Here is a 72,089-nt window from a genome sequence, read left to right on the forward strand (position 1 = left end):
AATGTTATCTGGCTTGGATTTGGAAAATGTAGAGTCCACTATATGAATGACTGATAATCTCAGGGCTGTTGGTATTTTGAGGGCTATGGTGAATTCACATGTTTTGTAAACTTCTCATTTACCAAGAAAAACCATGAATAATAAAGCTGGGTTAGAAGACTTGGATAGAAGATTAGAACAATGAAGTTGTCCTTACAGCACAAATTTAAGTAATGTAATCAAGGAAGACCAATTTTCAGTTGCACAAGATGCCTCTGTATGTGTGTGTGTGTGTGTGTGTGTGTGTGTGTGTGTGTGTGTGTGTGTGTGTTCATATAGGTACACAAGTGTATGCACCTGTGTGTGTGAAAGTCAGAGGTCAACTTCTTCCTCAAGAGCTCTCAGCCTTGTATTTTGAGACAAGGCGGAGAAGTATGACACTATGTTTAACAGTCAACACTTAAAAGAAATGCTGTACTCATATAACTGGGAACAGAGATAAACATTATGATTTTTTCCAGTGCAGAATAGAGAAGGCATAGTATAAAGCTCATTACCTCCGAGCTTATTGAGTACTGAGTAAGCTGCGCTGCATGGCCAGGGATGCATCTGTGTCCATCTCCCCAGCATGGGGTTTCCAACTGTGTACCACTACACTAGCCCCCTCTTTAAAATGATCCAGGTTTCACACTTAGGTCCTCATCCTTGCCTGTTAAATATTTCACTGATTGAGATATCTCCCCAGCCCCACAAAGTCCCTGACAGTCATGTTTAAGAATGCAACGGATTGTGAGACAGAACATGCCAGCTAGGAGAGACCCTGCACCTGCCTCACACTTTTTTCTCTCATATTCCACAAAAGTGCCTTTTAGACAGTGAGTTGATGTGATAATCTTCGTGCTGAGATGAAGGACAATAAACAGCACTGTAAAATCTATGTTATAGATGCAATAATTAGGAGTATGTCCACCCTTTTTATTTACAGTGTATTGTTACTTTTAGCAACAATGTAACCAAAGAGCTGACAAGCTGTAAACTCAGGGGAAATTGGGTTTATTTTGGCAAGGAGGCAAGGAGGTGAGTGCTTGTGCGGTGGTGTTTGGTGCTGGGGACATGGAGATGGGGGGTTGTGTGAGGGTGTTTGGCGCTGGAGACACGGAGGAGGTGGGTGGGTGATTTTGTGGAGGTGTTTAGCTCAGGTTACATTAGGTGTCAACTGGGGTGTGTGTTTGCTGGCACTTGACTTTCAGTTTTTCATTTCCTACATCTGCTCAGTCCAGGCCCAAGCCCCAAACCCCACATTCTCTAGAAACACTCTCTAGATATACCCAAAAGTATGCCTTATTAACGCCTTAGGTATTTCTTAACCCAGTGGCATTGACATCAGAATTAACCATCTCAGGAGTGTATAGTTTCATCAAGTATCACTAGAGAAATTTCACAGTCATAAAAAGATTGAATTTCTTCTCTGTAACTAATGTGTTTTAGTGATTTCTCCTCTTGGTGGGATTCTTTGGCATAATTTACAGCCTGTATTTCTATATGAAGAACTTCTTTTGTTCCCATTTCTATATGTATTTTTCCACACACATGAACATACAAGATTCATTTGGGGGCAAAGTATGCATGTGTGTGCAGTTAAACGTGGCCAAACTCTTGGATGCGTTCTTTTGACTCAACAATTCATTGAGAGAAGTATAGCTAGAGTAAGCACCATGGATGCTGTCCCTGCTCTGTTGATAAAGAAACTAAGTGTGCATGATTTAACCATGGCCACATGGCTGGTAAAATAGGCAGGGCTTGGAAAGAGTCTAGCTTTCCTTCCAGATCACCACATTCCCTTTTTCTGCAGCTATTGTCAGAGGAACATCCAAGGACAGCCCTTTATTCCTTAAGGTGTCAAAGAGGCTCACCCATCATGAAATAGACTCATTCGGTCTCTACGTTGTCAAAATTTAAGAGATGAGAAATTCTAATATTTGTGGATTACACTATATTCCCACCTATTCAGCATTGGGAAAATCCTAATGTTTGTATTTATTGTGCAGTTGTGTAAGCAGTAGCGTTTTGATGGGTTTTAGTATTGAGAATGGAATCTAGGGTCTTACACAAACCAGGTAAGCACTCTACCACTGAGCTATTTTCCAGAGCCCCTCTCTACTTTTTTTATTTGTTTTAAGACAGGGTTTCATTAATACCCCAGGCCAGCATTGAACTTATGACACTTTTGGCTCAGCCTTCCAAGTAGCTGGGATTATAGGTCTATGGCCACCGGGCATTGCGAAAAATTAAAAACAAAAACAAAAATAAAGATTTTTAACTCGCCAGGGATACAGTTGGCTTTCAGGATAACTTTCTTTCCTTAATTTATGACTTACTCTCCTGACACTAAAACATGGGTCAACAATAAGCCTCAATGGCTAAGAAGAGTAAAGTGGGAGATGAACAGCTTTGCTCATCTAGCATAGGCATTTTTTAGTGGACAGAGATGATTTCTTTTCCAATTACCTCTTTCTTTGACATGAACTATTGCAACTACACAGAGGAGTACTTTCTTAATCTATAACCCACTAGACATATAAATAATTTGTTGAAAAATTATAAAAACTTCTTGTGCTTGTTATTTTATTGTCTACTTGACACAAACTAGAATTACTAGGGAGGGGGGACCTCAACTGAGAAAATGCTTCCATCAGATTGACCTGTAGACAAGTGCACAGGGCATTTTCTTCATTAATGATTGATGTGGGACAGCCCAACCCCATTGTGGGTGGTGCTACCCCTGGGCAGGTGGTCCTGGGTGTGTATAAGAAAAGCCAGGTGAGTGAGTCATGAGGAGCAAGCCGATAAGAGCATTCCTCCTTGGCCTCTGCTTCAGTTCCTGCCCCCAGGTTCCTTCCTTGAATTCCTGTGCTGACTTCCCCCAGTGATGGATTGTGACAGGAACGTAAGCCAAACAACCTTTTCCTCTCCAAGTTGCTTTTGGCCAGTGTGTTTTCTATCTCGGCAATAGAAAGCAAACCAGGATTCTTCCTTAACAATTGCACAAAACGAGAAAAGAGTGGAGGCAGGGATGCTCAAAGCCAACCAGGGAACTCACTGCGAGGGTCACAGCGTCCATTTTCTGCAGCCGCATTGGCACACCACGTGGTGTCTTTCCTGCAATAGTAACACATTGTGATTTCTTCGGAAACGGGCAACACTCTCTGGATGAACTGTTACATTTAATTACTTCCACGGAGTTTGGGGAATCCCAAAACGTTAGAAGACATGTATCATTATCAGAAAGCGCGTGCAGATGACTGCACCTGGTGCGGTGGGATGGGTTTGGGAATAAAGAAGATGCTGCTATTGATAAATCTTTGTGTGGAGAGGCAGCACACGCCATCAGAGCCTGACGCTGCCGGGTTAAACTGTGGGACTCTTTCTTTGCAGGATGTTCGGAGGCCGGTTGCTAGAAGGTCAGCTGGGGCTGCCCTGTGCCTAACATTTTCCATATTTGAATTGCATGGGCTTTGCCACTTTGCGTATTGGCTCGGGAACCTGTTCTTTGTGGTTGGAGAGTTTTTTGAGTTGCTTATTGCTCAACTTATGCAATCATCCCCTTATGCTGACAGCTCTTTAGTTACTGTAGAAATGATTATGTTGTCATAAACACAGTTTTAGGATTTCAGGTTGAGGGGAGGGGATGAGAGGGTACTCAAAATGTAGCTCATGTTTCCACCCGAAGACACCCACCTAAACACTTACAGAAGGCTTGAGGGAAACAGAAGCAGAATTCTCTTCCCCAGTCTGCTTCTCTAAGTTCTTTTCGGTGGAATCAGATGTTTTTAATGCACGTTTCGAAAGGTTCCATTTAACCTCCGAAAATAAACAAACCACAATTCTGCTCCCATTTCTTTCTCTCAATTTAATAATTTGTTCCAATTTTTCTACCTTTGAAACCAGATGGTTCAGCTCCCCTTTCTACCCTAACGGTTTGGCATGATCCAAACTTCAGAAGCTGAATTCCGTTCCTCAGTCGTCCTTATTTTTATATCTTAATAGCCTTTGTATGTGCCCTATCTTTCTGTGCTCCTCTTCTGATTTGATCTCTTTAACTTTCCTTAGACCCACTTTCTCTGTGTGTGTATTTCCTCCTCTGTGTGTGTATTTCCTCCTCTGTGTGTGTATTGCCTCCTCTGTGTGCATATTTCCTCCTTTGTGTGTGTATTTCCTCCTCTGTGTGTATTGCCTCCTCTGTGTGTGTTTTTCCTCCTCTGTGTGTGTATTGCCTCCTCTGTGTGTGTTTTTCCTCCTCTGTGTCTATCCACTCTCCATTCTCACTCCAATGATCAGGCCTTTGCTCCCATGGCCTCACCCTTTTCATTTTAAAATTTCCCCACCTGGGTTCTATTTTATACTTCCAATTTGGTAATAAGATCTTATTCACAGCGAGTTACAGATCTCATCTTTTTTAAAGTTCTTCCCTACCTACTCTGGTTTTCGGCTGATTTCATTGTCGCTACAGCCCCACAGCCTCCACAGCCTCCCGTCCGGTGTAAGTGATTCTGATAAATGTTGAGCTGCTTCTGTGTTCCTCTATGTAGTTTTCATGGGATGCAGTTATTATTTTTTTACATTAAATTTATAGAATGTGTAAAGAAAAGAATATGGCAGTTAATAAGACAAGTATGTGAATGTGGTCACCCACATTTAGCTTGAACACATATTAGTGTTCTGCCACAATCATATCAGATAGTCATAGAAAAGAAGTAAACTATTTGAGAGTTGGTTCAAGTCCTTCACTGTTGCTATTCACGTCTCTCTTCTCCCAGAGAGACCCTCATGCTGACACTGCTCTTCAGCACGGTTTTATTTTCACTTCACCATATATCCATATAAAATATGAAATACTGCTCTGTACATTTTAAGCTGTATAAACAAGGACATACATACCGTCTACATTTTGCCACTTGTCGTTTGTTTACTTTTGTTTGTTGACTGGATCCCATATGCTCTATCATATGCACTCCACTTCATTGCTCTTGCGTTGTAATTCACCACTCTGTGAAAGTACCACCACAAGGCCACATTCGCAAAACTAAGTGGAGGGGCCAGTCCAACCTCCTCCAGGATAAAAGCTGACTGAATTTCTGCTCAGCTGTATTTTCTAAGGATGTCTTGGAACCCAAAGGGGAGTTTGGGTCTCTTCTTTTCCAAGGGAGAAAATGTCACTTCTACTAGAAGAACTTGAGAAACCACACAGTGTCCTGATCCTTGGACCTAGGATTTCTCTAGTGGGAGACGATTCGACCCGTCAACACACCAGGTATATTTTCTAATATTCTAGAAGAAGGAGATTTTTTTTTTAAAAGAAATTCTTCTGTAGGGGGGTTAAATAAGATAATGCAGGTAAATAATTTGTATATATTTAGAATGTAGTTAATAAATGGCTGTTGTGAGTTTTTCATTAATGAATTTTAAGGTAAATCTACCATAGTTTGATACCTAATGGAAACGTGTATATGTAATTATCTACATGAACAATTTTATGTTATGTCTTGATTTGAGGGTAAATAATGTTAGCATTTATTGTTGTTTAATAGACTGAATGATCTTTTACATGTTCTCAGCAAGTAAAATAGAAAGTTTGCTGAATAAATGCACACTAAATCCAGGAGCTAAGACTCATCTCCAGTTGATAGTATTTTATATTCGAAACAGTCAAACTATAAAATACACAAAATCTCCAGGTTAGTCATTTAGTTATAGTTCAACTTATTTGCTATATATCACAGTTGAATAATTGTGAAAACAGTAAGACACCATCCTTGAAGGGTGTTCCTCTTAGAAAGTGGAGCTGGATTTAGAGAGCCTGGGCATGATTGATGGGCATTTTGATAAAGGCACACTTCATATTTTTGCCTTAGTGGGTTTTGTTTTTCCTTGTACAGATTTGGCTGAAACATAAGCAGCTTTTTTGTGTGTGAAATTAATGGATAATGTTTTGAAGATTTTCATCTCTTGAGTATAAAACATTATTTAACAAGGACTTAGTTTTGGTCAATACTCTGTGAATGGGTATGGGCTATTACCAAATTCTCTTTTTTTCCTTCCAATTATTGAATTAGAAATTCATCTGGAAAGCTGACTTTTTAAATCACTTTTTTTATTTCAGCACACACACACACACACACACACACACACACACACACACACACACACACACGTGTATACTGAAAACATTAAAATGAGATTTAAATGTGTATTGTTTGATTATTCATTTTAAGAACAGTTTAACTAAAAATGTATTTCTTGGGTTTAGGGTTCTTTTTGCCATTGACTGTGGTAATCAGAGAAAACTTTACTTGTTAAAATTATGGCAACAGTAATGGCAGCCAGTAGAAAGGCTGCCATGTATTTGCTAAACGAACTAAATTACTGGCTTGTTCATCATGCAGGGGATAGCTGCTGGAAAGGCTGTAGTTCTTGTCCACAAATCATTTATATAACATCACGAAGTTACACTGTTAAGAATCTTCCTGGCCCTGGTCTAGGGAAACAAATTGTATGTTATATGAGTGCCACTCAAATTGTCTCCTTGTATGGAATTAGGCTTTAGAAATAAATGCCCTGGTTAGTTATGTGTTGAAAGGGAAGAGAGGAAGAAAGATGGGAGGAAGGACTGTCCTTTCTCACAGTTTAGTGGCAGGGGAGCTGAAATGTAACAACTGGAAACTGAATTCGTATCCTCTCTCAGAGTCTGCGTGTGTGACGCTGTAGTTCTTTATCTATGAGTCTGTGGTATTAAAAAGGTTTGTTTCCATCTCCGGTGGCCTCAAGGTCAGATGTTACTCAAGTCACAGCAAGTTTATAATGCATTGCAGTTGTTTAGCCTACTTAAAGTGAAAGCTCTGCAGAAGTATTTTACTTGGTTGCAAAAATACCACAGTATGGCGGTATTATCTCTCCAAAGGGAAATCACTAATTCTGAATTTTGAGAGGTGTGTGTGCATGAGTACACAGGTGTGGACTAATTCTTTACTCTTTGGAACCACCTTGAGGAGTTGGAGGTATTATCATTTCTGTGTTAGGGAGAAATCAAGATAGAGAGATGAATGAAGGGATATTTGCCCATAACGGCCCTTTTCACGTCTACAGTCTTCTGCTTAGAAAATTCCTTGCAAATACTTCTAAAACTCTTTTTGATATCTCTTTGGTTTCCATGACACCTTTATTAAATGGAAATAGGAATTTTTACCTCCACAGTTCACTTATCTTAAACTTCCAGGGCTGGGGCAGTAGCCTAAAAAATGTGAACATAGGGACCCATGCATGATCTACAGAACCCACACAAAAAAGGTGTGGTGTGTGCTTACAATCGCAGAGCTACGGAAACAGTGTAAAATGGGTAAGGATAAAGAATTAGAAATCTCATTTCGGTGGTGATTTCTATCGGCAAGATTGACCAGTTCCCCTCCCGTGTGGAGTAGCAAGGAGTCGACAAGGGCATGCAGCAGGTGGCCCACGCTGGTCAAGGCACTCACATCTGGCTTTGTTTTAGCTTGGTATGTTTTCCAGACCCCACCCTTGGTCACGTTGTATGTGTTACATACATCATACTAGACTGTGAGAAGATTCAGAAAAATTGCTTTTGACAACTAATTAGGATTACATCGTTCATGGTACAATATTAGCATTGACTAATGTGAACCCATGGCACACATTAGTCTCATTTAATTTAAGGTCACATATCCAGTAACTATACGCTTTTAAATGTAGGTATTTATTAAAATTTAACTTTGTTTCTTCTATATTTTTTTAAATTAAAGTTTGAGTAGCAGTGTAGTCAAGATTTTAAAGTTTGAAGCATTTCTCTATGTGTAATGGACACTGTATTTAATGTTTTAGACCATATTTCTTTTAGATTTTTAGTGTTTAAATAAACATAACTAATTTTGCTTAAATTTTTATGGTTTGTAGGGTGATGTGTTGATCTGTGTGTACCCTTGTTTTTTTCAGAGACAGCAGGACAGAGACACTTCGAAGAGAAAGGGTCAGTACTCACCCATTCCAGTACTAGAGTCCTTGTCAAAACAGCTGCTTTGGTGTAAATCGTGGACGCAAAGGAAGGGGTCTTGCCTTCAGAAGCCTGCCTGGTTGACTGGCTGAGGGTTAAGTGTTATAATGCACTTGGTTGTTGTTGTGATGAGGCCTCCAAGGAACACAGGAGGGGGAGGGCAGCTTGTAAATGGAACGTTGCAGTGTGTCCTTGGTTATCAAAGACATTTCACATGCTTTGATATGATTGTTTTAAGTCCATCTGAAAGTTGTCAGTGATCTGAGAAAATCATTCATTCTACCACAGCTGTTTGGCTTATCCTTTGTGCAGAGACTCTGTCCTCCCTGTCTGCTACCCACTCTATCAAATTCACATTGTTACACTTTCACACTCACATACCATTAAAGGAATGCAAATCTGTACTTTTCTCATCTTTCTACATCCTTTTTTCTATCTTGTGCATTGATGTACATAGACACACACACACACACACACACACACACACACACACACACACACACACACACTCCAGAGTTATTCCAGCATTATTCTTTAGTTTTAATGTTTCTTAAAATTTCTTTTGAGAAGTAAATGTTTTGCAAACATCCAATTTAAATTTCTTCACAGAGAATGAATTTGACAGGGAACATTAGTCTGGAGGAAATTATTACCTCTGCATGTGAGGGTTGTTGAAATTTTACATGTGCTAAACCCTATGATGAAACACTACATGAACAACTAAATACTCATGGAATGAGTGATTATTGATTTAGAAGCCTATATTAATCAAGGGAAATGATCCAGATCTGACAGTGAAGAATGCCAGAAAGGAGAGAATGTCATGTACGTATATTGTCAGCTTCTCCTCTGGGCAGAAGGGCAGTTATTAATTCTTCCTTTAAAAAGACAACTATAGCTTTGTACCGAAAAGTTGTGTGAAGGCATCAGAGACTCTCTTACTGAAGAAGATTCCTAGACAAATAATATCTAAGATTACTGCTGGATCTCTTTCAAACACTAAAGTTCATTTTTTGGCGTTTTCAAAACCTGAAGAATTTATCAAAGAAAATTGCAGTATGACCAGTTGCGTGAGGAGGAGATATAGAAACTACATTTCCTCTACCTCAGGCTACTGAGGTCTGCAGGGTGCTGCAGCAAACACACAGTTATAGGTGGGCAGTGTACGGTCTCAGGGGAATGAAGGCAATATTCAATAGCTGTTGTTTTTCCTGACATGAAGCTCAGGTCCTTCACAGTAGGCCATGCTTCATTCCTTTTTACTGATCTCATATCTTTATAAAGCTGGGTGGGTTTTTTGTGATTCTTAACTTTAAAGTACTAAACTTTTAAATTTTGTCTAGGAGTTCTTGTGAAATACTAAAGATGGTGTGAACAGAGAAAGATCAGAGACATTTTTGTGCATTGGCACGTGTGCATGTTCATGTGCATGCTTGTGTGTGTGTGTGTGTGTGAGAGAGAGAGAGAGAGAGAGAGAGAGAGAGAGAGAGAGAGAGAGAGAGAGAGAGAGAGAGGCAGAGCATATGTGCACACATGCATGGGCACAAATGCATTTTGTGATTGACATTGATGTAGTTGCAGGAATAAATAGGGGTAACGGGGTAGTAATAAAACCTATTATTTTAGATAGTTAATATGCATGAATGAGAAACATATCTATTCTAATAGCATTTTCTAAAATCATTATTAATTTCAAATATTAGACTATATCCTTCTCACATCTGTAACTGATGTTTGTTGAAACACATCTGTCTAGATGACAAAGAAATCAGACAATAATTCACTCCATGGCAGCTTAGCTGAAGTGCTCATCTAATAAGCTGGATGAAAGTTGCAGTTCACTCCTCTTTATCGTGGCTCAGAAATGACACCATGCTCTTGATTTTCTTCCACAGTTCTTGAGATTAAGAGTCTTCAATGTGACCAGTTGGGTACAAAGAGCTCTCTGCTCTTAAGAAGTGCGGTGTAACCACTGTTCTACTTCAGAACTCATGAGTCCATGATCTGTCTGGGTAGACAACAAGAATAATGTTAGTGAAGGTGATACTGAGATCACTGAGGAATAGAACCTGAGGGAGGAAGTCAAAGGATTTGTATATCAACTTTATAATTCTTTCCCAAGATGTGTAAGTTCCAGGGCAGGCGAGAAAATGGACAACCCCAGTTGTACTAAAATAAAATAATCTTATTTGTCCCCAATTTCATGTAAACTCTTTCTCTATGCCCAAATAGGACAATCTATGTTCTCAATTCCAAATTGTTAGTAGTGTTGGTGGTTTAGACAATGGCCATGGTTTGCAGACCTGTTAACACACTGGAAGCTTCAATACATGGAGTAGAAGGTTTGGAGCTCAGGCTACACCTACCAGCTTCACATTGCTATCCCAGAAGACCATCTCTGAGTATTTGTTTGGCTTTCCCCTGCATCTACATGGTTCATCACCCTTTGCTCAGCAGCCCACTTGCTTAACTATGGTTGTCACATATGATCTGAGCAATGCAGAAAAGCAAAACTTCCTGTATTCCATGATGCCTATTACAATCTATATCAGTGTGTGTGGGTATGAACTTTTGAAAAAAATCTCAAGCGTGGCCCTCACAAGCCAGTGAGTGCAAGCAGGAGTGTGGCTGTCACCTTGACTTGACATGTCTGCTGTCTGTCTGCTTATAGTCTTAGACTTTTTTCTTTAAGATACCATAGGAATCTCATCATTTTATTTTAAGTAGATACTTATTTTCTATAATTTCTTATACACAAAGCTCACTCCATATTTGAGGCATCAATCTCCATGATCTTAAAACATATGTGGTCTTAAGAATGACCAGATGTGACTCCTATAAATACTAGAGAGCTAAGATTTCCTGGTGTTATTACAAAATTGGGGGAAAAAGAAACAATTAACAATGCAATTTGCACAACTCAGAGATCTATTGTAGTCAAAAGCCAAGTTTGTCTGCTTCAAGTCAGAAGATGAGCCTGAAACCTCTCTAACTAATCATTCTTCTTATTTTTTTCTCTCAAAATATTGTTTGTCCTTCTCACCTAGGAAACGTAGACCCTTGGGGAATACCCTTCTGAAAAGTAAAATGAATGACTAGAAAGATGGCTTAGCATCAAGAACAGTTGATACACTTGCAGAGGACATGAATTCTGTTCCCAGCCAACCCATCATGTGGCTGATACTCCAGCATAAGTCAATTCTATCTCCTCTTCAGTCCCTATGGGCATCATAGTACATATGAACACACTAACACGGATTTCTACAAATAAAAGTAAGTCTTTTTTTTTTAAAGAAGGAAAATAAAGGTTGTCATATTATTAGTAAACTTATAGAAAGCTCATCTACTTTTTAAGAAGATATCCCATTTATTATAAACCATCCCACTTTCAGCATTGTATATAATAATTTTGAGTTAGTGTAGAGAAGGGATTCATTGCAGACTACAGCCCTTGGGCCACTTCCAACCCATCACTTAATTTTGTAAATAAAGTTAAATTGGATCATGCACACTTGCTTTTGTTTCATCTACGGATGCTGTCACAATGCAATGGCAGAATTTAAAAGTGACAGGATAAGCCAGAGAGCCTAAAATGGTTACTGTCTGTTCACTTAAATAAAAAGCTTGTCAGGATAATATCACCTGGGAGTCTTATAACGGTGCCAGATATATTAACCTAAAAGTTATGAATTGCAAATCAGCTCTCAAAGATATTAAAGTAACTGGTCTGGTTTAAATTCAGCTCCCTACTGTTTGTTCTTCTAGAATACATTGACATTTAGTGTTTATGTTGAACTTTTTACTTTATTTCCTTTTTCCTTTTTTGTTTGTTTATTCTGATAAAAATTTGTCTTCACCTTTGCAGTTTCCATCTCTAAAAAAGGTGCAAATTTCCTGCTGATATTCTCAATTTTAAAAGGGCTTTGCAGTTCCTGAAAGCGTCCACATGATGGAAAAATGAGGCTGGATGGAGGAAAGGTCTTTCCCTCCCCCCACTCTTTCTTTGAGCAATTCCAGATCAATGTACAAGCAACATCCTTGCTTTTATCTAATATGAAGAAGGTCGGTGTGCTGATGGTTTCTCAAAAGCTTTCCAAGTTGGCCCAAGATGAAATAAACTCTCCCTAAAGTAAAATAAATGGTACCCCACAGTGCTACTATAGAGTACACACCATCAACAATGCCCTTCCATTTTTAATAATACATCATAGCAGAGAGAAGCGGTTAATAGAAGAATCAGCTCTTACTACTGAGAACAACCTGCAAAGCATTTGGCTCAGCGTTTCACTTTGAAACAGTGCTCCCTTGGACCCCACTCTTCAAGAAATGCCAGTAACAGATAATCATAAGAAAAGGAGGAAGCATTTGTTGGCTTCCTTCAAAGGAAAGTGCTTCTTCAGTTGAGTTAGCAGGATATTTTAAACTGATTAAGGGCTTGAGTAAATGTTTGATTTCTTTTCTGTTGGATCAATGGTAATTTCCATTTGGTTACCTACAGCACAGTAAAAGCTAAGACATGGAACATTACAACCCAATTGGACTCCATTAGCTTTTGATACTGAACAGTCTTAAGCTATATTGGGCAAGAAGAAATTATAAGGAAAGAAAACCCATAATGCTAATCTCAATGAGTGTGACACAGTTGTGTGACCGATGTCAGTGTTTTGGTGAGATTTGCCTTTTGGCCACTCAGGAAAACATATGCAGGAAGTACAGGGGACGTTGTTATAGTAATGACCTGAGTGCATTCTTGCAGCGGCCCCCGTGTTCTGAGGCCTTCTTTAATTGTAAACTGTATGAACACAGTCCTATTGTGCTTCAGAGACAGAAAGCACAGGTGTCAACCCGTGTCGCTGTTCTTTCTCACTCCCTCGCAGCCATCCTATCCTCAGTGTAGATTTTATTTTCTGCCACTTTTGCTCCAACTTGGTAGCAAAGCCTGGACCTGTCAGAGCCAGGCTTGTCTTGTTCGTGGTGTCAATGATCTCAGAAGACAATAGAGTCAAGCCTGTTCCTCTTTCTCCCAGAGCTTCCTATTTAAATCCTGCAAGGCTCTAACGGGAACATCTGCTCTCCTGTCCATTAGTAGACTAATGTCTTTTAGTCTAACGGGCCAGGTTGGGAGGACTCTGGATAGCCTGTCATGTATTCACTTATTAGAAGAGGAAGATTATTTTTGTTGATAACAGTCCCAGGAAAAGCAGGAGAAAATGAAAAAGATTTGTACTATGAAAGAGGAAGGGCCAGTGCCATAGAGATGGCTCAGTGGTTAAGAGTCTTTGCTGCTTTTTCAGAGGCCCCGAGTTTAGTTCCCAGAACCCCGCTGGGTGGCTACAACCATCAGTAGCTCTAGCTTCCGGGAATCTGATGCCCTCCTCTGGCCTACTCAGGATCTCCATACACTTTCGTATACATACAGAAGCACAGACACATAAATCAATAATAAAATAAATGTTTTTTTAAAAAGAGAGGAGAGGGATGGGGGCAGGAAAAAAACCCCACATTATTTCTTCCATTACTGTATTTGAATTACTTTTAGAAATAAAATATCTATGTCCTGTTATTAAGAGGCACAATGCTCTATACTGTGGACACAACAGCAGAGAAATATAATGTATATCTATGATATATATATAGTTTTCAAGACAGGGTTTCTGTGTAGCCCTGGATGTTCTGGAACTCTATCTGTAGACTCAGAGATCTGCCTGCTTCTGCCTCCTAAATGCTTGGATTAAAGGCATGTACCACCACCACCCAGAGAGAAATATTATTTTAATGAACTTCAAAATGTGTGAAAAACAGTCCCTGTTCATAAAAGTCATTGGTCAGTTCTTAGAACAAATATCTGGGTAAGTCACATGCTTCTCCAGTAACTTGGAAATGTCAATGAAGGAAAGAGACTTTATATCATACATCTAGTAACCTCTGAGTTTTACATGGCACATTTAAATTGTAGCCTGCCATGCATATGGCATTAACAAATGTGGACTTTTATGAAGACAAGAAATCACTGAACTTTTATTTATTTATTTGTCTCTCTGTGTTTTCCAAACTGCTAAAAGGTCAGAATAAAATTTTCTTGTTGATGTTTTGTGAAAGTATTTTAATTGAAATATTACATGTTGAAATATTTTATGCAAATGCTATACTGTTGAGTGGCTTGACTCTTCATTATGTGGATCAGTTACAGCTCATGATGACATCAAAGAACCATCCCAAGACTTTCTTAATCACTTAACACTTACATTCATATGAGTATAATTTATATTATAGTAGCCAGGTAAAATCTGATCTATGCTTTGTAGAAAAGCAAAAAAGTACAGTATTTCCAGCATGGTGGTATGAACTGCCTCTAAAGTTTTTCATCACATAACCATAAACTCTTCTTGGGAAATGGCATTCTTTTTTCTGTAGGTGCCATCCAGGTCATATTGAGGCGAGCCTGACTTCAACATAAGCAAAAACACTACACATCTATTTAAGTAAAGATATTATGTCTGTGTAGCACAATATGTGTGCTTACATCTTTATGAGTTGCTACTCTGCATTTAAATATGAGTGAAAAATATTTCCTTCCTTCCTACCTTCTTCTTCCCTCCCTCCCTCCCTCCCTCCCTCCCTCCCTCCCTCCCTCCCTCCCTCCCTCCCTCCCTCTCCTCTCCCTTCCTTTTTCTGCTTTAGACTTAAAAGTATGCACAGTTTTTTTCCTCACCCTGAGACGGGGCAGGGGGGGGGTATCTGGGAGTACATAGGGGACTTGACTGCAGTGACAAGTGTCCTTGTTAGGAGGAGGAGCACAGACACACCCAGGAGAAGGTGGGATGAAGCACAAACAACGCCACTTCACATCCCGCCTCACCCCACCCAGGTCTCTGTAACTTGCAGTCAGTGTAGCAGGTAAGAATTTATCATCCCACCTCCAACAAAAAGTTTTTCACATCATAACCCCCAGACCCAAAATATAAAATCTTTAAAAACAGTATTTTTCTTTTCTCTGTAGATGCCATCAAGTCAGCATGATCATTCTAGTTTGAGGTGAGCCTGACTTCAATGAATGCCTCCCAACAAGGAAAGAGAAACTTAGACGGACTTGGAGAGGAGAATGGCATGTGGAGATGGAGCCATAGATTGCAGATTGATCTGCAAACCAGAGAACACCAAGGATTGCCAGCAACTACCCGAAGCCAAGGGAGAGCAAAGGAACACTTTCTTCTATGAGCCTCTGGAGGGGCCACCGCCCAGTTAGCATCTTGATTTTGGACTCCCGGCCTTGAGAACTGAGGATACATTTCTCCTGTCTTAAACCACTCAGTTTGCGGTAATTTGTTGTGGCAGCCACAGGGAACTAATGTAACCACTCAATTACCTATTTAGGAAAATTTCTGCTATTTCATACATTTGCCTAAGATTAGCTCTGGGTTATATTGTCAGTTTTAGTGATATCCCAACAAAAAAATACACAACAATATGGCCTTGGGTGTAGAAACAGCATGATGAACCAAGAAGAAAAAAAAATAAGATCTTTAAAGACACAGGAATAAGAATGTTTTAGAAACAAGCAAGATGACTGCTTTTACTCACAGCTTCTAGTTTTTATTCTGAAATGGAGAAAGTAAGAGAGAAAAGAAGGGGAAGTTCAGCTTGAGGCCATTGTTTATTTACAACAAAGTTATTCTATTGTCTAAATTTGCTTTCTTTTTCCTAAAACTGAAACTCATTCATCTCTTTTTAAAATTAGGATCAAGACTAATCATGACATCTTGAGACTTCACAGCACCAAAAATATCAGTACCTACAGATGATATTCAATTCCCAAGGACTTCAAGGTCTGATGTAAATGAAGAACACTCAGCTATTACGATGAAGTCTGGATTGGTTGAGCGTCCAGGAATATCTGCTCATCGAATCTGATGTGAGGTTCAGAAATTGGCATGTATATTTGTGTTTTTCACAAAACAAAAAAACCACCCAGTAGTTTTGACGCTGGAGATCCATAGCCACACTCGGAGACTCATCCGGTCCATCCTAGCTTGTTTGATGGCAGCAAGCCCTCGCAGGAAATCCAAGTGTGCATGCTTTCTGTCTCAGTTTGTAATTCTGTGGTTCCCCAGTTTAATTTCTAAGGGAATAAACCTGATTTCTTTTCCTGTGACTCTGAGAACCACTGCTTTTTCTAAAGTTCTCAAGGCTCCTTAGCGCTTCACTCTGTTTCTCTGATAATTTATTCTATCTCCCTGTTCAGGGGCTTTGCAAGGAGTGGATGAAGGGACTTCTCCCTCTTCCCAGGTCTCCCAGTGATCTGTACCTGTGCCTTTGGCATGTCCTCTTCTCTTTTTGCATACCCCAATGTGGGGAAATATGATCTCATTTGTCCACATAACCCATGATCAGAATTTGGCATGTGAACACCACAAAAATCATAGAAGAAACTCAAGGTGTCTTTACTAGAGCTAGGTCAAAGTAGGAACCAGAAGGGTAAGCTATTGTATTTAGAACTGTATTTATCTTTGTTGTTATTACTTTGTAAATTTCTAGTTCAGGGGACCAAATGCAGGGCCTTGTGCTTGGTAGGTAAGTGCTCTTCCACTGAGACAAATCCCAAGCCCTTCATTTTTCATTTCCTATGTTTTAGACTAATAAAAGGGTGCCCTCTAGCAACGGCATGGGCAGAGATCCATACTACTCTTAGTTTTGGGACTTTTATTGGGAATCATGAAGTCCTTTTTGGACTTCCAAGTTTTAACTGAAGATGAGTTTTGTGTTTAAATACACTAGGACACACAGCCTCAGCTGACTCACATCTGGATGCTGGAGCAGGCATTTCTAGCTAGCATCATGAAGTTTGTTCCAGGAACATGGAATGCTCATTATTTACCATTGTCATTTTCTCTGACTCTAGAGAAAAGTGAGGCTGTGCAAAGTGCAAACTTAAAGGCAAAGTCCGAATTAAAGACAGCAGAGGTCACAATCCTGACCTCATGATGTCTTGGATTCACACCAAAGTGGTGCTATCTTTTTCAGGAAAGCATAAGGGAAAGACTGTGTTAGATCAGTTTTCTTCTTTTTATTTAGACCATACTATTGAGCTATCCTGAGTTTTCCCTTTTTAAGAACCTCTTAGACTGTATCACATGATCTTCATAGGACCTTAGAGCTTACAGAACTGTGCCTCCCACGGAGTTCAGAAGTATCTCTGTTGAATCTTTGGCATATGGTCACTTAGACTCTGCCTGTCTAATGGCCACTAATCACAGGATACACTGCCTGGATGGGAACCAGCTTTTCCTTGGGTTAGTCTGAAACCAGGTTATTAAACACCATTAATAAAATGGATAGTGGTCACAATTAATCATTCACTTATGCATCCATTCATTTGTGTATCTGGTTCCAAAAGCTTTTAATGCTTTCTTATGGGAGTAACTTTTTCCTTAAAGGTAATATATTTTATGGTAGAAGTGGTATAAGATAGTTTGTTTTCATAAACTTCTTTCAAGAGACTAAGCTAGATAGTTAAATTTCTAAGCCTAATTTATCTCACACGCTAACAGGGTTTTAATAACAGTATTTAACCTCATTGATTTGTGAGAGCTGAGTATATGTTAGGAAGTTAGCAAGTAATTCACATTTGCCACTATTATACTCTTCTAGTATGTAATCATTTATTAGGAAGGGAAATTATGAGACATTGGTAATACAGAGGGACGATAGCAGGATATATTTATTTGCATATTTGTGAGTTTGCTAAATTTTCCATTGTTGGTATAAAAGAAAATTATGACAGAGATCTACATTTGGCAAGGGAGAGCTGAGAGAGGGGAGTAGAAATAGCAGCTTATGGGCAGTGAGGAGCTATTGAAAATAAGCCTCCAGCAGCAACGACTTGCTGGTATATGAATGAGGGCAACAGAACACAAGAGAAGATAAGGTGCAGCCCTTGGCAAGTTGCCCGTGTTCCAGCAAAGAACCACATCCATGTCTGTCCTCATGCAGGTAACCGTAATTCAACTCAGTGGGTCACACACACAAGAGAAGAAACACAGTCAGAGGGACTTGCTGGGAAGTAGAGAGTTTCCTCAGGGGAGAGTGACAGAGGATAATGAGGAATGAAATGACCAAAGTTCAGTATACATGCATGAAATTGCCAGAGAATTCAAACTGGAAAATGAAGATAAAGACACCTCTCTGTCCATTTTTATAAAATACAATAGAGGGTACTCATTTGTGCCACAGCAAGGGGGGAACAGACAATCCCATGAGAGTGTCGAGAACACGAGAACGGTGAAATTTATTGTTTAATGAAAGATAAAAGTAACAAAAGGGAACCACGATTTATCATTTCATCCAACATGTATTCATTGAGCCCCTGCCTGTTATGGTTTCTGGGGGCAAGTCCAGACAGAGAAAATGGAAAGTAATTTTCCCATGAAGCTTAACTGTAATGAGGAAGAACAATGGCCACATACATTGCAGTCAGTTAGTAAATGAGATGTCAGGGGATGAAGTGAGCTGTACCACGTGACCAAGACTTCTGTGACAGTGTGAGATACTAGACGAGACTGGAGGGTAGGGTGTTCCAGGCTGAAGGAAGAACAGGCCCACGCACCCTGCTCACCTTCTGATTAAATCATCAGAATAGCTCAACTGAACAAGACCTAGGAGTCTTCGGAAAGTGGGATCAAATGGGAAGACTGGAGCAGCTGAGGAAGACCAGGGGAAGCTGGGATAGGAGCAGAACTTGAAGAAGTTAAAAACTGAGAAGGAAGACCTTTTCTTTGTGATACATGAAGAAGATGGAGCAGTCTATGAGAGAGTTCTTAGGGAAGGCTTGGGAAATCATACCTAGATGTTAGAGGCCGAAGGTCAGGGCTGAGAGACCATCCTAAGTCTTGATCCTCACTCCTTGGGGGAGCTCTGCAGTGTAGGGTTCTGCAGCACCAACAGGAAGAAGAAACCTAGGAGGGAAGCCAGAATCAAGTGCGTCATCTTGGATATGCCTTGGGGTTGATAAGATATCTATGGCTAAACCCTCACAACCGCCCTTCTCAGCATTTCGTGGATGTTACAGATTTTTCATCGCTGTGAATAATTGTTTATGGACATTTATCACCAAAAACAAATTTCTTTGAGTTTAGTTTCAGGAATTCAGGCAAGTTAGGTAGGAAACTTGTTGATAATTAGCTATAGTCTCAGAAGTGAGAGACGGTGGGAAATTAAATTTTGTAAAGCCAAGTTCTGCAGTTAGAAGACTAAGGGAGGAAAGACAATGAGATCCCAGCTATCTATGGATCTGAGCTTCTGAGGTCCAACTTTGTCCTTGGTCCTTTTCTTCTTGAGTGTATGTTTTGTGTATATGTTCCTCTGTGTGTGGGTATGTTCCTGTATGTGTATATACTTTACTCTGTGTGTGTACACATGTCTGTGTGTGTGTGTGTATACGTTCTTACATGTGTGTATAAGTTCCTATATGTGTGTATACATTCCTGCATGTGTGTATACATTCTTGTATATTTGTGCATATGTGCATGTATACATGGAGGCCAGAGGTCCTGACCTTTTGAGACAAGGTCTTTCTTTGAAACTGGAGCCGACTGATTTGGCTAGACTAACTAGCCAGAAGTTCCAGGGATTCCCATTTCTCTGCCTCCACGGTTCTGGGCTTCTCCAAGGTTCTCCCCTTTTTTTGAACTCAGGTCCTCTCTGTGAGCGGCAAACACTTTACCAACTGAGCCCTAATCAGTGATTCAAACTTAAGAGACTCACGTAAGAATAATTCGTTTCACTGGTAGGATGATGGGAACAAAATTGGACTAATTCTTTTGTTTTCCAAGGGGCAGCTGGGAAGTGATTTAAAGTAAATAAAGTGAAAAGGGAAAATGACAAAAACCTTCAGTCAGCAAATAGTGTTTCTTCCTCTGATGACCTAGGGGCAAAGAAAGGAACTGTTTAGAGAAGGCCAATGCAATGTAATTAAGACTAATATCACGAACCTAAACAAAGGAAAAACTGAGCTAAGCGAAGGACCATTGAAAAAATTCTAACAGCCAAGACTGATTATAAAAGGTCCTCCCATGGGAAGGTACTTTAGCTAATGTGAAGTGAAATGTTTAAAATTAAAATGAACTGTGTGAGATCATGTATACTACTAAGAAATATGCCAACCATTAAGTGATAATTGAACAGGGAAATGGTTTCTGTGTCTAGTTTTTAAGATCCTTATAAAGCTCCAAAGTTTCTTTTCAAGGCAAGAGGAGAGCCTGTCTTAGTGATTGTGGTTACTAATCTCACTGGAGATACAGAAAACTGTAAGAGAAAACACTGGAGCAGCTTGGCTCGTATCCTGCTTTTAATCTGTTCACTTTATTTCTGCCTGAAAAAAAAAATTGCAGCAGCCCATGGCTAAAAGGCCCACGAAAGCTTTCCTAAAAGACTAATTTACACAAGACACAATTTCAATGAATGTCTCCATTGACTGCTGTGGGAGACCAATGTGAGATAGCCTGTCTCTAGTCCGATCCAAAACCATGAAAAACTTGTTTTGTCTGGGAGAGGACAGAGGACATGATAGAATTTTAACGTCTCTAAATAGATAATCTTTTTTTTTGGTTTGGACAGAATGAAAAATATCACTTGAAATAAAACATTTGGACACGTGTCCCAAATACTATGCTGCATAACCACGGGTCTCCTTGTGCCAGCCAGAACTGGCAGCTTAGTATGTGGTGCTGGTAACTCAGTGTGAGGTGTTCTCTGTACTGTGTCCGGAGGAAGGGATACCGAGGCTCCCTAAAGCCAGAGGCGCTGGCTGCAAATGGAGCAGCTGATCCTTAAAGATCCCTGGTCGTGGCCGTCAGAGGTGTCTGCTGGATATCACTTCAGATAATTGTATTTCACTTGTCCAGTGCCCCTAGCAGATTTGAACGAGGGGGGTCTTCCTTTCCCGTCAGAAACTGCTCAGCAGGTGGAGCGCTGCTTAATTAAACAACTGCTGTGTGGGTGTCCACAGGTGGGGTTGCTGTCAGTGGTCAGGGAAGGGATCGCTTCACAGGCCCAGGCCAGCCATATTGCCTCAATGGGAATTCTCTCCGGGGAGTATTCTAACCCCAGGTCTCCAGGAAAGCAAACAAATCAATCTTGATGAACTAAAGGAGGGCTTAGAGATCAAACAGGGCCTTGTGGGCTTTAAGAAACTTTGCTTTTATCTGTGTAGTTTTGGGAAGATATTTCTTTCCGTTCCTCGTTCCTCCTTTCCCTCTCTTCTCCTCTCTCTTTTTTTTTTCTTTTTGATAGGACTCCATGCATCTGGACTGTCCTTGAACTCTCCATGTAGTCGAGGAGACCCTAGATTTATGATCCTATTGTCTCTGCTTCCCAGGTGCAGGGATTACAGGTGTGTGCCACCAGGTGGTTTTAGGTGGCCCTGGGGACAGAGATGCATAGATCCAGGCCTTCGAGCATGCTAGGCAAGCACTCTCCCGACTGGGCCACCTCCCCAGTTGGCTTTCATTCATAAACAAACAAAAAACTTACCTGTAAATTATTTTTAAAGTTTAATTAAAATGACATCATACCCTCCTCCCCCTCTTCCCTCCCACGACTCCCTCTTGACCCTCTCCCCAATTCAAGGGCCTCCTCTTCCTTAGCCATTGCTGTTACATGCACACATAGATGAATAAATACAGGAATACAACCTTCCGAGTCCGTTCAATGTACAATGAATAAATAAGTACATTTTTAGGGCTGACCACTGGTACCATATAACTAATCAGGGGAGCTCATCCCTGTGGAAGACTAATTCCCCCTCTCTCAGCAGTTAATTGCTTGTAACTCTTAGTTTAGGGATGGGGCTCTGGGAGATTTCCCCCATCCACAGTGACATGTCAACTGTTGGAATTGTTCCGGTCTTGTTCATGGTCTGCAGCCATGATGTGGAGATTGTCTGCGTCCAGCCTCCCTGTCACAGCTAGAATTTGCAATCTTGCTGCAGAGCTCCTGATCCTTACAATCTTTCTGCCTCCTCTTCTGTGACATTCCCTGAGCCTTAGGTTCAGGAGATGGTTTGTAGATGTATCAACTGAGGCCGGAAATTCCTCTGTCGGCTGTTCTCTCCATTTTGAGAGTTGTATCCTTCTGTAATGGTCTCCTTCTGCAATGAAAGGAAGATTCTTTGGCAAGGAGTAACAGCTGCACTTAGATGTGGGTGTAAGGAAGTAGGTAGGGTGTAGTTAGGAGGCTATACCTGGTCCTTTACCAGAATATTAGCAAACCATTTCTCTCATTTACTTTATGTGCTAGTCAACACCCCCCCCCTCCAACTGCCCATTTTTCTTTCTTCAGTATATGGACCAGTTTAGTCTGGGTTGTCTATGTTGTTAGCTTTGTCCAGGGATCTTGGGATCAGGCAGTCTTGGTAAAAAGCATGAACGACAGGAACAGCTCATCAAGTTTACTGACCTTCCTTCCAAGGGTTTGGGAGAGCTTGGATGCCTACACCACCAGGGAATCCTTATGTCACATTTCCTTTGTTCCACATTTACTAAGAATGTTCTCAGCTAGACAGTTTCATTAGACGGAAATTCAGTTGGCAATCTAGATGCGAAGTATTTAAGAAAAGCAGTTCATTGAACTGAAGGCCAGTGTCATAGTGAAGAACTTTTAGTGTTACTTTGAATGAGTTTCAATGATGAATTTTTCCATGGGCCTATAATTCTCTTGGAGAAAAATGTCTACTTAAAAATAAAAGTCATTTTCATAGAGTTAAAGTCTAGAATAAGGATGACCTTTTTATGTGCAGTATATTTTGGTGAGTTCTGTTAGTGTGGTAGCATAAACATATTGCTCAACCCTATCTTTTATTCATTTTTTAAAAAAATTCTTCTCTCATATATTACATTCCACCACAGTTTCCCCTCCCTCCCCTCCTCCCCTCTTTCCCCCTCCCCTTCCCTTTCCTTCAGATTCCTCCCACCCCATCTGCCTCCTCTCAGAAAGGAGTAGGCCTCCCAGGGACATCCACCAAACCCAGCAAAACAAGCCACAATACAACCAGGCACATACCATTATACCAAGGCTGGACAAGGCAACTCAGTAGGTGGAGACGGGTCACACAGGTAGGCAAAAGCATCAGAGACAGCCCCAGCTCCCACTATTAGGAATCCCACAAGAACACCGAGCTACTCGGCCATCATAACATATGCAGAGGACCTACATCAGACCCATATAGGCTTCCTGATCTCTGTGAGCACACTCGAGTCCCCGTCAGTTGATTCTATGGGCCCTGTTCTCTTGGTGTTCCTGACCCCACTGTTTCCTCCAATCCTTCCTCCCCCTCCCAAGCAGGATTCCCAGAGCTCTGCCTGATGTTTGGCTGTGTGACTGCATGTCTGCTCTCTTCAGTGGCTGGATGAAGTCTCTCTGGTCTCTTTGATGACAATTCTGCTAGGTTCCAGTTGGAGAACACTGTAGGCAGGACACACTGTAGGTTGACAGCCTTGTGGTTGGGTTGGTGTCCAAATCCCTCCATTGGAGTCGTTGCCTGGTTACAGAAGATGACCCATTTAGGCTCCATGTCCCCATTACTAGGAGTCTTTGCTAGGGTTACTCTTATAGATCCAATGGAGTTTCCATCGCAGTAGGTTTCCACCTTACCCCCCAAATAACCCCAAACCTCAGTCATTTCTACCAGCATCCCCCACCCCACTCGATTTCTCTTCTTCCTAACCTACTGGCCCCCAGTCCACCAGCAAAACCTATTTTATTTCCACTTCCCAGGGAGATCCTTGCATCCCCCCTTAAGCCCTCCTTGTTACTTAGCTTTTCTGGGTCTGTGGATTGTAGGATGATTATCTTTTACCTTACAGCTAATATCCACTTATGAGTGAGTACATACCATGTTCATCTTTCTGGGTCTGGGTTATTTCATTCAGGACGATTTATTGTAGTTCCATCCATATGTCTATAAATTTCATGTCATTGTTTTTAGCAGCTGAGTAGTACTCCATTGTGTAAATGTACCACATTTTCTTTATCCATTCTTCAGTTGAGGGGCATCTAGGTTGTTTCCAGTTTCTGGTTATTATGAATAAAGCTGCTACGAACACAGCTGAGCAAATGTCCTTGTGATAGGATTGAGTGTCCTTTGGGTATATGCCCAGGAGTGGTATAGCTGAATCTTGAGGTAGATTGACTCCCAATTTTCTGAGAAACTGACACATTGATTTCCACAGTGGCTGTAGAAGTTTGCACCCCAACCAGCAATAGACAGCAATAGAGGAGAATCCCCCATCCTCACCATCTTGAGCTATCACTTTTTTTTTTTAATCTTAGCCATTCTGACAGTTCTAAAAAGGAATCTCAGAGTCATTTTAATTTACATTCCCCTGATGGCTAAGGAGTCAACCCTATTTTAAAAAGACTGCTGTTTTTTTTTTTTTAAATAGATTAAGAGATTGAACCAAGAGTCTCTTGTCTAACTAAGGTCACTTTTATTCATTGGTAATTAGTGCTGTCCCCTTTAGTTGTAGTAAGAAGGATCCTGACAAGGATGTCACTTCTAGTGATCTTTAGATTACTGTGGAGATTATAAGTCAACTGAATACAAGAGGCTGCATTGTTATTGACTTGATTTGTAAAGTCACCATTTGAAAATATACTCTTACTAATTTCTTGACAATTTTACACATTCATAAATGTATTTTGATCATATTCATTTTCCTGTCACCTCTTCTGAGGTGTTCCTTGAGTCTTGGGGGAAGGGAGTGTGACATAGATGTCCCATTAGTGGCTGAGAATTCTATTGACTTTTATTCTGTGCACTTTGACCAGTGATAAAGCTACTGTTCTTCCCCCTCTACTCCCCACCCCCGAGCTGAGGAGCCAACCCAGGGCCTTGTGCTTGCTGGGCAAGCCTCCCACCCTACTCCCCAATGAAAGCGCTCTGCCACCGAGCTAAATCTACTGTTTTTATAGGTAAGAACTAATACATTGTTTTTGTTTGATGGGAACCGTGGGAGGGAGAGAGAAAATAGCACTTCTTTGCTTTTTGTTTTGACCCTTCCTTCCTTCCTTCCTTCCTTCCTTCCTTCCTTCCTTCCTTCCTTCCTTCCTTCCCTCCTTTCTCCCTCTCTCCCTTCCTTCCTTCCTTCCTTCCTTCCTTCCTTCCTTCCTTCCTTCCTTCCTTCCTTCCTTCCTTCCTTCCTTCCCTCCTTTCTCCCTCCCTTCCTCTCTCCCTTCTTCCCTCCTTTCTCCCTCCCTCCCTCCCTTCCTCCTTCTTTCCTTTTGAGAATAATAATGCATGTGTTTGCCTACCTTGCTAAGAACTATACTAAAAATGAAGTTTTTGATGTGAAAAAAAAAAAAAAAAAAACTCCATCGTTAGCCTGCTTTGTTCACCAAAGGAAAACAAACACGAAATATTCCCAGCAGGTTCTCTGAGCAGGTTTCTGTTGTTACCCCCACTGGCATCTATTTTTATGTTTTCTAGCAAATATTGGAGGGAGAGTTAAAGTTTCCAATTTGTTGCTAAGGTGGTAAAATCCTCTTGTGGAAAACTGAATTTCTATTATCTAGGGAAACAAACACTTCCGCGGCAGCTTAATGAACTACCCTTTCTAAACGGTGAGCCAGTGGCCACCAGGATTCAAGTTATTTCTCATTACCAGGAAATGCGTGTTCTGGAGTGTAGTTCACATTTCTTGACTCTTACACTTCAATTCTACTTTGCACACTTACCCTTTTTTTCAGTTCCAGAAAACCATTAAAATGGTTTATACGCGCACAGAAAATAAAGCAAAGTGACATTGAATGAATATAAATGAGTGACGATAAAGGACTTAAGGGAAAATGAGCAAAAGAACAAAACTTTTGGAGACAGGAAGATGGTAACAGATCAGTAAAGAGAATCATGAATTTGGTTTACACGAATTTGTGAGCAGACCATAGAAAGCTGAAAAACAATAGTTGCTCTGGAGAAGCCCAATCATTTTTGACATTGAAATGGGCAGTGTTCCCTCCCATGAGTCCGTATCAAGAAGACAGTTGATGAAAGGCATCCTTTGATGACTAACATTCTTGGAGCATGTCATTTTACACGGAGAAATCGTGACAAATTTAGAGCTGCCTTAGTTAACTCTGGATCTCAATCCAGGTTCTACACTTTCATAGCTAGTTCTGTGGGCCCAGGAAACTGAAAATCTCGGTGGTAGTATTTGCAGATTGTCTGTCTCACAGTTGAAACCATCCTTGACTAGGACAAGGCAGACACAATGCCCAGGAGCAGAAGTGCTCAAAGTGCTCAAAAAATGTTAGGTTTTATGACTCTGTTAAGTGTTTCCTTGGAGAAGATCTTACCAGGGAATTTCCTGGTTAGTTCTAACAGTCAGTTCCATAGGCAGTTTGCTATAATACTGTGAACCAGCAGAAAGTCCAAGTGTGTACTTTTGAGTACACATACACAAATATAATTTTGATTTTTATCTGTTCTTTAACCGTATATAATATTTATATATTATACAGTAACTTTAGCCTATTCATCTGGCACGTGTTGAAGAGGTTTTAACATTTATGTTTTACCAACTCCCTGGTTGATGATGAGAATAATGTTTTGTTTTGTTTTTTTTCTAAAAAGTCATCTCTGCTAAGTGCTGAGAATGGACACAAGGTGTTTCCAGAGTCAGCAAAGTTGAGGATAAGGAGAGAATTCAGAGCAGCTAAGCAGACAATAAATGAATCCCTTTATTGTTCTATTTTTTTTCTCTTTCTACAAATCATTTCCTCATTTTAAGTAAAGAAGGAAATAGAAGGCTGAGAACTTTGGCTGGAACTGGCTTTTTCAAAGCATTTCTCACAAGTGCGAAGAGGAACCGGGGGTTGCCGGGTTCTGTAGGAAGAGCGATGTAGCCACGGCCACACAGAGATGAAAGAGCCACATTTTCCTACGTATTTTTTCTGTGATTGGAGTTTCAAAGAGTGATGGATTTAAAAGGTCAGCGGCGGATGCTTGCTTTGTGGCATAGTTCTGGCTGGGAAGGGATGTGCTCAGAGAGGGTGGAACACTTCACAAGTGAGTTCTGAGTCTTCCGCAGAAGCAACTGCTTCCACGAGCAGAAGAGATGGCGGATCCATTAGGTTTATTGGATAATTAGTTTGACATCCCCAGATCTGCTAAATAAATTTAGTGATCTCTTAAATAGATCTGGTTTTAACTTCAGAATCAATACCATGGGAACTGAAAATTTTAGAGATATTCTTTCTTCGCTCAAAGCATAAAGCAGCATTCCAGTTATTATGTTTCTCTCCCTTTACCTCACGTAGGCTGGAAACTTCAGTGGGCACGTGCATTAATTATAGTCAGCATTTCCCCAAGGCTTTCTTTTTTCCAGTTTTAGTAATTTTCTTTTTTGTGGTTCTGGGGTCTGAGCTCAGGGTTCAGCACAACACAGGAGTTTCATCGCTAAGCTGTATCCCAGACATTTTCTTCTTTTGTTTTGAGACAGGATTTCACTAAATCACCCAGGTTGAATTTGTACTCACTCTGTAGCCCATATTACCGAACTTGAAAGAGCTTGTCTTCTGCCTCCGCCTCCTGAATAGCTGAGATTATAGGCTTGGGTCACAGGGTTTGGAATTTATTTATTTATTTATTTATTTATTTATTTATTTATTTATTTATTTATTTATTCTTTTTTTTTCACTATGTGGCCCAGACAGGCTTTGAACTCATGATGTAGTGCAATTGACCCTGAACTTGCCACACTGCCGCCCTGTTTCTCAAGTGCTAGGTTTACAGCTATGTGCAACTGTACTTGGAACAGGGATTTAGTAGAGCTTTGTTTCAAAAAAATTCTCTGTCTGTTTCTTTCCTTAATACAAAGAAAGGAACACAATACAGTTAAAAATCAGTGTGCTGACTTAGGAGAACGTAGACCCTTATTCTAGCCATGCTGATGGTTCATAGCACATTGCTTGAACAGCTTGTCTTCAGCTGCTCTGTGCTTCCTCTTCTAGTCAAATTTAGAGGTCTGCCCAAAATTTCTGTTTTTTGTAATCAGTAAAAATATTTTGAAGTAAAAACGTTCCTTAGAAGTCTACCATGTGAACTGACAGTTAATGGGCCAACTCCTGTGTTTTGGTCTCAAGAGTGTCACCCCTACTTTATTCTGTCAGTTGGGACCCGGCCATACCTGTGAACCCACTACAAATGCTATTACACATATTTCACACACCGCACGAGGAAAACTTGACTTCTCTAGGCAATGAAATAAAAATGTTTTTTGTACCCGTCCAATGAATATCACTAAATAGGCATTTTAACTTCTGTATCTGTAGCTGAGTCTTTTAAATTCTTCATTTGTGAATATAGAGTTATTTACATGAGAGACAAGAGATTAAGTCAATTTGCTTATACTCAATTATGTTCTATGTTGAACAAAAATTATGTGTGGCTTGTCAAACTAAAATTCAGTGGGCTGGACTGAAAGCACAGAGCTTCAATAGGTGGTTAATTCATGTCTCACTTACATTTCCACAGCTACATGCCATTCAAGAATTGTCCACCACAGGTCAAAGCCAACAATAATGTTAGTCCCAGATAGTGGAGTTTTTCTCACCTAGGAAGCAGTATTTAAAAAAAAAAGACCATAAAGATACTACCTCCATCTTGAAGCAGTACAGTGTATTAAAACCACAAGCTAACTTTAGAATTTGCCAAACTCAACTAGAGTAAGAGCTCTTGGGGTATCAGCTTCCTAGCTAAACTGAGCTGCCGAACTTAGCATAGTAGCTGCATTTTTACCTAAAATCAATCATATTTTTACCTCACCACTCCATCTCTGTCGGCTTGGGTAGTTCAGCCCTGGCATGGAAGTGTGCGCTTGTTTTTCTTTTCTCATTCTTCACTTTAGGTCACATGCGTTCGGTCTTCCTGGTTGTGTGTCTACAGGTGAAGAGAGCGATGGGTCTCACTGAAGCCGTTCCTGTGGAATTTCTAGGCAGACATTCGAATAGTTAGAGTTCCCAGCCTAGTGTCTTTCGGTGGCTGTGAGAAAATACTTTGACAAAAGCGAGTGAAAGATGAAGGACTAAGAGCTAGACAGATTCCCTGACAGGAAAAGCAGCCATAAATAAAATTTAAAGACCACAAACTTCTAGCTTCTTCCTTGCCCTCCTGACCTGAGTCTAAGGCCAGGCAGGATTTTTCCCCTGCCAATAGGGCCCCTCTTCTGGCCTGTTTAGCCAGTTCAGGCTGGTCAGATACCAAGGCTGGCTCTGAATGCATATACACACACAGACACACACATTTATTTTTATCTAAAGCTGTAGGTCCAGAAGCTCCAATCTAAAATTAAGGAGGTGGACACATCTAGGCAACCAAAACCACTTAAAACCCCCAGCCCTTCAAGAGAATGACAAGCTTGTCCACTTGTCCTCTCTGCTCTGCATGTAGTCTTTCCTGTGTGCTTCTCTCTCTCTCTCTTTCCACCTCCCGTGATGTTTCCTGCCTCTTAATTCCTTAATTATCAGAGAAAATGAACATGAGCAAGACTCCTCGATGGTAACAAGGATGACATGTTTATTTTGGCTGTAGTTCCAAATGGGGTTCAGTCCATCCTAGGGAAAGCATGGCAACAGGAGCTTGAGGCCAGGTTGTTAGATTCGGATAACACCCTCAAGGCTTGATCCCAGCAAGACTCCACCTCCCAATGGTTCCACCTTGTTCCCCGATAGCACCAGCAGCTGGGCCTCAAGTGTTAAAAAGCCTAAGCCAATAAGGGACATTTCACATCCAAACTATAACCTGTCCCAAAAAGGCCTCTGGCTCTTTCTCCAGATGCCTCATGGGCGTTATTACTGGAGTTAGTTTGTAATGATATAGCTCCAGTACTTTAGCTTTCTAGCCTCAGAAGCCTGGCTTCTTAATTCTCTGCAAGTAGCTTGGTCTCTTAGGAAAAGAAACTGCATACCGCATACTCTGTGGGCCAATACTACTTACCCCATTTTCAACTTGTCACAGACAGAGAAGTGTCTATAGAACCGGAATATTGTGAAGTGCAGGTCGCCGACAAAGGCTCTCTATGAGTTAACTGAGGATTGATGAAAGGCCTGTATCCCGCAGCATCTTGAGAGTGCCTTTTTGGTAGAATTGACAAACACTGGCTTGTTTTTCCTGGGGGTTCTGAATGCTCTTATTTTCTATTGCTGTAGAGGTGTCCTGCTTCTCTCTAGGCGGCATCGTTCTCTGTAGGTGGGCTGAGAGAAAAGGTAGCCATAGACTTTGAAGATGAAAGTTAAGAAAGTAGCTCGAGAAAAATTGCTTCATGTGCTCGCTCTCTGGCTTCCCTTTGATTTATTGAATGCCGACTGTACTCAGAGCACCACGCTAATTACTTTACGTCGGCTGCCAGCTGCCAGCTGCCTGGGCTTCCTCAAGTCTCAGCTTGTGGAAGGCTTGTGATCCCACGATATTCAAATAAAAGTGACTTGAGGTCCCAAGGGGTCGCTCACAAAATTGATGGCAATTTCTTAGTCACCCTTTCCTTTAAATTCCCTTTTCCATTGATTTTTCTATTTTCCTTGGGTGGTGTCACACCAACTGTGGCCTACTTTTTTCTCCCTGTCAATGGAATACAGCCATGTTTTCATCTCCTCAACTGCTACTCACGGGCTAGAGTGACAGTCTTGTTATAAATGATTTGTAGGTCATATAACAGACTTGGGAGCTAGATTTAAGAACAGCTATTGTCTCCTTAGCTGTTGAGTAATGCGGAATGGTTGATATTATAAAAGTATTACTTTTTATTTTATGTATATGGGTGTTTGTTTGCATGTGTGTGTTTGTGTACTGTATCCATAGTGCATACAGTGGTACAGTGAATGCAGTGTTGACAGGTGATGGCCCTCCAGAACTAGAGTTAGTGATGGTTGATAGCCTCCAGGTGGGCATTAGGAACTCAACCTAGGTCCTTCAAAAAAGCAACAAGTTCTCTTAACTGCTGACCCATTTCTCAAACCTGTAGTCTAACATTTAAAAATATATTTTTTTAAAGAGTGGGAAAAGATTTGTTAACTGCATACAGCAGGCAAGAAGATCACAGGAGTTATCTCCAAACTAATGCTCTCCAGACAAAGGGAGTATTGGGGCTGTATTTTGGAAGACTCTATATAAATTTAAGAATACATTTTATGGGTAGGCACATTCTTTTTTGTTGTTGTTGCTGTTTTGTGGTTTTTTTTTTTTTTTTTTTTTTTTTTTTTTTTTTTTTTGGACAGGGTTTCTCTATGTAGCCCTGGCTGTCCTGGATCTCGCTCTATAGACCAGGCTGGCCTCAAACTCATAGAGATCTACCTGGCTCTGCCTCCTGAGTGCTGGGATTAAAGGCGTGCATTACTACGGCCTGACTTGAGTAGGCACATTCTCCAGCATGCTCTATTTAAAGCTATAGTTCAAGAAAGAAAGATGGTGAACATATATTTGGGCACTTAAAAATGGTTAATATGCCAGACAGGAACAGTTTGGGGCAAACTAAGCTTATACCATAATGATAGAGGATAGAAGCATCTTTGGGCTTGTCCAATTTTCTCCAGTATTGGGTGCTTCCTTTCAGGTGGGATGGGGTTTGGGGGATCTTTTCTTTTTTATTTCTACTAGCTTATATTAACTATACAGCAATATAATAGCTTATATTAACTATGTGATGTCTTGATGACCTTTCTGTATATTCATGTAATGCTTGTTGATTATGAAAATGGCACTTTGAATGGGCTCCCCCCCATAGAACAAATGCCTGCTTCACTTAGTGTTTGGCAAACTCCCCCTTAGAAGCATCTTTCAGAAGTACCCTTCCTTAACCAGCTGCGCCACCGGAACATTCTAGAAACATCTCAACCACAAGCAGTAGTGCTTTATTCCTCTGATTCTATCGTTTGTTTCTTTTTCCAGCTTTGGGTCAGGGACAGTTCTCTCATCCTGTCCTTTGGCTGGGCTGGCTTGTCCCCCCACTGCATTCCTGCTGGGTGCCTCCACCCTCCATATTCTAAACCCTCCCTCTTGGCCTGCCGTTAGAAACTCAAATTTGCTTCTATGTATTAAGATTAATTATTTTTCTTCGTCTTCCTGATTACATGTTGAAGGTTGCGTTTCACAAGGGAAGTCAGCAGACATGTTGGTTCACTGGTAAAAGGGCACTTTTTTTTTTTTTTCAGAATAATCCTGATACCAGCTCTTGCTGTTTGTGCCTCCCACAAGTGACAAGTCATAGTGAGAGCTAAGGGGGTGGGGGGGGGGCAAAGCCAGAACAAGGCTTCCGGTGAGCTAAGTCAGGACAAGAGACCAGCCACGGCATCTGCTAGTGAATCCAGATGTAACTTGAGTCCTACTCTTTTCTGTATCTGCGACATCTCAAGTAGAACCAACACATCCTCCTGCCTTCTTCGTGAGCACTTATAGACAAACTCGCACTTTTCTCTTGTATCATTGTCGTCATCGTAGTTCCCCTCCTTCTCCTCCCTCTCCTCCTCCCTTACTCCTCCTCTTCTTTTCCTCTTCCTCTTCCTCCTCCACCTCCTCCTTCTGCTTCCACTTCTGCTGCTTCTTCCATTATATATTTATTTATTTATTTATTTATTTATTTATTTATTTATTTATTTATTTATTTATTTATTTCAAGACAGGGTTTCTTTGTTTAACCTTAACTGTCCTAGAACTAGCTCTGTAGACCTGCCTGGCCTCAAACCCACAGAGATCCACCTGCCTCTACCTCCCAAGTGCTGGGATTAAAGGTGTGTGCCACCCCCACCTGGCTGCTTATTTTCTTCTTTTTCAAGATTTACTTTTTAAAATGTATTTATGTGCATGTGTGTGTATGTGCATGCAGGTTCTCACAGAGGCCGGGCCAGTGCACTAGATCCCCTCAAGCTGCAGTCATGGGGCTTAAGAGTTCCCTGACTGGGGAGCTGGAAACCGAACTTCACACCTCTGCAAAAGCAACAGGCGCTCTTAACCGCTAAGCCATTTCCGGCCTCACTATTTTTTCTTTTTCATGAGTTTTGTGTATTTCTACTAGGTTTGTGTTTGAGTTTTAACACGTGTATACAGGAGCACATGCACATGAGTGGGCATGCCCGCGGAGGCCCGAGGCTGATGTCTGAGGGAATCTTTTTTGATCATTCTTTTACCTTCTCTTTGCGGCAGCCCCCTCAATCAAACCCAGAGCTCTCTGATTTGGCTACTCCCCCTAGACAGCGTGCTAGGGGGATCTGCTATTTCTACCTTCAGAAGCAAGAACGACAGGCAGGCTGTTAAACCCACGTGGCATCTGCACAGTTTCTGGGGATTTGAACACTGGCCCTCAAGTGTATATGGCAGGCGCTTTAACCATCAAGCCATCTTCCCTGCTCTGTTTCATCCTTTACAAAAGTTATTTAAAGATCTCTACAGGCTTTTTGATGTAGTCATAAAACTAACAAACAGCTGGGCATTGCCGTCCATATTCTCAAAGGCCTCTAAAGCAGCGATGATGTTATCCTCTGTTATTTTTGACCTTACTTTCTGTCAAGAAAGAAAATAATTTGAATAATGAAAATGTCCTAAGTACATAATTACCTCTGCCATTAAATATTCACTAAACACCTGGACTTCTTTATTCCTTTGCTACTAAAGAATGTAAAAACCCTTTGCGGCTTTGGAGATTCACAACAAAAAGTGAACTAAGGAATGAGATGGCTCTGTGGGTCAGGGTCATCGTTGCCTGAACTGAACTGTGTTCCACTGCCTAAATCCACAAGGTGGAAAGGAATTGTCCTCCGACCTCCACATGGGTGCTGTGGCTCACATCTCCCCCAGCAAAATAATAAATGTAAACTTCTTTTCTTTTTTTTAAAGAAAAACTTATTTCTCTCCTAGTGTTCTTGGTGTGGTTAAATGGAAAACAAAACCATGAAACTGCTGGGAGGCACAAACCAGCAACACACGCAATTCCTGAAGGACCCTTGGTGGGAGAAGTCGTGACATCCAGCGAGAGTTGTGATGCTTCATTCTAGGAAATTAAATTAATTTGTGGGGGATTCGTCATGGTTAGTCATGATTCTTAGGGGAAACATAAGCTGAGAACCTCAGGGATGTAAGGGGTTAGGATATCATGCCACCAGGGGAACAGACACCATTTTGATTAGTTGAGGAAAAGTAGATTGAGATGGGTGAGCTTGCGCACATTGGGAAAAGAAACAGCATGATTCTTATGAGAGGATCTGGGAGAAATTGGGCTGTTACTTTGGGCAAATATACTTTAATATTTCTAGGGTTCCTTTCTTCACCAATCTTGTTTTTATGACTGCCGTAGGGAGCTACTTAGATAGCAAGGGAGCTGGAGCGGAGAAAGCGATTTCCAACATGGGCAACCAAAGAGAGCTGCCCTTTGTTGTCGGGCTTTGGCTATAGTCTTTGGGGACTGAAGAGGTTTGCAACTGAGTCAAATTATGAAACTTTTAGGGCAGTGTTCACAAAGTACTTCTTATAGAATCTGAAGATAGTTATCCAAGAGAACATTTTTCCTCTAAGTTTCAATAATGCACATTTGTTCGTTTGTGTGCCTTGGGCTAAATTATTACTAGTTTTTTATTAAAAACTAATTTTCAGAATCTTTTCAGTTCCCCATCTGGAATATTATACATTTGAACTTGCATTTTTCTGTGAGTAGGTAACCTGATCACAATCATTACACTGTAGACAATTCATTGCCTTCTTCTGGACCAGGGCACTCTGTTTCACCTGATTAGTTATGTTTTGGGTGTATTGTTGAGAGTCGGAAGGCACAAAGTGTCTTTTCTAATCCCATTACTATGCGGCTACAGGATGTCTCTCTATGACCTTTCACTCAGTTCTGTACCATCTAGACAATAAGGCTGGTTTCTTAAGGATATGATTAAAGTGAAAACATCATAAAAACTTAAAATGAGAAAATAATAAAAACTTTTTTTGCATACATTTCTTCATTTTTCCTCCTGGTCACTGTCAAAACTCTTTTTCGTTTCCTTTTTATATTTGAAAGTAAATTATTAGTAAGATAAGAAAGTAAAAACCAGGATATAAAACGTGATCAGATATAAAGCATTCTAAGGAGAAAAGTGAAAGTTTACTACTCCCTGGTAGTGAAAATTAGCCAGGCTGTTGAGTTCTGGAATGCTAACTGTCCCCAGATGAGGCTGCAGCCTCAGGAGCAGGGAGCAGAGAAATCTGGCTTGTCTTCATGGGAATGACTCTGCTTGGTATTTTGTGATGCTTCATTCTATGAAATTAAATTAATTTGAGAGGGTTAGTCATGGTTAGTAGTGATGCTTAGGGGAAACATAAACTGTTAAAGACAGCTATGCTGTAATTTTTATTATCACTCAGACAGTTTTCTAATCACATAAAAGTCCTAAGGCCTTAAAATTAAAAGGAAGAGGGAATAATTTTATTACTGAAGAAATGACGTGGGGTGTGTAACTCGGGCATCTGAGCGTCCTTGACATTTCACAAAATTATGGTTTATGAGGAGGAACTGGAATATCTTATCTAAACTTTACAGTCATGGAAAAGGAACTCAATAGGTTTGTACTGTACAGTTCTGTTCATTTGGGAAGAAAGGATTATCAGTTAGCATGAACCAAACACTGGACTATATAGCTCACCACTCAGGGGCAAGTCATTATTTTAGCTGTAAACACTTTGCTTTGTTGTTAGTGTTTATCCTGTGTATCTGTATCTATTCATTCTCTTTTAAATGATCTGTTTTCATTCTATAGAACTATAGACTTGAACAACATAGGTATATTCACATACACATACATATACCTTGATAGAGGTATATACATACATACATACATACATACACACACACACACACACACACACACACACATATATATATATATATATATATATATATATATATATATATATATGGACATATGTTTACCTCATTCATTGACGCTTAGCAAACTTCAAATCCTAATAGAGCACTGTATACTAATGAGAGAATAGTCTTCCATGCTCACTAATAGTAATGGAAAGGGCACAAGTAGTGCAGTTCACCATGAGCACAAATCATTCATATATTTAATAAAGGATAAGCAGAGCGTTGTGGCTTCACTGTTTCTCTGAGTTATGATTTATAGCATTCTGACATGTAACCTGGATGTGTGGAGAAGTGACTAAATGGCTTCCTCTTATATTTAGGTATTATTAGCAGTATTAAATCTTATTTGAGAGACTTGAGATATAGGAGAATCATAGGAGGTGACACAATTGGTTTTTAAGTGACTTCATCCTGCGCTGTGTTAGAAGAATGGCCCAATTCCTACTCATTCATAGGGTTTTAAAGGTTGTGCCTCATTGCCTCATTGGCCTTAATATTTCAACACCTAGTTATGAGGCAGAGATTTAAGAAAAAAATTATTTTAAATATTTAGGGGGCATGTGGGTGCACAAATATGGAGATCAGAGGCCTAATTTCAAGAGTTGGGCCTCCCTTTCTACCATATAGGATCTGGGAATCTAATTGTGATCTTCAGCATTGGTTGAAAGTGTTTCTACTCACTGAGCATTCTCACCAGCTCAGAGACTTTTTTTAAATGTGGCTTTGAATTTGGAAGGTAATAAAATGTATTTCATCTAACATCTATATATGAATGTTTCTGTTATAAACAACTAAGCAGTGGGGCTCCTAAGAAAGTGTCTCATAGTGATGAGTCAGTGGACACACCTTCTTTGAGAAACCCACCAGAAGAGCAGCCAATGAGGAAAGGAGGCTTTTCATTACACGAGGGCATGCCAATCGTGATCAATACTAACAGACCTTCATTTTGTGAGAAGGTAAGGGAGATGCCAGAGCTAACAGGCAGACTAGAGAACTCTGTCTGCACTGTCATATGGATCAGTTTAGAGTATAACTGAGTAGTTCAACACAGCGATAGAAAGTGGAAGCCAGTTGAAAAAGTCTCAAAGTATAAGTATTTCTGGCAAACATGGTTCCTTCAAAATGATTTTTGCTTTTCATGTTGAGTGCATGAAAGACTTCGTTGACATAGGCCTTTCTGTTGGAATCCAGAAGAAATATCCCTTAACAACTTGGGCTGGAAAGGTCTTTGTGGAGGATAGACAGCCAGTAACTGTCCCAGTTCTCTTAACATGGTTCCAAGGAAAGTCTGATTTATGACTCTGTCTCTGGTGTTGGAAAGTGGCCTTAGCCACTGGAACTCTCCAGAGCCCTGGGAGACAGCAGAGGCTGTGGTCCACCACACTCATGGAGTTCCAAGGCCCCATTTGCTTTTGGCCCAGTCTAAATGTTAATGGTTTGCTAAGCTCTTATTTACTAATCCTAGCTCTGTTAAGAAGTGAAAGATGGACTCTACATGGTATCCTCGGGATTTTAAACTACATGCCCAGCAGGATTTCTTTACGAAGTTTTCAGTTACCTGTGAATATTTTGTGAAAAATAAGTCAATTGCAGCATCATCCAGTTTTTTTAAAACTGCAACACGATTCTTCTTCTTTCTCCCCCTCCCCTTCCTCCTCTTCTTCTTCCTTCCCTCCCAACTCCCCCCACCACACACAAAAGGAAGCCTAATGGGAAGCCCATTCAACCAGTTTTTGCTCTTGGGCAGGGTGGCTTTTAGGACCCAATTTGCCATCCTGTCCAGGCATGCTATTGTCCATCCACCTTTCCTTTTCAGTCCCAAATGTGTACAGGGTTAGAGATGAAGTCTTTGGCCACACAAGTTTTACATATATATGGCATTCTTTGATATTCAGGTATGCATAGCGGGCGAGGATTTGCAACGATGTCCCAAATAACTTCCTGAGACTCTTCCTAACAAATATGAACTTCGGCCCAAGGACCCTAGAGATTACCCAGAAAACTTCACATGGTTCTAGGAGTTAGTTCCTTACATAAAGCCTCTGACAAAGCAGTTCCTACATTATTTAAATTTTTTATTTTGTGTCTATGTGGGTGTGGTGCAGGTGCGAGTGTGCATGTGTGTTTGTGTGTATGGGTGGACGAGCTTGTGCGTGTGCATGTGGAGACCACAGGAGGATGGTCAGTGTGGTCACAGTTTGCCTCAACTTGCCACAAACCTAGACATATTCAGGTAGAGGGAAATTCCTCACCTGAGAATGTGAGGAATCGCCTCCCTGGATTGGCGTGTGGGGTGTTTTCGTGATTGCTGATTGATAATGGAGGGCCCAGGCCTCCTGTGCTTTCGCTGGACAAGTAGGCTTGGGCTGTACAAGAAATATAGATAAACAAGCAGCCTTCTCCTTGTAACCTGGTTCAGTTTCTGCCTTGAGCTCCTTCTTTGACTTCCCTCGGTGATGGACTATATAGTCTACAAGGCAAACATTTCAATCCCTCCCTCAAGCTGCTTTCAGTTATTGTGTGTATTGAAGTAGCAGGTGTTCTCTCATCTCAGCCGCATTCCCTGGAGTCAGAGCTCTCACTAAAGCTGGAGTTCACTCTTGTTTGGCTGAGCATGCTGGCCCAAATGCCCCAGTCATCCTCTGTGGTGGGTAACCATTCCAGCTTGGATCTGGAAGTTCCAACCCCCATTGAGACTCTGGCAACTGTCACGCCTAAGAGGCGGGGCCAGGGAAGGCGCCTGGAGACCTGAGACCTGGATGGGCGGTGCTTTCTCTGTGGCGGGACGCTGAACGGTGCCGATTGACTGAGCAGAGCTCCAGAGAACACCGCTGGACTGTGATACACCTTCCCCAGACCCTGCGACCTACCTATTACTTAATTTGTGAGTTACGCCATTAAATAAATATCCTTTTAACTACGTGGAGTGGCCAAAATAATTTCTCCAATAACCCTCCTGGCTTACCCACTGTCCCCCTGCACTGGGGTTGCTGGCGTGTGTGGCCACATCTGGGGTTGCTGGCGTGTGTGGCCACATCTGGCTTTACATGTGCGCTGGGCATTAGAAGCCTGGTCCTCATGCTCGCACGGTGCTCCAACCCCCTTGGCCATCACACCAGCTCCACTTGCGATGTTCCTAAATACACATCTTATTTTTGATAAATTATTTCACTGAGACTGTTTTCCTTTTCTACAGGAGTGGAATGAGTAAATTCCTCTTTTTCTATTACCTTTCCATCCTCACATGTATTGAAGAGCTAACCGGAAAAATGGTTCTGGGTGTGAGAAATGTCTGTCAATCTAGAAAACTAGAGAGCAGTAGAAATAGAAGAGGAAGGTTCTGAGAAAAGTGGGGGTGAGGTAGAGTACTCTGCTACTGAACTTGACTTGGAGGAGGGATCAGCATCTTTTAGAAGTCAGGTCTTAAACCACCATTGCTGCTTCCCTTCCATGCATCTATGGTATTGTCTATAGTGTCTACGCAGCCTCTGGGCTTCCATCTAGAAAACATGCACTGTGTGTCAGCATGGTGTTTCTCCCTTCTGTCACACTTGAGGGGTTAGGGTATAGATCACAGACTCTTCCTTGGGATTTCACAGTCTGCAACAGAATCCATGTGTAAAGGTGGAGCTGTCAACCGTCGCGTGGAAGCAAGTCTCTACGGATTACAAAGCAGGAAGACTGAGGCAGAACTGACCGGACATGGAAAGAGGGGCAAGCAGGAAGGAAGCTGCTGGAACCTCACACCAGCTCGAGGCTTCATGAAGAACAGATGTTTTCCTGTCCTTGAACTCGGTGATGCACTAAAGTATCTCCATCAGCCTAAACTGAGTTAGATTACTGGTTAGGAAAGTGCCAATATAGACCTCAGCTATAGATTAGTTCTAGAAAAAATTACCCACAATAAGAATTTAGTGGAAGGAATACTTTTATCATGTGAGGAATGGGTTGCTACAGAACATTTAAATCTATGCTTTAGAGAAAGGAGAAAAACCTAGAAATGTCACCACTTAGACCAACTCAAAGACAACTGGGGCTTGATACAAAGGCAAAAGGACCTCATAAGTAAGGGAGGTGGATTTGTAAATGAAAAGTACCAAGAATGAAATTGGTTAGAAAGCTTAGAGATCTTTTTTGAATGAACTAAACATTTTTAAAAACATTTCAAACATTAAAAAAACTAATGAAAAAAAGATACATTTTTAGTTGTGTGAGATTTAAAATAGTGCAAAAATGTTCCAGCTAAACTGGGCTAAATTAGGCTACTGTGATACATAGTCACAGCGTCCCTGGGATTAATCCAGCAATATTTAGACTTTGCTGTTAATCTAACCACTGTGGCTTCCTCCGGAGAGTTCCTCAGTGTGACATGTTGATATCCGTGCATGCCGGGGGCTGGGCGGAGATGCCAAGGAGATACTTCTGCCAACATGGGTACCACCATGTCAGGATCCCAATGCCCTCAATTCTCAGTGCACTCAGCTGGGCTAACCTATGTGGATCACCAAGCCTCATGGTATCCACCTGCAGGAGGGGAGGGTGTTTTTCAGATGTTCCTAGTGGAAGAATTAATAGCAACAGTTTCCAAAGAGAGCTTTGAAAACAGGACACTGTTCAAGGACTGGATATGTAATGGTGGTGATATTTCCATCCCTAATTTTTCATAAGCCACTCTTTTCCTTCCTGAGAATCCCTAGGGGGCTACTTCTACATGTGAGAACATCTCCTTATGAGAGAACGTTCCTGAGAATTAACTTGTAAACCATCACATTTCTTTATTTTTTTTTTTATAGTGTCCTACGTCAAAATACAGTGTTACTCCTCAGTCAAGCAACTGATGGAATGGGCCTTTTGTAAGGACAGGTTGTAGAGAGGATCATACCTGCTAATTAAAAAGCATAAAACATGTCCCTCGATTTGGATGTCGAGTTCCTCTTTCTTCATGGCCACATTTCTTCTTTAAGTGGATTTCTTCAAGCTGAAGGAAAATTAGCACATTTTTCAAAAAAGACAATCTGCTGGTTTCCTAACAAAAATTTAAGGTCACATCTCACTGATTTATAAGTGTCAGAGGCCCAGGATACAACTTTTATGGTGCAAAACATTCTTTATCCCTAGACTGCTCCTTCACACTTTGTTTTAATTATGATGGGGATACAAATGAGGCAAATGGTTATGTCTTCTTTGTACTCCCAGGAGGAAATGCTTGCTGGGTTTCAGGTGGTTGCATTTTGCTATGAATCACCGAGACCATTTCTGCAGATCTGTGACATCATATTTTAATCCCACGGGACTTTACAGCTATGATTTATAATGTTGGGGTTAAAAGACTCATTTCAATAGAGCATTAAAATTACACATAAATATTCTATGAATTAAAAAAATAAGCCAACAAATTTACAACAAGCACTTTCCACATACTGAAGAAATTATGCAAGGAAGTGACCTTTCTGCAGATGATTTAGCTACATCCAGAGAATTAGATAATGTGGATAATGGTTTCAGAAAACAGGCCTTCCGTACCCCCAGAGTTTTCTCTGTTTCTATTATTTCCACTTGAAGAAAATATTACTTCTGACAAGTATATTTTATTGCCCCTTCTATTTTCTTATTCATTTTGCATTTTCTTCTTCCTACTATTATAATCTCTTATCATGACTCAACTTTCTTAACTACTGAAGTATTTGTTTATTTTACTTCCAAAATGTTGTCAAAAGTAAACAAATGTCGCCAGGCATTATGGTGCATTCCTTTAGTCCCAGAACTCAGGAGGAAGAAGCAGGCAGATCTTTGTGAGTTTGAAGCCAGCCTGGTCCACATAACAAGTCTGGGCCAGTCAGGGCTACATAGTAAAACCCTGTCTCAACTAATGAACTGACTAAATGGTCTAAAGCATTTTACAAAAACCAGAATTTGTTCTTAATCCTTTTAAATCCTGTTACATAATATAACCAGTACATTTTTTTCTCAGCTTCTATTATCTTCTCTTTAAGCTTAACTGTTATTTTAATCTATTTTTAAAAAGAAATTGTGTGTGTGTGTGTGTGTGTGTGTGTGTGTGTGTGTGTGTGTGTGTCTCGCTGTGGGTGCTATGTGCCACAGAGCATATGTGGAGGTCAGAGGTCAAGGTTTAGGAGGTGTAGTTTTTCACCCTCCCTCGTCTGAGGCAGGGTCTCTCCTGATTCTGCTACAGTCCTGCCAGGCTTCATGTGGGCTGGCCTGGGAGATCGCAAGACCTCCTCTTATCTCTGCCCCCAGACCACCTTGTGCATGGGGTCTGGGCATGGAAATCCGATCATCAGGCTTGTGCAGCTGAACCCTGTTTTCGTCCTCTGAGCCGTCTTGCTGGCCCTCCACCCTCCTCGAAGTTGTATTTCAATCAAATCTGGATGCAGTTCACAGCAGTTTACAGTTATTCGCATGCGCTCTTCACAATTTTGCTGCACTTGAAAACTTTCAGTAAAGACTGAGTATTCTGCACCCGTTCTGTCAGATATGTTAGCTCTTAGCAGTGCATGACGACTGAATGCTTAAAATTTAACCAGCAACTGAAGAACTGAATTGTTTATTTAATTCTGATTCTCTGAATATGCATAACTCTAGGCAGCTAGTCCCCTGTAGGTAGTACAGATGGATTATAAGTAAGGATTCATGATTTCCTATTGAAATACATTAGACCCCTATCAAACATCCTTGACCTTATGATCTGTTTTTACCAATATTACCATGAAGAAATTTCACAGGGTCACTGAAGGAAAACATTAAAAGTCATCTAGTGATTTTACTAAGTTTAGAAGGTGCCATCTCCTCCTTGAACCATAGATGACTCTGTAGACTTCACTGCCCTCTTCTTGCTAGAGTGGGTGCTTCCTCCCATTTCTCAGTACTAATAGTACTTGATGTCTCTTATTCAAGTTCTTGTCTGAGTTGCTTCATGCTACTGTTATTTATGCCCCTGTCTTATCTCCTCTTCTAGCTACTCTGAAGGTAGAGTTCAGAACAGACATCTGCTTGAGCTTTACATCCATCACAGCACAATAACTTCAGTCACTGATATTGCTCAGTGGTTAGATGTAGGAAATGGAGGCTAATATTCTCAAGGTGACCATTAGTTGGAGGTGTGTGAGAGCCCTCATTATATAGCCAGAGCTCAGATAAGATGCATGGTCCCTGATGGGAAGCTTTCCTTTGATTTCTGTTCCTAAGTAGCTCTGTTGAACTCTGACATTGCATTTGTTTGACACAGCCTTCCTCTGGAACCAGTTTGAATATTTCCGTTGCTTTGTTCTATTTCCTCCCTTGATTTCCCTCTGCCCCCCTTAACATTCACAGCTCTAAGATGAGCCTTTGGCTTCTAAAGCAAATTTCTTTGGGTGGGAGGGATGTTGACTTCAAATTCATATTTTTATAGTATTACAGCAAGCTAAGAAGGATGGCTAGGACCCATTAGGAGAAACATTGTGACAATCTGGTTATTCAGTTTTTTCCATTCCGAGTTTCCATCTTCCGTGTCTCAAGAGCAATCTGTGGCAGTTATGACTTGGTAAAACCATGGTGTCATTAGAAAAACAACCACATGGAGAAACATAAATAATCATACAGTGAACTCAAATGCTGCCAGCCAGAGCAGACAGGTGAAGAACGTTGTTTAATGATGCCTCTGTCATTAATGGCTGCACCGCCTTGGAGTTGAAACACATGATGTTTCCATACCAGTTACCCACCCGTCTCTGCCGAACATCTGTGTGCACAGAATTACCCGTGCTATGTCCCTTTGACCTGTTTCATTTGAACTGTTTGGATGTGAACGTTTTTTTAGGCATTAAATCTCAGTGCAGGGTGTGAATCACAGCTGGGTGATGATAGGTAATTGGACAGGGAACTTACCAGGGGCATGAGAGTATCGGAGATCCCATGTTCTCAAAGCGAAGAACTTTCCTAAAAAAAAGAAAGTAATATCGGGAGGGGAGCTTTTTTTTTTTTTTCTGGAGAAGTTAAGCTATTTTTTAAGGGAAATTTTATTTTTAAAAGCAGGACAAGTGTTTTAAGAAAATGCTTAAGATTTATGCAGCCTGATCACAAATCTTGGTATTCTCTTAATACTTTAATTAATAGATATTTTGAAAGCTCATGTTATGGGAATTGGATATGTGAAAGGCATGTCTGTCATTTACCCACGGGATATTTTGCTTGGATGGAAATTGAAACACTCAGTAGCTACGTCCTTTCATGTATAAGAAAGCAATACAATTTTAGTACTGTGCTTTCAGTTAATGCATAATCTCATGTTCGTGGGAGGTAGAGAGGATGATTATTTCTGGCTCAGTTACAGAAAAGAGTTTTTCTTTCCATGTATAATATCTGAGTGCTTGTACTTAAAGAACAGAGCTAAAGTAAAATATATATCATTGCACAAAGGGCACTCTCCAATCTTGGTGTGAAGTGGGTGGAAACTAGAGTTTGCTAATGGGCTTCTAACACATCTAACAGAAAGTTCACCCCAGATTCACCCCACAACCTTCAGAGCTCTGGCCTTAATCCCATAGTACTTTGTTGAACAAAACCAAATAAACAGTATATTGGTAAATGAAAGATATCAGAAGTACTTATGTATGTTTCAGTTTGTACAACAAATAGGTATGCAATTTTATATTAATTGCATTAAAAATTAAATAATTTAGAACAGTACTTATATATTTATAATATGGTTCCAACATATCCAACAAAACTCACATCAGTTCATGTGGGTCAATATAATGACAATACCAACCAAAGAAGTTGTTTACTATACAATAGGTAGAGAATCTCACCTGGAAATAGATCCTCTGATGTTCACTTTTAATTTGTCCCAAAAATGAACATGAGTCAATGGTGGCACAGAGGTTGAAAAAATAGAAACTTCATGGCATCAACAGAAGCATATTCCCAAGATGTGCTGTCAATGCCCTGAAAATGTCAAAAGTCCTCGATAAACTACTAATTTTTCCACAAAAGGAGTTACCAAAAGGACAAAGGATTAAAGAGCCTTATATAGGTAATGGTTTTGAGCACAGGGCCTATATAGAGCTCAGCAATATATAAATTGATGCAACTATAGCTGTTTTCTTTAAATAAATAAGTATACTATATTTACATTTATCTACAAGTGGGGCAGTATAACTGCTCTACTTTACAACCAGTAGAATAGGGCTGAAGGGTGAAAGATGGGTGGGTGGGAGAAGCAGATATCGGGGTTGAAAGTAATGAAAGAAATGAGTTAAATAACTGTGAAGTCCTTTCACAAGGAATCTGAAGTTATGCCAGTAATCTCATAGACCATAACTCACATATTAGGAAATTGCTCATACTCATTCTCCAAATTGTAATATTCCATTTGATTCTTTAGTAGTGTTGTTAATTATACTTCAGGGAAATTGATTTCATTCATTCTATTAAACTAAAACAGAGGAAACAAACAGAAACAAAACATAGTTGCCCAAACATTGAAAGCACTCTTTTTTGTTGTTGTTGTTGCAATTTTGCTGTTCAAATCTGAACAACTCTAGGATTGTGTGTGATCTGTCCCAAAAAGCCATAGATGAGAGAGCCAATGGTCTGGACTAGGTACAGTCTGGCTGGGATGCCGGAAATACCCAGGCGTCAAAGAGGCAAGAGGAGGCTGAGAAAAACTGTCAGAAAATGGGTCCAGAGAGCTAGTCCCCTGGTTCTAAATCATAACACAATCCTTTGTCTCAGTGAAGGATGTTCTACCGGGATCTGGAAAGGGAAGCAGGAAGTGCACGAACTGGGCAGCGGCTACCTTGGCGGGTCCCAGTAGTCATCGCTCCAGCTGTACTGGCTGCCAGACATTTGACAAATTGTTTCATCCCAGAGATTCATCGAGCTACATTTTTAATAAAATATTTTGAATTACTGAAGTCCTATTGGAGAAGGATTTCCAGAAGCAGTTGAACATCATGTCTTCCTGTGCCACAGGTTTCTGCAGTTCCCCACAGCACTAATGACACTAGCCTTGGACACCAACGCTGGAGATAGCTGGGATGCCCAGTAGCTAACAGGGCAATACGTGCTCTTTAATACCATATTTTATGTGTACTTGAGTCCCGGGTAACTTTCTAACTTGGGTTTTATTTTGATGTAGAGCCTGAGAGAAAACACAGACCATTAGACCTAGAGCCCTCCCAGGCCTCCTCCATCCTCTGTTTTTACCTTCTGATTTCTGCAGTTAATCCAGGCTCAGATATAAATATTTGAAGCCAGGAATCACAAATAGAAGCATTTTTCTTTCTGGGTCTGTGATACCTCACATAGTATAACATTTTCTAGTTCCATCAATTTATTTTCAAGTTTCATGTTTTTGTTGTTGTTGTTGTTTTGTTTTGTTTTTTGCTTTTTAAAAAACAGCTGAATAGTATTCCATTGTGTATATGCATCAAATTTTCATTAACCATTCATCATTTGAAGAACATTTGGGCTATTTTCTCTTCCTAGTTATTGTGAATAGAGCATCAATGAACATGACTGAGAAAGCATCTGTGGAGTGGGATGTTGAGCCTTTTGGTCTCATGCCAAGGATGTCTTAAGTCCCCACTGTAACTCTACCACTCTACTGAAAACCATCCCTTGCCCTTCCTTATTCTGAGCCAGATAGGGCTTCAAGCTTTCAAGTAGCAACCCTCTGCCCCCATGTTCCAGATTTTATAAACACCAGACATCATTCATTTGATGTGTTGGTCAGGCAGGGGGAAAGACATAGTGAAGAAGGCCAGTGGGGGAAAAGTATTCCAAGAATAGAAACCTGCATGAACAAAACATTAAGTGAATGAAGAAGGCGGTGATGTTGTGCTTATAGAGCAGACAACTTACCCTTCTCTAGTAAACACAAATTCACCTCTCTCACAAGAAGCTGTAAATAACTTTAAAGCAAATAGTCATTGCCTCTTGTGCCTGAACTGCTTGGGAACCATCATCCTATTTTGGTGTAATTTTATTCTGCATGAACTTTCCCTCCTTCTGGGCCCTGAGCTCCCTAAGAGTAGGGAGCAGAGTGGCTTTTACTTTTATTCCACTGTCAGGGATTTAATGGAGATGAGGCAACAAAATACAATTCTGGCACACTAAGTAGCTTTAGATGCGCATTGCGTTGTATCTGTCAAATGTAATCATTCCTCAAGTGCCTGTTGGTTCGTTCTAGAATTCAGTGGGTCTGTTGATGTATCCTGGAGATAGAAACACCATGCCATTCAGATGGACGTGGCACTACTAAACATAGTCTCCTTTGTGACAAGTGAAATTGCCTTTTGGTTTGTTAAGTGGGAAAAGTGAGTTCAGAAATGACAAGATGTTACGTCTGCTTAATATTCACTGGCCTCCCAAACTCTATGTGGCTTTTGGTTGTTGGAAGGTGGTAACAGTGTTGTCCTTCGGTATAGGATGTGTTTTGGGTTTTGTGGACAGAAACAGCAATACAAGGAGGATGGTGGGCATGTGTTTTGTGGGATTTTCCCACTTATCACACAGCAGCGACAGTGGGAACCTAGTGCAAATTTTGGGGGCATCTGAGCTGTTTGTCTCCACCAGTAAAATGAATCCCCCGTGGGTGGATACAGTGTCATAATAAATAATGTGAAATGAACTTGGAAAATGCTTATTAACATCTGACTCATGCTTTATTAGTTCATATATTTTTAAAATATCCTTAATATTCAAATAACCCTGGAGAGTAGCCTGGAAATCAATGTCACTTTTAAAATAAATACCAGAAAAAGATGATTTTGCTGCAGTCAGAATCCTTGTAGAATTTAGCATACAGAGTCTCAACTGCATAGGCATTTGCTCCTGCGTCCATGTTCCCTCCAAACAATGGCGAGCTCATACCTGACACCCAGTGTCTCCGCTTGCTTGCTTCTGGTGTCTTCCTCATTAGTACCTTTCAGTTTTAGTGGCGGGATTTGGCCAGTGATGGTGCTGGCCAATGGGAGTAAGTGGACTTCAAGCACAAGGAAGGAGTCTTCTGTCGGTCAAGGCGGCCCCCAGTGGTCTGTCAAGGCGGGTCCTGGTGGTAGGCCTGTTTGTTTTTCATTTCAAAACTATTTTCACGGAGAAGTCTGAACTTGGATCATTTTTCTGTTTCCTTAGTGTTATCCTTGGATATATTGAGCTGTTAGGTTAAAACTCCCAGAAATATTGTTTGATGAATCATTTTTTTATTGGTTTCAGGGGAAAGGAAGGAAGACCCGGACTGCTGAATGATTTTCTCTTTAAATACTGCACAAGTAAGAATGTGAATCATGTTTCAAAACATAAGGCAGACAGGTCCTGAGAAACAACACCCAGCATTGACCTATGGTATCTGCACCCATGCACCTGCACTGACATGTGCTATATGTATGAACAGACACACTCATGCACACATGGTCACAAACATACAGACACACAGAGACACACACATACGTGCACATGCATGCACACACATACACCCCCCCACAGACACACCCCCACAAACACAGACACACACACACACACAGACACACACACACAGACACAGACACACACACACACACACACACACACACACACACACACACACACACGCATGAGCGCGCGCATGCACACACACATAGACACACGTGCAGAGACACATTCAACATATTTGAGTAAAAGTCCATGGCAAGTATGGAAAGAGAACTCAAGAGAAAAAAAAAAACACTATAAATTTGGGGGCTCTTAAGGAAGAGATTGTTTTACATTTTTCAAGTAGATAGGAGTGAATGTTTTTGGCACTAGACTCAATGAATATATTGAAAGAATGACGAGACAGTATGTGTATAGTACACCTTTTGACGACAGTAAAGGCCAATTTAAAACCACAGATGACCCATGGGGGTTAGTTCCATGATTTTTAGTCCATCCTGCCATTCCCAGTGGAAACACTTTTCCTGCGTGAACGGCACTGTTCCTACCTTTAGTGACCCTTCTTCACGAGGTGTACAAGCCTGTTCCAGTTCATTATATACTAGTTGATGTCAAAATAAGAATGTGTGAAGGTTGCAATGTTTTCAAGTCCCTTCAAAATTTTGATAACATCATTTAAAATCTAGATGAGGCTCTAATTCTGTTTACCTCAAATCTCTACTTAAAGCATTTGAAGTCATCCTGTACTTTCCTTCTGTGATGATTCCCCAATTTACCACCCTCTATGCTTATGGAATACTGGGGGTAAGGAGGTGGGGGGAGTGGGGATGGGGGGAGGGTGGGGGTGGGGATGGGGAGAGGTGGGGAGGGGACAGCTGGGATCAGAGTCTGGAGCTCTGCCTTCTACCTACTAAATCAGAACTCAAATGGTAGTGTCCATCCAGGTTTACATTTGCAAGTACCACAGAGGATCCTGATGCAGTCATGTAAGCTCAGTTGGGGACGCTGCTTTACAAAATAGAGACTGAGACAGAAGCCATTCCTTAGTCTACCAAGGTAAAACAATCCAGGAAACTTCCCATACTGCCTGTGTGCTTCCTTTGCTAGAGAGCTAGGTAAATAATTATGACTTTTTTTGCATTAGATAGGTAACTAATTTCTGAGTTATGTTTTGAAGCCATATTTGATGATGGACTGAGAAATGAGACAGGTTGGTTGTGGGAATGACTGTGAGAAATCAATGGTACCTGAGGTCTCATGCTAATGCCAAGAAATGTGCCTGCAAAGCATCCCAGGCCCTGAAAATTCAGTGTCTGTTTCTTACTCAGAGTCCCTGCTATGATCAAACTGGTTCTCCGAGTTTCACATGCTGGGCACTAAATCTCAGGAACAACCATCCTTTGGGTTAATGCAGCCACAGAAAGGGTGTGTTCCTCCGACCAGGGTAGACACAGCAGGAAGGCACACACAGGATGCTGGTGGCTTGATCCTGGACTTCCCAGGGAGAATAGCACTTAGTTCTTCCTAACTGCCCTAGTGTCACATAGTAGACCAGCAGCACCGAATGGCTGAATCCTTTCTTCCTGACCCAGTGACATTCCCCATGATGAAAACCTAACCACAATAAGAGGCTGGGGACCCATTGAAATCATGTATTTGAAAGCATTTCTAGGGGCTGGGGAGATGGCCAGCTAAGCAAAGTGCTTGCCACACAGGCATGAGGACCTGAGTTTGATACCCAGCATCCACATAAGAAGCTGAGCATCACCTCATCAAAGATGCTTCTTTTGGCCACAGACAGAGGCTCTTACAGAGATCCACAGTTGGTCAAGATTCAGAGAATAAGTGATTGTGGGATGAATAGACCCAATGCACAACCCCCACACCTAAGACTCAGGGAACGTTACGGATGAAGAAGAGGTTGAAAGACTTTAAGAGCTGGAGGATCAGGATACCTGCTGCAAGATAATGTCTTCCAGATGTAACAGTGAAGCTACCCCATGAACTCTCGACATATGGCTCCCTAAAAAAGACCTGCACAGTGACAATGTCAGTTGACATGCCCACACAGAGCGGGAAGGAATTCCACAAGGCCGCACACCTAGGTGAAGAATTACAGGTAATCAGTGGTGGCCAAGAAAGGAAAAATGATGGGTTTTCTCAAGGGGAAAACTCCCCGATAAGGTTTTCCAATCCCAGGTGTCCAGCCCTAAACACATGTACACATGAAGAACATTAAAACTTGTGTGTGTATTTACAGGTGTATGTATGCAGCTCTATGTGTAGCAATGACAATTACAGAATGAAAAATGAGTGTGAGAGGAAGTGGGGGTGTGTGGGGGAGGGGCTGCAGCAGGGAGGAGGGGCGGAAGTGCTGTAAACACAATCCTCATATATGAAGTTCTCAAAATTTTTAAATAAAAAAAAAATAGAACCACAGAATAATCTAGGCAAAGTAACGTGACTCCTTATCCTATTTCTGGGAGGAAGATACACGTGGGTCCCTCAGGTTCACTGGCCAGCCATCCTAGTCTAAGCAATGAGGCTCAATTCCAGAGAAAGTCACTGTTTAAGAAAACAAGGTGGGTAGTTCCTGAGTAATGACATCTAAGGTTGCCTTCTGAACATTCCACACAAGTGTGCATATTCACATATACATGTGCCCCACACACATACCAACACACACACACACACACACACACACACACACACACAGACACACACAAGTGATTTTGAAATGTATTTGAGAAGTTTAAGGTTGCCTTTTACATATAAAGAGAATGACATATTCCAAAATAATATAAAAGCACAGCAGCCGTGGCCTTCTTTAAATGTGCACATTGTAGCCAGCTGCATAGTTCAGTGGGTAAAAATCGCTTGCTACTGAGCCTGATGACCTAAGACCAATCCCCAGGACTCACAGGATGAAAACAGAGAACTTCACAATTTGTCCTTTGACAACATGCATGCAAAGGCACACACACACACACACACACACACACACACACACACACACACACACACACCTGCACACAAACTAAAGAAATAAAATGATATAGGATTTAGATGTGCATCTCTGAGTTCTGGTTATTATGTTTTCTGGACCCACAATGTGTGCATTCCTTCTTTGGCACAGTAGAGCTGTTCCATGGGGAAGTCCTCAGAGTTGCTTCTCACTACAGACAAAGGGTCTGACTTGGCTGGTCTGAGATTTGTGTTTCCTCTCATCTTTAAGGACCGTGTTGCTATATGTGCTTGGTACTCTCTGAGCCTATGGGTGGTAATGTCCCAGGAGCTCAAAAAAGAGTGCTGCCCTCTCTTACACATGTGTTTCATGGCTCTCTGAGTCCTGGAGTGGCTTTTTCAGTAAACAGCCCTATTAATTCATCCAAATAGAGGACCAAAGATGCTCTAAATTCTTCCTGAGTGTGACAATTGCTTTTCCACTCCTGCCCAGAGAAGAAGATTACCCGTGGGAGCTGGGACTTGCCAATTGGATGGGGTTTTCTCTTGAATTTCCTTTGTCGCTCCCAAGAGGCCCTGGGAATATAAAGTGTGTACTCAAAACCATTATAGGAGGTTATATTCTCATTCAGAGCATATTAAAGCATTTGTGTGAGCAATTACTATTAGACATTTCCTGCTGAGATGTTCCCAGGTGCTAGAGAAGTTAACTTACTCACTATGAGAAAACACATTACTCACTATAATAAGTATCAGGATTTTTGTCAAACTGAATTTCTTGTGGAATGTTATAAATATACAGAAAAAACACAGAAACTATAGCACAACAAATACCCATTATGATACATAATGAAAAATTTCAGACAAATATTAAATTTATTTGAAGGCCCAAAGTAGCTTTTTGTGGTCATAATAATGATTTTATCCTCCTCAAAGGCTGTTGTTGGCCTGAAATTGGCTTTTGTCTTTCTAATACATAACTCCATTTTAGTTGTATACGTATGTCATAAAAATACACAATGATGCATATGTTGAAACTTTATATATGTGGAATAACACCAGTCTTGCTTTTTAATGACATTTCAAAAATATATTAATGGGTAGTATACAGTTTCATCTAGCTTAGCTCTTGTTTCTTATTATGAATATGTGTGTATCTCAACTTCTTTACTGTAGCTTTCCCCTACCTTTTCATGATTAGTTAAAGTTCTAAAATAAACCTTTAGTAAGATTTACTCATTGGTGCAATAATGGTATGAATGTTATAGGTGTAATCAACCATTTTCTGCTTGTGTTTGAGGTCTGCTTTATAGGAGGGAACTCATACCCGGTATTGTTAACTGGGCTAAGAACCCATAGCGGGGTGGGTCTTAAGTCCTAAGACAGCAATTTCTTCTTTTATTCTACTAAATGGACATTTTATTAAACTTCCTACTGATTCTTTATCTTTGTATCCATAAGTCAGTACATTGTTCAACCCTCCTCAGAGAAGTTTCTTTTTGCAGTAGATGGTGATTAATACACATTATCTACAACTGACCAACATGTAACAAATCAGAGGCTGTGGAGTGCTCACCTTTAAATAGGAAATCTATGTAGTGGGTAGCCATTCCAGCTTGGATCTGGAAGTTCCAACCCCCATTGAGACTCTGGCAACTGTCACGCCTATGAGGCGGGGCCAAGGGAGGCATCTGGAGACCCGAGACCTGGATGGGCAAGCGCTCTCTCGGTTCCTGGACCCTAGACGGTGGAGGTTGACTGAGCAGAGCTCCAGAGAACACCACTGGACTGCGATACACCTTCCCCAGACCCCCGCGATCTACCTATCCCTTCATTTGTAAGTCACCCACTAAATAAATCTTCCTTTTAACTACGTGGAGTGGCCTTAATAATTTCACCAATAGATCTATGTTACACCCTTTACTTCCAAGGCTTAAGGATTATCATGGAAGGGGAGGCAAAGAATTTTAAGAGCTGGAGGTATTAGAATACAACAACGAAACTGTGTCTTTTGGACATGATAGGGCCATTTCACATGCGAATGCACAGCAGTTGTGACTTCATTAATAAGTTGTGACTTCATTAATAGCCGCCATAAGGTACAGCTAGCACAAATCCAAGTACATAAGGGGGAGAGGCTACAAAGTCCCACCAATGCCTGAGGAGATATTGGCAATTCATGGCTGCTGGAGGCAAAGAGTCAGGTTTATTTAGGGTTTCTGTCCCTGAGAGGCTATCTGGGCTCCAGCAGACGGTCCCATCCCCAGGTACATGCTGATAGCACAAAATTGATCAATGAATTTATAAAGATCACATTAAGCTTGATGGGAAGAGTAGTGAGGAAAGGATGTAGGAGGTATTGGAGAGGATGGAGTTGGAGGTAGATTTGATAAAAAATACTGTATGCCTGTATAAAATTCTCAAACAACAGAAAAAAAAATAAACCATTATGTATACATCTTCTTGTGTATATGAGTACAAATTCTTTAAGGTTTCATATGTAGGAATGGAATTGATTGGTTCAAGTCTGTCTTTATGGGGTCAACTTTCCTGGGCCATGAATGCCTTTCAACATGCTGTCTTCTAAGAGCTTATGAGTCCACTTTGTACATTTTAAATCAACCCAAAACCAATTTTCTGCGTTGTGTGAGGGGTGGATCATTATTTTGTTCGGCCTGGATATCACTTTTCCTAGAAAAATTTATTGACTGGCTTGTTCAGATCCCACTAAGATGATCCCACTTTTGTAGTTTACCAAATCTCTACATTTCTGAATTCTCTACTTTATTTCATCAACCGTCTGCTTCGATGCCAGCACCACATGGTTTTAATTATTCTAGTTATATAAGAAGATTTGATATACTAGGGGCAATGTGGCCTTTTCAAATTTTTAATTATTCATGCTTTTTTATTATTATTCCTTATGGATTTTATCACTATCTTCGGAAGTTTTGTGCATATTTCTCCTGAGGTTTTTAATTAAAATGCAGTGATGAATAGATCAAGTTTGGGACACTAACATTTTCAGTTAGTGGAATTTTCTATGCTTATAGGACTCTTGTTATGCCTTTTAATATTATTTATTTTTATACCTTGTGCAGTAGTTTTATAGTTTCGGATTTATTTTTGTGTAACTGAAAGTTATTTTGTTCCTATAATTATTCTTTCCTCACTGGCAGAATTTATCTTATGTCTCAGAATTCAAAACCTTCCTCCTGCAATCCTATGCTTTTCTTCTTTAACTAGGACAAATTTTTATTATTCCTTATTTAGGTCTTGGTTTTTTCTTTCCCACATTGCATTTCAGCAGAGGCTGGAATTCTGGTTTTCATTCTCACTGTCCCTTCGTTTCCCAAGCTTTGCCTATATGCCATGTGATTAGAAGGCTTTCTTGATTTCATCATCTGAATTAATCCATTCAACAGTGTCCTTTTATCTAGTCAGTATTTGGTTCTTTTAATTTTAGTAATCATATTTTTATTTTACATGATCACTTTCCTTGATATTTTTATGTATGTATATGAATGTGTTTGTGTGTATGTATATATGAAGGCAATTTTGTGTGACGTTTTTACTCCTCATTTCTCTCGATTCCTCTTTCCCCCTCAGTCCTATGGATTTTCTGTTGCTCTTTTGGAAATACTTCAGTTTTTCAGATATGTAGCTTCCCCCCCACCCCCGTCTCATTTCTTGTTGAAGATATAATTATTCTTTCTTTATTAAAAGTCTTTATGTTTTGTCAAGAATTATAGGAAGTGAGCAGGAAAATGATGTTTGTCCCATGATCTTGGTCCAGATGCCATTTGTGCAAGTCAGTTTTAACTGTCACCTTGACACAACCAAGAGTCAACTGGGAGGGGAGTCTCAATTGAAGAACTGCCTTGGTCAGGAAGGACTGTGGGAATGTCTGTGGGGGACTGTGTTGATTGGCAGGTGACACAGGAAGAACCTCCCATTGTGACTGGCACCATCCCCTTGTTGGGGTCCCGGGCAGCATAAAAGCAGAGTGGGCTAGCCAGGTAGCCAGGTAGCAAGAAGTGAGCAAGGATGCTTTTGTTTTCTCTTTGCTCTTGACTGTTGATGTGAATGTGAGTAGCTTCTCATGCTCCTTTTTTTGACCTCCTGCTCAGTGATGAGCTCGAACTTGGAATCGTAAGCCTTTCTTCCTTCAGTGGCTTTTTGTCAGGATGTTTTATCACAGCAACAGAAAGGAGACTAGAATGCTTATTCATTTAGACTTTTGTCTTATTTCATTCTCTGTTGCTCTGAAGAGACTAAAACAACTTATAGAAGGAAGAGTTTGTTGAGCCTTACAGTTTCAGAGGGTGAACCCATGACTGTCATGGAGGGGAACATGGCAGCAATCAGGCAGGCCTGGCACGGGAGCAGCAACTGAGAACTCATAGCCTGACCCACAAGTATGAAGCAGGGAGAAGAGAACTGGGAATGGTGTGGGCTTGTGAAACCTCAAAATCCACACAGGAGCATACTGCCTAATCCTTCCCCAACAGTTCCCCCAGCTGGGGACCTAGGTTTCAAATGTATGAGCCCCTGAGGGACATTCTCATTCAGAGCATCACAACTTCGCAACAAGAGGATGCTGAGTGACCATGGTGAGGACAGTTCTAATAAGGTCATCAGAGGAACACAGATATCAGAAGCTCAGAGGTGGAGAGCAGATGCAGAGGCCAAAGCAGCAGGAACCGTAGCCTAAGCAGTAGAAGCATTTCCAAATTCAGGTGTCTTCTAAGATGTTGTCATGTAATCATAGTACCTGTGTGTGCACACCAGAAGGCTTATATAGCATTTTTGAGGCACTAACTGCACAAAAGTTAGCATGTGCTTTGTAACCGCAGAAATGTGGGTCTCGTGCAGAGAGAGGACACAAGAACCCAGAGGCTCCAGTGCCAACGTCTGTTCAATCATAGATTTGTTAGGATACTTTGAACAGATTACTTAACTTTGTCTATAGAATATTGTTTCCTGCCCCCTGCCCACTTCAGAGTTGTTTTGTGAGTATTTATGAGCAAAATATTTGCATGATTTTGATATGCATAGTATCTAAGGCTCTATATTGGCAAGGCTCCCGTTGCTCATTTCCTCTCTGAAAAGGCATTTCCCAGGCCAGTGTTTCTGTAAAACATTTGGCCTGCTTGCGTTATAATAACCGAGTTGCGTGGTTAAAAAGATTTCTGAATTACTGCTCCAATCCTACTGAGTCAGAATTTCTGTGGATGGGCCTGACAATTTCCTCTTGACTTACTGACATAGCAGTTGCCGGACCACTGCTTTAGACCAGAGAGCTCTCGATATCTGCCAGTTGAGGAGCTGATTAGTGTTCTCGTTCGGTCACATTCATTTGTATGTCAAAGGACAATCACAGATGAACATAGGGAAAGGTTTGGGAAGAGTACAAGTAGAATGCTCTTCACTAAGAGCAAGCTGACATTTGATGGAATTGGATCGCTCTGCCGTATACATTGTAGGTGATCATACTAACGTGTGAGAAATTCTACCCTCCCTCCTTTTTATTTCAGAAGTTGTTGCTACACGATGGAGTGGAGTTTTTGAGGCAAAGTTTGATAGTGTGAGGGATTAACTGATTCCAGGCTTTTTCTGATTTCCCTCTGCAAGGGACAGAGAACAAAAAGAGTTTCAACTTTATCCAGTTACTTCTATCGTGGTAGACCACTGAGAGGAAAGAAGAAAGCTGGCCTGGCCAAGGGAACCTTACCTGGGAGTCCAGCCTTAGCAACTGGTACAGGAGGGCTGTAGCTCCGTTGAGACCTTTCAACCCAAGGGACCTGGAATTTGGAGCTCTGAGACTGTGTGGATGTGCAGAGAAAATCTCGTTACCCGCTGCTCAGTTTATGGTGGGGTTAGGAGTTCTTTCTGAGAGACCCAAGTCTCAGCTCCCCTCTGCATCCCCATGTCCACAGTGCCCAGGCTGAGTGTCTGGCTGGTGACAAGATGTAGCATTGGAAGTGGAGGCCCCATTGCCCCTATTTCAATGTTGTTCCCTAACTGATGTATGAGAACACTCCAACCGCTTGGCCCACACTGTGAAGGTCTTTTGGGCTTAACATTATTTTTTAACATCAAAGAGAAAACAATAAATTGGACACATATATGTTTTGGTAAATATTTCTGTGTTGTGTACTTCATAATTTTGTGTCGAACACAATTGATTCTACTATCTCAATAAATGGAACCCCCATATCCGCACTAAATGGGAAAGATTTTGAAAGCGATTGTATTTGAGTTACTGTTTTTATTCTTTCAGCACCTCTCACAGAATTTTCACTCCACTAACATAACTCCTCTTTACACAGGAGTAATATAGTCTTGAGAAAAGACAGTTGCCTCCTAGGTCTTTATATTCTTGCTGAAACCCTTAAGACATTTGCTAATGAATTTATGTGTATTTCTAAAAACTCTTATTTTATCTTGAACCAAAGCCAAATGGTCCCCAAAGTGCTCATCATTATATTAAGACATAATTACTGTGCAGATGGAGCTGTGGAACCCTCCAGGACTTATTCTTTTAAGGTATCTCCTCCTGATGGCTGAGAAAATCACTTGAGCATATTGTAAGTGTTTGAAGTGCTTGTAATTATAGACAAAAGTCAAGTGTGTTTTTTCAGTTATCTGGGGGCTTATATATTGGGTCTTTTTCTGCAAACATGGTTTTTGTACTCTCTAAAGAGCTGAATACTCATTAAGTGTGAACTTTGATTTTTCTTTATAAGAGTGAGGACAACTATTAGCTAATCAGAAACTTGATTTAAGTGTTTTCCCAGCAGCTGTTCAGGGGAAGGAGTGAACAAAGCAGGTATTTTTGGTACGGGGGAAGCACAGCATTGGGAAGACCTTGAATGAAGAAGGAGTCGGCTGTGTCAGTGTTGAGAAGCAGCCCGGAGTAATTAGCAAACACCAGCATCTCAATGACTCAGTCCCAGCTTTGTCTCCATCTCAATGAGTCTCTGTGTATGAACAAGGTAGTTATTTTCCCAGCCCTGCTCCTCCTCTTCAAGCTTCCAGTAAAAGTCTTGAGTTTTTCCATTGTTCGTGTGTAAACTCTCAGGTAATGGGCAACTCAGAAGGAAAATGGAACAAGTTCAATCAGACGGGCAATTTACCACATTGGGAAATTAGGCTTTCCTCTGACTATTTCTATGACAAATTGTGTGATGCATTTGATAACAATATTGTTAATGTTTTAACTGCTTAATGTTATGTGAATTGTGAGATTCTTCAATGTGCTAACAAAGTTAATCCCCCCCCAGCTCTCTTCATATCAACTTGTTTTATGAGTTTTTATCACTTCTTGTCTTGTCCTTCACTCACATAAAAACATTTGCTGACTTAGGTATCAGGTGACAATGAGTAGTTCTTGAAAAATGAGAAGGTAAGGTTATGATGTTCATTTCTGAGCTCCTGATGATCAAAGTTGTGGGATCTTTGAATGATTTAATTCAATATGGGTGTTAGTAGGGGGTGAATAATTTTGATGATCTGTTCATTCCAGGCTGGAATCTGAAGGCCAGGGGACTTGCGATAATACACAGAGAACAAACTGGAAGTTTGACTTTTTAGATTTCAGGAGTCTGGGCAACCTGTGGTCATTCTTTGACCACGACAACAGAAAGTGTTCTTACTATAACATTAATCCTTCAGTTTAGTGTGTCTGCTATGTTTTGCTGTGGGTCTTTGTGTATTTAGGTTTGTAACATACAACACATCATTACAGATATTAAAATCAACTTTGGTATGTTGGGTATTATTTGGAAGTCTAGGACCTTTACAGAGTCTGATGTAATTCAAATTTTACTTTGTGATACCTTTGCTGGAATCTTCTGGAACTCTATAAGTAATTTGGTGCCTGCTTTGAGGTCTTATTTAGAATATCAATTCTCAACTTTAAATTTGACTAATACTCCATGGAGATTTCCTAATGTGAAGATCCAAAGTACAGTACAATATGGGTGAAAAGGCCTGAATGTCCATCACCTACCATTCTTGGTCCTTTGTGTGGACTAATATCATGAGAGATGTTGCTTAAACATGGTGAACATGCTCAGTAAAATGTCTCTGCCATCATGACACACAACCAAGGCCTTGCCTACCTCTATATCATATGTTGCATCAATTATTCATAAATAAATATATTTTTACATTTATTTTAACCATATGTTAGATATTTTAACATTTTTTTTCGGTGAGATATCCTAAAGATCATGGAATATAGTATCTTGTAACAATGGGGAGACCAGTGCCAGTTAAGCCTGATGGGAAGCTCATAATTATGGCAAAATCTTTATCACTTAGTAAACTTGATAGTCATACATCTCCACACCCCTACATGACATTGCCACTTTTTAAAATTTGTTTGTTTGTTTATGGTATGTGTGCATGTTTCTGTATGTGCACATGTATGTAGGAGTGTTAGTGTGCACCAGACCTGAGGTCAACACTAAGTGTTTTCATTAGTCAGTCCCCACCTTAGTTTGTAGGCAGAATCTCTCACTGAACCTGGTGCTCACAGACTGAAATGGACTGACAGGTCCCCGGGATACACCTGTCGCTGCCTCACAGTGTGAGGACATGTACCACTTCATCTGTTTTTTTTACGTGGGTGCCAGAGATCCAAACTCAGTTCCTCACACTCATACAGAAAGTACTGTATTGAATGAGTCACATCTTAGTCCTCTATTTTTATTTTTATTTTTACCAGCACTACATACTTTTATAATTGATGTATTTCACTCTAGTTAAAGTCTGAATACACAAAAATTTAATGGATTTATTAAGGTAAGAAATTTCATCAGGCCCTCAGTTTTCTTCAAGTACAGATAGAATTTTATTTTTTCAATTTGTGACCTTTTTTCAGCGGTGTGATGGTTTAAATGTAATTGGCCTCCATAATCTCATAGGAAGCGGCACTATTAGGAGGTGTGGCTTTGTTGTAGTAGTTATGTCCTTGTTAGAGGAACTGTGTCATTGTGTGGGGGGGTTAAGTTTCCTGTGCTCAAGATACTGGCCATTGTCTCAGTTGACTTCCTCTTGTCTGTAAGATGTAGGACTCTCAGCTGTCTCTCCAGTACCATGTCTGCCTGCACGCTGCCATGCTCCCCACAATGATGATAATGGACTGAACCTCTAAAAGTGTAAGCGAGCCACCCCAGTTAAATGTTTTCTTTATAAGAGCTGCTGTGGCCATGGTGTCTCTTCACAGCAATAGAAACCCTAACTAGCGGTAAATCACGTGGCGTGCTGTTGTTGCAGGGGCATTTCTCTAAGTCTTTAAGTTTGAGTGTTTCTGGTGTATTTGCCACACTCCATCACAGCCTGCCTCTACATGATCTATGAGGCTAGTAGTATTTTTATGCAGTCATAATAGGCCTGGGTCATTCATCTCGATAATGGGCCTGAGCTGAGAAGTTAGCTTGTCTCAGAAATGCTAAGAAAACTGCCTGGTGCCAAACTTCTCCACAGTGGCCCCTTCTCAGAAAATAAATTATTCTGTGTTTTCTTTAAGATTCATTGCCAAAGCTTAAATATTTACAGCTTCAGATGAAGGAGGAATTGTGGTTTGAAGTTGCAGAACACGAGGTCGAATCCTAAGCCCTGTAATTAATAATAAACTGTATATTTACACAGGTCCAGCAGGTGTGTGGAGGATCTGAGCTACCTAGGTGACAAGAAGGGAAAACTGAATTATGAACACTGCAGGGTGATTTTTTTTCCCATGAACAAAATGTGCAATTTTAAAAATCCCGTTAATAACTTAACCTCACTCTCTGGCGACATGCACCATTATAATTTTAGAGGAAAGAGGGGGCAGGCAGACCAATAGAAACGCTGGCAGAAATGACCTAAAGGCCACTGACTACAGAAGCAGGCCACACCCACAGGTCTGAAGTCCCTACCAAAAACCCCAACCAACCCACCAACCAACCAACCAGCCAACCAACCAACCAACCAGCCAGCCAGCCAGCCAGCCAGCCAGCCAGCCAGCCAGCCAGCCAGCCAACCAGCCAGCCAACCAACCAACCAACCAACCAACCAGCCAGCCAGCCAGCCAGCCAGCCAGCCAGCCAACCAACCAGCCAACCAACCAGCCAACCAACCAACCAACCAACCAACCAACCAACCAACCAACCAACCAACCAACTAGAATAGAGAGAACAGGTCATCTTGCACAAAAATAGAATCTATGTAGCACCACAGATAGGAAAAAGGGCTCGAAACATTTGGTTTTCCTTCCTTCCTGCACTCTCCATGGTTGACAAGAGGAGTACAGGTGACATTATTCTAAACTGGAGGATAGAAGGGTGGGGAGATGTGGTTTTGCCAGACACTGCACTAACGATTTGACCAAAGAAGCCCAAACTTAGTAACATTAAAAACAATATCCCCCCCTTAAATCAAGTTTATCTCCAGTTAAGGAGGTCACACATTTCTGTGCTGTATGAACACTAGCCAAGGATCTAGCTTTTTCTTATAAAGAAACTTTCATAAAAACTCAGGTTGTGAATTATTGGGTCCTGATAGATCCATTCCCAAACCACCCTGTTCTTCAAAGCGTTCCCAGATGTGGGATCCCCTAGGCCAGCCTTCCTGTCGATCTTCTGGGAAGGGAGCATCCTCATTTGCACACAGTGCTGCACAGGATGTAGTCATCTCTCATACCCTCCTCATCCCCCTTACACATTTAGCATCCTGTTTTTGTTTCCTCAACTGTCGTCTAACTCCAGACTCTCCATTCTCACAGGACCAGGATATGCCTTTCACAAGAAGAACATTAGAAATGATTTTGGGTTCTTTCATCAACTCAATCCAGACCTGTCAACTCGTATGGTCCCAGAGAGACTCGGAAGAGGTAGATGTGCTGAGTTTTAGAACTGATGTCTGGTCCAAAGCCAGAGTGAGTTCTGAAGAGTTAAAGCAAAGTCTCTGTGATTCAGGAAGAAAATGACTGCCTGTTTAGGGACTTGATGCAGTCTGATAAGTCCTGTGCTAACCTTCGTCCTCTCTTCAGTAAAGAGCTGCCAATTAGTTAATTCCCTTCGGGCCATAATGAGCTAGGAACACAGATCTGTGATGTCTAACAGAAACATAAAGCAAGCCACAGACAGAAACCACTTATATAATTTAAAATTTTCACTTAGATACATTTACAAAAGTAGAACAATAGCAACAAGAAAACCAAAACACACACCAGACATTAACAGTACATTTTATTTAACTTAACATGCTTAAAATTTTCCTTTCAAATGCAATCAACAAAAGACTTATTGAAATTTATTACATTCTTTTTTTTTTTTTTTTTTTTTTTTAGTATGAATTTTGGAAACCAACACACTTACAGCAAAGACATGCTAGGGAATCACTAGTGGCCAGTGGCCAACATATTGCACTTAGTAGCTTTAGACACAAAAAGAGGTCCAGAGTGATGACTGCCTTTAACTTTTCAGATTTGTGGAATTCCTGTGAGCCACACAAGTGCCCTTTGTTCCCTTCCAAACCATGGCATTGTTTTTGTATGATTTAAAATGTGTGAGAGATGCTTTCAGACTCTTTCTCACTGATGGTAATTTTGCTGGATCCAAACTTCTTACTTTTTACCTCCTCAGTGACTACCCTTGCATGTCTAGTACATCTTCCTACTTCCTTTCTGTCCCGGTAAAGAAGAATTTCCCACAAATTCCAAGGCTACAAACTGTTGCCATGGCACAGCATCTGTGCCAAGCAGTGTGCTCACTTTTTCCTTTCCAATCAAGATGGAAGAGAAATGAACAACATTCTTTCTGTTTTGCTGCATCTTTGGGCTCAGGGATGGGCTTGTGCAGGAATGGGCTTGCGCTGGGGTGGGCTTGTGCTGGGCTTCCGCCGGAAGAGGTGCTATGTTCTTCACAAGCTCGTGGACACTCTGTATCTACTCTTACCTAGGGGAACAATGTGTTTGCTCAGGTGACATGACACCTGGTCCAACTCCCCCACAAAGCAATCTGCTCTGTCCTCAGCCTACTGGGGATTCAATGTTGGCTATGCTTCCTGCCTTTATTTGTGTTATAATTCCTTCTGTTAGCACGAGAGATAAACCACTGGTTTACTAAAGTTACTTGGTTTTCATTTTTTTATTCGTCTTAATTTTAGTGTAAACCAGTAATCTTCCATATAAACTTAGTGTCAATGACATGATGACTGTTGTACAATTTGCAACATTTTCTGAGTTTCCTCTCTCTCTCTCTCTCTCTCTCTCTCTCTCTCTCTCTCTCTCTCTCTCTCTCTCTCTCTCTCTCTCTCTCTCTCTCAACTTTGGACTCTAGGTCAAGTGCAAGGCTTGGGCTGAGCTTTCTGATCTCCTGGGTCTCAGACTTCCTGTTGACTGCAGGGGAAATTCACCCTCCCAGGAGCAAACAGAAATCTGTTGTGAGTGTAAACGGCCTAAGTTTTCATCAAACACCAAATGAAAACAGCAGCCTAGAGTCACCTGAGCCAATAGCCTTGTCTCTAAACAGGAAATGTCTCCTTATGGAGGAATGCCGTTTCCTAACTGCTCAGGGAGATCCTGAGTGACCAGCAGGCAATTGGAGTGTTGACAGGTTGCTAGAAGACAATCCACAGAGTGCCTGCACAGAATGGGGGTTTGGTTTCGGTTTGGGGGTTTGGTTTTGGTTTTGTTCAAGAAGCCTGACCCTCCAGTTGGCCAGGGACAATGGAAGTGAACTCTAAGGAGTACCATGGGTCAGGCATTCTAACACTCAGTGAGCTGTCTAGAAGATTTGAAAAATGGGCTTCTCCGGTTTTAGATAGGAGCATAGAAGTGGCTTGATTTTTGATTAAGAAGGCAGATAATGTTACAGTCAGTTTGTTGTTGTTGTTGTTGTTCCAATACAATGCCCATAAAACCAATGCAGCAAGAACCCCGGATAATACATGGGGAAGAGTTCAGCTATTGCTCTAGAAAAGATTTCCGCCGTGGTGCGGCTCCTTTAGAAGACTGCCATGCTTTTCTTCTAAAATTCCATTAGGTGACAGATAACATGGACACATACAGTAAATATAGGGCAAAGAATGCACTAGCTCATTTAAAATGTGGCCTTTTTAAAGTTTTTGCTGTGAAATTTTTGCAATATTTGCAAATAATTTGGTAAAAAAAAAGTTTCCCAGTTCATTGTGGAAGAAGGGCAGAGAGATTATAAGAGCCAGAGGGTCGGGGAGTTTGTTGTGAGGTTGTGTCTCCCGGTAATGTCAGAATTTATATCCACGACCTCTCACCAACAAACCCTACCTAGGCGTGAGCTGAACAAGGACAGCAGCAGACATGCTAAAGTGGACAGGGAAAATTCATGAGGCCTCAACCCTGCTCAAAGAACTGCAGGTAACTAGAATGCTGAGAGCAAGAGAAATAGTCTTCTCTGGGGAGGAACACATCAATTGGTTATCCGATACCACATGCTCAGCTGTGAAAACATACATACAAGCAACTTTATACAGATGGAGCAGATTGCAGGTATGCATCTAGAAGTATATATACAAGTATATACTACTACGTATGCATATATTTATATAACAACAATTTGAAAGAGAGCAAGGAGGAGTATATGGGGGGTTGGAGGGAGGAAAGGGAAGGGAGAAAGGGAATAATTATATTATACTCTCGAAAATTAAAAGAAATATTATTTTTAAAAGACTTCCACGATTGTCCAACCTTCTACTCACTAAAGACAAAGGCTGCTGCAGGAGCCTTGAGTGAACATCAGTATCAATTGGGCAATTTCTATCTGGTTAGCTGGCAGTGGCTGGGTAGAAATGGCTTGAATATAATTCTCAAGTGTTTATGGGAAAAGTCTTAGAAGAAGCATATGACATTAAGTATTTTCAGATGTATTTCCTAGTAAAAATCTTCTGAAAGGAGTCGAGAAAATGTTTTTTTTTTGTTTTGTTTTTTTTTTTTTTTGGTCAGAATACCTTTCAGAACATTCTGCAGTATATGATGAAGGAAACTAACTGTAAATAGAGATGCTTTTGTCCACGTGAATTCCTTTCTGATTTACTATGTACCTACTGAAAATCTCATTTATCTCTCTTATGATTTGCTTTGTTGTATTGTTAAAATGTTTCAGAAAGAATTTGGCACAGCGGTAGTGAGTTTAAAACAGTATGGGAAAAACAAATGATCAGAGTGTATCAGGGGCCAGGGAATGTTTGCAAACATCCCATTAAATGTGCAGTGGTTGGCCACACTGAGAGAAAAACATGAAAGAACAGTGTGGGGGTGGAGCGGGGAAGTTAGTAAGACATGGGGAGACCATGTAAAGGCGTTTGTCACGCACACTTGTGATGCCTTTTGTGCAGGTGTGTGATTTTGCAGTGTGACACTGTGTTATTATTATTCACCACGCAGTTCAAACCTTACCTTGTATTTGTGTTTCAGAAAGAAAAAATGAGCAGACTATGAAGTACAGCTGTATACCAGCAAAGACAGATGGATTTTCATAATATGATCATTTTATGTTGTGTGTGTACATAAAATTGTCAATGAACTAACTTTATTAATTAGAAAAAAATATCTCTTGATCTTTCTGATTCTCCCCTTAGCCACCCCCAGTACTGAGAGGATTGAAGGAGTACACACCACCTATCTGCACTGTGCCTCATGAAGGTATTTTATTCTTGCTTTCTGGTTCATTACATAATAATGTCGAAATAAAAAGAACAGACAAACTAGAAATTTTCCTTTATCTCTCTCTCTGATGTTTTATACTTAAATATTTAAAAACTGTGTTTTCTATCCTTACCAAGAAAACAATTATTTTTGTGAAGATTATTCTTTTTATATGAAAGAGAATGCTGAATTTTATAATACAACAGAGGAGAATAATAAAGGTGAGATTACTTTTAGAAAACCCTGGGTGACGTGGGGATTGTGAAGGTTTTATTAGCAGTTTGCTGGGTATGAGAAATAATTATAGATAAACATGATTGGATGCTGGGCTGTTTAATCACAGTCCAATCTTTCTTACAAGTTCGAGTCAGAGCACAACCCATGTTTACACACAAAACTGCTTTGCCTTGGTGTCTGTCCAACCCCTGCATCACGAGTGCACAGTGTGAATCTTACAGAACAAGCCGGTAAAAGTACCCGAGAGAGAGAGAGCAAGAACTGGCTGCCTGCTGGGACCTGGTGGCAGGGCTTCACTGATGGTTCAGGAAGCGGGTGCTTGTGGAGTCAGACTTTATAGGTGGAACTTGATTTCTTAGATTCTGTCTCTACCGTTTTCCATACTTTCCAGGGATTTACTTCCCATTTTCTTCAAACTCTTGGACCTCCTCCTGAGAAATATTTCTCATAATAATAACGAATGCTGATGACGTAATGGATTCTAAGCATAGCACTTAGATAGTTGAATGTGCTAAAGAGTCTCAGTGCATTTACCTTCTATTTTAATGTATTAAGACAGGACCTCAGACTGTCCAGGCTAGCCTCAGACTCTATGTGGCAGCAAGGACTTTTGAACTCCTGACCTTCTTGATCTCTCCTCCCCAACCCAAAAGTGCTGGGATTAGGAGCTCAGCTTTGATCCTTAATCTGAGTTCCTCGCCATATGACTGAGCATCACCTGTGAACAAAATTTGGAAAAAACTATAGGAGAGAGATGAAGGAAAATCTCTCGTTTACCTGTTCTTTTTATTTCAGCACTATTATGTAATGAACCAGAAAGCAAGAACAAAATCCCTTTATGAGGCACAGTGCAGATAGGTGGTGTGTATTCCTGCAATCCTCTCAAGTACTGGGGGGAGGGGTGGAGACAGAAAGATCAAGAGATTTTTTTTCTAATTAATAAAGTTAGTTCATTGACAATTTTACACACACACACACACACACACACACACATACACACACACACACACAATTTTGAATTTTCTGTCCTGACACCTTCTCTTTTTTTTCCTTTTTTCCTAACATTTTTCCCTTATTTTACATACCGTCCTCAGTTTCCTCTCCCTCCTCTCCTTCCATTACCCCCAACTCCCATCCGCCCCCTCCCCATCCACCCACTCCTCCTCTGTCTCCGTTCAGAAAGGGGCAGGCCTCCCATGGGATTGAACATAACATGGTACATCAAATTCAGACAGGACCCAGCTCCTCCCCTTGCATCACGGCTGGACAAGGTAATCCAGCATGGGGAAGAGGTTCCCGAAAGCTTGTTACTCCCCAGGAACAAGTCCTGATCTCATTGCTAGGAGCCTTACAAACAGACCAAGCTACACAACTGTCACACACATGCAGAGGGCCTAGGTCAGTCCCATGCAGGCTCCCTAACTGTTGGTCCAGAGTCTACCTGCTCCCATGAGCTCAGGTCATCTGTCTCTGTGGGTTCTTCCATCAAGGGTTTGACACCCCCCTCCCCACTTCCCCCGGCTTGTACAATCCCTCCTCCATTTCTTCAGGATGACTCCCAGAGCTCAGCCCAGTGCTTGGCTGTGGATCTTTGCATTTGTTTCCATCAGTTACTGGATGAAGGCTCTGTGATGACAATTAGGGTAGTGACCAATCTGATTACAGGAGATGACCAGTTCAGGCACCCTCTCCACTATTGCTGGGGATCTTATCTGGGGTCATCCTCTCACACCTTCTCTTATCTCCCTCCCATCCCTTTCAACCCTTCTCCCTCAATGTTCCTCAGGAATTCATGGACTTTTTGTTTTGTTTTGTGACATGTATATTTAACTGTGGCCATCTGTGTGAACATCAGATTGTAACTATCCACTGGGGCTTGGTAGAGTGTACAACTGAGTGAGTGTACCACTGAGTAAGTGCACATCTGAGTGAGTGTACAACTGAGTGAGTATACCACTGAGTGAGTGCACATCTGAGTGAGTGTACCACTGAGTGAGTGTACCACTGAAGGCAATGACTTTCCCTCTCCCTGAATCTATCAGTAGGAAATAGTTCAGCAGTGAGGGCCAGGGCCCTCTGATCCAAAGATCAGGAGTGTAATGGCATCCTTGGCTACATAGGTTCATATCAGCCTGGGCTACATGAAAGACCCACACAAGTAACCAATAACCAACCAACCAAACAAACACCCAAGAAGAGTTACAGTGGAAATGAGAGGCCTTAGTTACTCAAGTAAGAGATGATCTTAAGCATTTTCTTGCCCTGCCGTTTATAAATCAGGGTATTAAGTTCCAAGAGGTTCATTGACTCTTCCAGTACCATAGAGGAGGTTAGTGGCAAGGTTAAAAATATTGCTTGAGATTTCTGTTCCCCATTCTAATTAAGCCGTTTGACATATATCTACAACTGTGAGAATGTATCATTGTGGAACAACACAACATGTCGTGGTGTGTGCATATGCCCAGTGTGCGTATTAACTGTAGAGATGATAGTGTTTCACAAAATATGGCAGCTGGGAATGTAGCTAAGCCTTTGCTTAGCACGTGCCGACTCTGAGTTGGATCCCAACCCAACATAACAACAACCAAATACCAGTTGACAAGCTGGAGTTTGTTTTTTAACTTTTTTTTTCCTATGTAGTTTCCATCTGTTCGGTAAAAGACACCACACACACACACACACACACACACACACACACACACACACTTGTGTATTTATTATGCAGAAAACCATAAATACATATATATTTATTCCTTGAGAATTTTATCCACAAGAACAATGCTTTGTGATCATCTGCATTCCTCCCCCGCTTGCCAATTGCTCCTGGGTTCACCCCACATTCCCCTCTTAAACTCATGCCTTCTATTTTTAAAATATATAACTCTCCGGGTCTAATTAGAGTTGCCTGCATACATGTGGGTGTAGGGCTGAGCACAGGGGCATGGTGACCGACCAGTGGCCACCCCCTGAAGGAGATTACCGTTGAGCAGCCATCTGTAGCCCCTCAACCAGGAGTGGGACCTTGGGAACCCTGCACCCACCTGTGCTGGGACATTGATGACTTTCATTTTATACACATTCTGTGAAGACAGTCTCAGCTGTTGAGAGTTCGTGAGTGTAACAATGAAAGCTTCAGCTTTTAAAGAAGTAAGTAATCTGTTAGTAAGTATTAGGTACACTTGAAGATGAAAATAAAACTCTGTCACTAAGCCAAGCAAAGAATGTCAGCAAATGTCCCAAATGAAAGAGTTTCGGTTCCAGCCACTCTGAGGCTAGTCTGCATTTCCCCTACCCAGAAGGGCATTGGAAGGCTGATTTTCTTTCTTTTATGCATCACACACAGTGATAGTAAATATTGGTTTGGAGTTGGAGCCCATCTTAAAACAGATCATGTGTGACCTTGTACGTTGCTCCCACACTCAGATGTCCCCTCCCCCGTCAATTTCCAGCCCCCATGGCAGACTCCTCTGAAAATCCCATCTGTTCCTATTTTGTAAAATCCAATTCTTGTATATTTGTCCTTGAATATGACAGTAATGTATAGTTTATTTTCCAGATGGAGAAAGTCTGTCATAAAAATCAATGACTTTAAAATATATATATATTAGTTAACAGTAACTTGGAATTGACTCAAAGAAAGAGTAAAGCTATTTTCACCATTAGTAAATCCAAGTGACTCATAAAACTTTCAGTGGTATTTGGATCAAAATAGAGCCCACTTTCTCTTCAGTTGATGGAAGTCACATAAGCAGGGATGCCTTATTTGAGAAATGTTAACAATCATATATATATATATATATATATATATCACATATATATAATCTATTGCTTTTAGTTTAAATAAGAATAAGATGGTTAATGTATATTTTTTAATCTGAACACACAAGAAAAGAATTTCTTTCCAAACATCAAGAGTAAGGAGCATCAGTTTCAGACATCTGAAGCTCCATATTGTGTTAAAGTCATGAAGCTTTCCCATTTCACTCTCACACAAAATTAATTTATAGTTAAACAAAATAATCTTATATTTCAAGGGGTAATTTTGGCTGATTCCAATCCAAGAAGGAAAACGTTTGAAAAACCAAATACAAAGACTGCAATGACAGTTAAAACATGATACGTTGAGAGCACGAAGATATCCGAGAAAGGAGATTTCATAGCCCAAGTTCACAAAGGGGGGCCTTCAAGTGTGTGCTGATGTGGAGAATGTTTCAGGAGAGTGTGACTCATTTGTGGTCCATGTTTATAATATGACCTCTTTGTAGGAGAAACTGGTGAATTCTACTTTACTGTTCAAACAGAGGAAGGCACTGAGAGAAGAGAAAAATAGGGAATGAGTTGAGTGGGTGTTGGCGGATGAGCATCTTTTCCCATCTGTTGGCTTCTTTTACTTGAGTTGTAGTTTAATTATTTAGCAAAGCATTCATGGCAACAACAACAACAACAACAAAACAAAACAAATAAACAAACCAACAAAATAACAAAAAAACCCCACTGAACTCTTTCCCTAATTATCCCATTTCTTTTTGCCCATACCGCTTCCACATGTTCCCTCAGATGCAAGTTAGAAAGACAAATGAGCAGAGAAAGCAAGAACCTCCAGGCAGCAAAGGGTGAACTGTGCTCAGGGAACATCTGCTTCGGGTAAAACAATTTAATTGCAAAGATCATAGTGGTATTGACAGGATTTATTCCAGAGGAGAGGAAAGAGGCAAAGACTGCAGTAGGAACCCCTGGCACCCTCCTTCCTTGTGGAATTTTATCATCAGCATTAAAGGGGCCAAGAAAAATCTCTCTCTCCCTCCCTCCTTTTCTCCTTCTCTCTCTCCCTCCTTCCTCCCCTACCTTCCTCCTTTTCTCTTTCTTCCTTTCCTTTGTATCAACTTCTTCTTCTGAAATAAAGAAGTCTACACAAAGTAGCTTAAACTTGGAAATATTACACATATGAAACAGTTTTTGCAAGTATCTACACACACACACACACACACACACACACACACACACACACCTGCACACATCACCAGCATCTGTACAGCATCTGTACACATACATTCTGGTTAGTTAGTTGTACACATACACTCTTTCTGAGCAGTGAATTGCACCTCAGAGATGTAGAAGCTGCAATTTTGCTGAGAATTCCAACCTCACTTCAGCCTATATATGCCGAGATACAAATTGTTTTGTACACACACACACACACACACACACACACACACACACACACACACACACACACACACCAAGATATTGTACATGTCTAGGCCTAAGGAGATGTCTGGGTTGGTCTAGGCTGAGACTCTGAATTGAGAGTTGCTAGGTCAGAGTAAACAGGCAGAAAGATCCCAGGAGTATTGTTTAGATACTCATAGCCTCAAGAAAGCTCTGATAGAATGATATATCTTGTGTGATTAATATATTCAGAGACAATGGCTGAGACAGTAAATACAGAGAACTTAAGACATTCATTATGTTCCTTGGATGGTTTATACAAAATAGTCTGGAAAGCTTACATGTATGCACATGTGTAATATTTTTTATATACACATACATATAACACATATATGCATACATATGCTAGTCTGTTTATTCAGATGGATCCTCCAAACAGTAAAATATTCCTTAGAGGGATTTTGGAGGCTGCAGGAAGGACGTAGTGTGGTAGAGATGCAATTAGCTTTGCAGATAGGCCCTCCCTATCAGGTTTGTTTCCCTTTGATTACCTCATGCACCTCTAAGCTCTAACAAAATCCAAGAAAACCCTTTCCACCCAGACATGGGTGGGACAGGGATATGGTGTGACACAATCTGAATGAGAAGAAAGAAAGGAAGAAAGAAAGAAAGAAAGAAAGAAAGAAAGAAAGAAAGAAAGAAA

This window comes from Peromyscus maniculatus, chromosome 17 (assembly GCF_049852395.1).
Source record: "Peromyscus maniculatus bairdii isolate BWxNUB_F1_BW_parent chromosome 17, HU_Pman_BW_mat_3.1, whole genome shotgun sequence".
Classification (NCBI taxonomy): Eukaryota; Metazoa; Chordata; class Mammalia; order Rodentia; family Cricetidae; genus Peromyscus; species Peromyscus maniculatus.